Below are 72,089 nucleotides of genomic sequence, written 5' to 3'. Positions count from 1 at the left end.
GCGTCCTTGGGTGACTTTGAAACGGTAAGCACCGTTAGCAGGTTAGTGTAAAAGGGTCACCACAGTAAATACACCTTCACGGTAGCAGTGATCGTCGTAGGGGGTTGACTTATTTGAAGTTGACTTGTATTGAGTATCGCCTAGATTTACAAGAGCATTACATGGTTTAGAACATGTAAATGCAAAGGTGAATGGATGGTGGATTCATTTGACATTTACTATCTAGCGACGCTCAACTCTAGTAAACTCCAAATTGATCAACTGCGCTACGATGACCACATTTAATACTACTGCTTTTTGAACTTTGGCTTGATAAGAGTAAGGATGTGCACACAAATGTGTTAACCCCCAGTAAATTCATATTTTACTGACCGTTCCAATGCGATACCTATCAAATCCTTCATAAACACCCCTAGTTTTATACAGTATAGTTAGTGTGTTGATTTTGGAGTTTTGTGTTGATGTTCAATGTTTACAGTTTGTGATTGTTTGTTTTTGTGTTTTATGTCATTAGCGTTGACCTTGTGTCATGAAACGGTGTTTATGTTTCATTTTCTTTCGACTACTGGTCTTGCTTCTTTAGTTTTTCACAATAAATATTGACCAACAATAAACGTTCCTGACTGGCCAAGTTACGCACTGGTAAACTACCCTTTAAGAAAAGAAACAGAGCGGTGGACCTGTTGATAAAAGACTTTGTAGATTATGCAATGCCCAAGAAGTTGAGAATGAGTGTCATTTTGTATGAAAATGCGCATTGTATACAAAAAAATGCTTTGGTCCTGTGCTTTCTGAAGATCATTTCATAAATCTTACTGACGTTTCTAATGAGTAACAAAATGAGGCAGTTAGCGCAGTACATTTTGAATGCATATTTTCTTAAAAAAGGCACGGTTCTGTAAGCGGCGTAGACTGTGTTATGGTTCATTTAAAATGGTGAAGAAATAGAGAGGTTATCTTTGCTTTAAGTCTTTATTCGAAGCAAAATCTTGCCTTCCGGCGTACAATCTATGACGTAATTTATCACCTGGCAAACACACACTGAAAGTGAATAATGGTGTTTTCTTACCTCTGAATTATTCACTGTTAAGGATATGGTTGAAATGGAACAGTGATATTCACGTAGTTAAAATTTGTCTTTCAATGCGACAAAATTAGTTGGGTATCAGTGTTGGTTTATGTCCTTTCGGCTATCTTCATTCCGGTAATTAGGACGATTAATCAATTTACATACCTGTTGGGGGATGGTTAATATTACCGTGATACATAGCCCTGTACAAATTGATTTTGTTTTATGCATTTGCTTATCGCCAATTTATTGCAAAGAAATACCCCCGGTAAAATATTACCATGGCTAAACGTGTTTATACAAATGGCTGCAGGGTGGAAAAGGATTTCATGATATGTTAAAAACATATGATATATGATACCCTAAGTTGTCTCAAATATCACAACACTATAGTAAAAACTGTAAACGATGATGGCGTTGTGTCGGAAATATTCAAAATGTATAGCGTTGCTATCTACAATAGGTTTGTATTGGTATTAATTTGATGATTGTGTTACTGTTCTGAGTTTTGGCGTTGGCCCTCGGATGGGGTTTTGTTTAAGCTTTCCACTACTGGACTTGTATCTGTAGTTTTTCATATAAATATCAACTATCTATTATTCTTGATCATTTTACCCAGCATTGAAATATTTGTCGTGAAAAAACCTTATGTATGAAGATTGGATTAACATAAAACTACATATTGAAACAGAGTGTTCAATGAAAGTGTTAGAACGGGTAAGACAAATATTATTAAAAACTTTGTCGAAGAGCAGTAGGATAAAACCAAGCGTTATCATTTGTAGCCGAAAACAACCGATAATTGGTAATGGATTTGCCAGCTGCACACCTCAGTCCGGACAAAAATTGCCTTTAACGTCAAATAACAAAAACAAGTATTCAACGTGTTACAACATGTTTGGTGCTATTCAATAAAAATGACGTCTTTGCATAAACTTGACAGAAAACATTCGGCAATTCGTCAATCAATTTTAAAAATTTCTAATATGTGTTTTTCTATTTTATAGGACTACTTTTCCTTACGTACGAAGTTTATACAAGATTAAATGCCGCAGATTCAATTTGCTTTCCTAACGCAGCGGATGGATATGCACGTTCAGGTAAATATTTTGTTTGGATAGTATTGGTCTTTGTTTTAATTATGAGATTAACCTATAACATGTAATACGAGCGATTGTTTTCCTTGTTTAAACTTATTAATAAAAACAAGAGTGAAAATATGCCCATTAGCTCGACACAATTGTGTTGATGAGGGTATATATTCACCGTTTTCTGTCTGTTAAAGAGGTAAGTTTACGAGCAAAGTCGGGCGTGTGTTCATCAGCAAATCCATGTGCAATTTTACCTGTTTTTATTTTAAGGTAACATGTCTGGGCGATATCTTGCAAACTAATAAAGAAATTCAGTCACATCCTAGTCTGGAGAACAATTTAAACCTTTTTTTTTCCTCATTAATTTTTGCATATAGTTCATTAAAGCAAACAGTTTAAGTACGAATTCATAGAAAACACTTTCTACATGCGCATACGCACACTCGCACAAAAACACATGCACACACACGCACATGCACACGCAAAGCGCAGACAGCAGACATACACGCACACATTCTTGCTCTCCCCTAAGGATTGTTAAGTATTGTGATATCATAAAGAGTAGAAAACAGCTTCTTATGGTTTGTGCTATTATTGCTGTGATATTTATTTGATTTTTAAACACTGTCTTTGCTTTATGTGGGATTCAAATTTATTGTTCGATAGTGCGATCTGCGGTTCATTTCTTTCTCTCAGTATTAAATATTGTTCATAAGCTTGAAATGTGTATACTGCTTTTTCTATTTAATTGAAAATTAAAAAAAACTCATTAAAACAATTAGGAAATTTCCTGTTTGGTAATGCAAATATTGATTGAATTAGATGTAATGACATTATTTAGTTCATTACATAATGGTTGTATCTTCAGACATTCACAGAATGCTTCAGTGTTCAATGGTTTCTATCTCCATGTTACAAAAGTCACCTATATTGGTTTCTTTTAATATACTTTTATACAGATATTAATTTGTTGTTTCTTAACAGAAACTTTATACTGAGGGGACGCATCTATTGATGTTGTAAACATTTCTCTGTAAATAGTGTTCGGAAAAATTTAAAGGCTGCTGGTATAGTGTTAGGTACTTCAGGAAATCTTGTTCATGAATATCGTGTAAAAATCTAGTTTCATCAAATTTGAAGCAAGAGTGGGTTCTGTAATCGTATATATGTTCAAATAATTTTATACCTTGAACCATCCTTTATAAAGTAAGGTATTTCCATTTTGTGTCAATAATTTATCATTCCATATTACTGATTTACTCAAAGGTGTGTCAATGCTTTCATCGTGTAGATCTTTTAAGTTTAAGCTAAAACATCGTTAAGAAAAGTTTTCTCATGAGCGATTCGATTGATGAATCGTTGGTCTATGTCGCCTTTTAAAATTGGTTATTTCCATAGTTTTTCGTGCATAAAAACTTTCCAATCCCCTGTATGCCACTGCTGTATTCCTGTCCAGTATCTATAGTCTTTGTGGTGTACTTGGCGAATCTTCGGGTCGTCCCCTTTGTGGAAAATCTTTCCTTCCCATACCCAAACTCGCTCTGAAGATTTGTCTGGCTCCTGTAGAACCTTTCTCATGATAACAAAAATAATCTTGTTTATTTTTGAAAGGACTTCATAAATATATGTCTGTGTACCTTTCAGTTATTTTCTACATTTCTGTAGTTCGTTTCGTTTCATCCGGGAGAGATATTTCACTATAATGGGTCTTGATCTCCCAAGCGGTTTTCCTAATCGATGACATATGTCAATGTCACTCTCGGATATATTTAGCCCTTCGATTTTATCATTTAATATGTGGAAAATGAGCTTTAATGTATCTGTCCGTGTTTCATTTTTCTGCGGGGATGTTTCGTTTATGCCAGTTATCATTTAGTTGTTTCGTATGGAGTATTGTTCTATTTCATTCATTTTTCCTCCTTGTGTCAGTACACTCTCTTTTAGATCTCTTATTTCTTGATTTTTATCATCTATATCCTTTTCATTGCTTTTACTTCGCTCCGTATTTTGCTGTTTAAAACTACTTATAGCATTTCGAGCTGTGGACAGGCCTTTACATATGGAAAATACCAAAACTGTGTATTTATCCCATATAATTGAATGTTTGTACAAATGTGAGGTTGAGGTTTAAACCAGTTGATCGCATACTAGGTGTTCACAGATTTGCCGAAGATGTTACTCACACTTGTATTATTTCTCTTGTGATATTTCTGTCATGAATTTCATATCTTGTGTCGTTATATGCATTGCGTTGAGTATGTTTGACCCTGACTATTGTATCTTAAAACGATATATTAGATAAATTGTGGTCTGCTTGTCTTGTTCCAGTAGGGTTTAATATAATTGATTTTGTTTGTGCACAAGCTGCATTAGAATGCTGAAAATAAACTTGAATTTATATGAACTACGTGAGCATTTCATTAGACAATTTGTATAAAACAAAGAGTCGCAAACATTTGCAATGCTGAATGATGCCACTTCCGTAAGGCTAATAAATAAATGAACGTATAATCATAAAAAAATAGTATAAAACAAATCAAAGTCCAGTTAACTATCATAATGTTTATGCAAGAGAGGATGACAAACAAATCAAAAGGTAAACGTAAGCGCAAAAAATGAAGCTGAACTGTATTTTACAAATAATTACACACGTACGCATCTCAACAAGGGACATACAATGAAAATAATGAAAATTACAGGGAAATGCCGAGTTGATTAAACTTTATAAATAAAACCTGTTTAGAGGCAGAAGGCATTGGCTCAAACCAATGAACAAGAGAAAAAACATTAAAAAAATCGCATACACAAATACAAACACCACATACACACACGCACACACGCACGCACGCACGCACGCACGCACACACACACGCACACACGCACACACGCACGCACACACACACACACACACACACACACGCATACAATGAAGTAAATTAAAACATATAAACTGATGAAGTTATAACGCACACCCAAATCATTCAACTAAAAACGAATGAGATTCAAAATAATGTCTTCATGAATTCTTATACTGAAAGTATCATTGAAAAATCTAGGAAGAACAGCACAATGTAAATATAATGATAAATATAAATATTGTAGAATATTGTTTATCCATGCGTGTCAAATACAACATATAACACTCAGCGGGCTCAACTCAAACTTTAAGGGAATAAAATATAAACTTAAGTCATCGTACAAAAATCAATTTTAACTATTCAACCGCCAATAAATCAATCAAGTCAAATACCCATCCTAACATATCTGCTGTATTTATTGGTAATGAATAAAGAACTTGTTCAAAGCAGGAAATAAATAAACAAAAAGTAAGTAAAATTTTGATACTCTTAGACCTGCTTCGCTTATATCGGCATCATTGAGCAAACACACCTAAGGTACCGTAGCGCAGCTTGCAAACCAATTTTCTTTTAAAACCAAAAGCCAGCCGAAGTATGCCAACAAAATCGTATTGATTATTCTTTTTCCTTCCTTACGCTTGTAACTTCTTATTTACGATGCACGTGTACGCCACACTCTTTAGCTGTTTTCTGCTTACAGGTTACACAAATTATTCTTGGCCGTATTTAAAAAAAACAAAACGATAATTACTGGTTGCATTATCAAATGATGAAGTTGCATTTTTTTCAATAAGGTTATTGTACTAGGTTATGTACTAGAATGTTCATATTTATTTTTGCATCGATTTATGATATTTAGAATATAAAGGCAGTGTCGTCGAAAACTATACTCTGCCTCGACGGCTATCAGCTATCACAAATGATACGCACTGTCCGGACGGATTTTGGAAAGATGATGAGCTAACGTGGGAAAATTCAACGGCCATTCCAACGCGAATCGCAGAGTATGAACAGTTTGTCAAAGGTACATTGTAATATTGTGTCTGTCTTATTACTGTACATGAAAATGTTAGAAAATGTGACAGAGGCACCTGTTTGCAATTGATAAAGAAATATCTAAGTTAACATTTAGTGACAAAAGAAACAAGTTCAATATTAAGTTAATGGTAGGTTTATGAACGAGAAAAACAAAATAATGCTTGAAATCGATCAGGTCACATTTTCCCTAAATATTGTAATTAATAACATGTTAGGATTAAAAAAACGTTCCTTCGTCGTCTTAAGACATTTATTATATTTTCTGATATACATCGATAACTCAATGACTATAAATTGGTCAAGCCAAGAATTTAGAAATATAAAAACAATCCTGTTTAGAGGCAAAAGAATCCAGTTTATTTTAAAACAGTTAATGGTCCCGTAACGGAGATATCTTATTAGAAGCTAGGTATTCTTTAGCAATAAACCGAGTTTTTGTTTAAACTTTTAGCTACTGAACATGTTTCTTTAGTTTTTCGCATAAAGTTCGAGCCATATTTGTAGAAAGTCAGCGTATTATGATATCCGACATTAAGACACATTTCAGTATTTCTTAGAACAAAAATAACAGGTATGAAAAAAAAAACCTTTCAAGAACATTTCCTGGTTTTGGGTCGGCTGAAAAGGAATAATGCGAAAACGTTAACCTCCATTATAATTCAAGACTCACATAACCTTAATCTCAAAATTTCGTTTTCGTTCCATTATAATCACAAAATTGTAATTGTAGTTCATCTGTTTAACGCTTGTTTTTAAAAGGGTTTTGTTTTCGGCTTATATATGAGTAAAATAAAGACTAAGTTATCATAGACAGAGTAACAGTCTCATAATACGAACAGATTTTGATTTTTTTAAGATTGAGCAAACAACGTTATTGAAAGTGAAAAATAAATTATCAGGGAAACAACCACTGAGTTTAGTAAAGTTTAAATTCAGTTAGCGTACAAATATCGTATAAATGAACGATGGTACAGCATCAAAACTTACTAAAAACAAAAGAAAAGAAAAAAACAAGCATGCAATGTCGTTTTGATCAGGAGTATGTTTGCAAAACATACATAATTCCTATGAAGTCAAATTACACGATGTTAAAGTATCGATCTTTTTGTTATATAGTTATAGAGTCCACAATAATTAACAGAGGTTTTTATATTTTACTGAACAAGGCCTATATAAGATTTGTATAGTTACAATTACGATTGGTTTAAATATACTTAATGAAAATTGCCATAATTTAATGTTTGAACCATATTTTCAATACTTGACTTTAACCTCAACGCAGTGGCAAAACTTGCAATTGCCCCGTATAAAGAGACAAAACTAAGGCCAAACAGACATACATAACTATCATGTTTAATAATGTGTCCCTTGTTTTCGTCTAAATATTAACTCAAGTGACCTCAAACTGTTACCCGTAAACCTTTATGTACTAGGATAGTTGTACATTGGTTTCCTCTCGCGAGTTTATTGCTCGTGTAAAAGTAACTATGAGGATGTTTTGACTATTTGTAGCAAGTAAAGTTAGGCATGGTCTTTTGGTCAACCATTTCCTTTTCTGCGTAATAATCCATTCCCCGCGGTTCCCTTCCAATATTAATTTAAGATTCTTTGACTTGCGTTCAAATTCACATTAACTTTGCGATGTTATGAACGCATATTCATAAAATGATAATTATATTTGCCGCTTTTTTCAACCGCAAAACACCATGGATTCCATTTGGTAACCCCGGAGAATTCATTCTTTTAACATAACATGTCAAAAAGTAGATCTGACGATACCTGATACCGATTTGCGAAATGTAGGCATGCGGCCTAAAGTCTAACACACTAGACATGCATTAAGCTAAGATGCTTACGATGTCATGAGAATAGTGCGTACATCGTAGAGTGAAAATAAATATTGGTTACTGCTCTTGTATGAAATTAAATACAAATAATATTAATGATTGCATAACTAGAAACTGTAATTGAGTAATTCAATTGCATATAATACTTCAATGTTATTATTTGTAATTTGTTCAATGAAGTGGTGCAAACTCAATTACAAGGCCGTTCTATCTTTAACAGATAATATGACTCAGTATTTGTTCATGTTTAATTAATGCCAGAATACTGTACGTATTCAGTACTTAAATCCAGCAGCAAGTTCATTGTTAAATACCATGTAATATATGTACATGTATCCATCAGATAATATCTTAAATTTATATATGTAAATATATAAATGAATGTCAATGTGAATTGGTGGTTTGTTTCCAAACAAATTGTTTGTTTTTTAAATGTTGAGTTTAGATAACAATACAATAATTCTATACTGTGAACGCCAAGAGGCAAATAACATTTAAAAATAAATAAATAACTTGCTACTTTCAGCGAAGGAATGGACTTCGGGGAAATCAGATGACAAACCCGTATTCATAACCGGTGCATCTTCAAATCATTTTCAAGAGATGATTGAAATGTTGCAAAATTTTAATGATCTACGACAACGCTTGCATAGAAACTGGATGCTTTATTTTTTTAATTTAGGTTTATCAGCCAAGGAAGTAGAAGAGGTAAGTGTTACTGTTTGCACTACATACTCCGGCTTTAATAACCCTTTAAAGCAGCATAAATACTTGTTTTAAATTCAATCGCAAAAGATTTTCCGTTGTATTCACACGAAAGCAATAACGCCGATTTTAAAGTATAAGTATAAGCTTGAATGTCTAAATTGTATCTTTAGACACGAATCACAGCGGTCGAATTAAAATGTTTCATAATGGCCAACTTAACATTTGCGAGTACATATATTTCGATGCATGCACGAAGTGACTTTGTTTCTATTTGTATGTAGGACACTATTTTTAACCTTGTTAATTTAAACAGATTCATTGTTTTGGCTTAAGGCATTTTCTTCTAGTTAAATAATATAATGTAAATGTTTAATGTTTTAAAAGGCACTTAACAGCCAAATAGCCTCAATGAATCATGTATAATATTGCCCGTGCTTACACTTCCTCGCAATTTGGTGAAATGCGTTCAGATCAGTCCGATATACTTAAATCATAACCAGCAACCTTTTTCCCAAACGGGATACACGTTAGACTTCAAATATGTATTGAATTGAGTTATAAAAAACACTATAGTCTAGTTCATTATGTATTTGATATTTTGCTAAATTTCTTTTTTTCGACATAATTATCAAATGCAAAAAAACACAAATATTTTTTTACTTTTAAAGTATGGCATGATGATTAAAGGCGGAGTAAAACAGCTATTATGCACATTGAAATGTTGTTGAACTTAACAATTATATTGCGAATACTGCATTATATTAAAAATAAATGTATATTAATTGCCTTTATGTGTATATTTATCGTTTCTTATGACTGCAGTTTGACTTTTTATATATCCAAACCTTAACAATATCTATATGAAAAACTACAGAAACAAGTCCAGTAGTCAAAAGTTGAAGCAATCGATATTAAAGCAATGTTTAAAATGCTAATACATTGAACTAATTATACTTATATAATGGGAACCCAACAACCAAAATATATTCATCTGTCTGTCCTTTTCTCAATGGAAATTCTTTCAGACTCGAAATGAAAGTTAAAAACTAAAATCAAAACAACAGACTAAAATACTGGAATATTCATGTATGAAATATATCTTTATCGTGTTTTGGTAACATTAATCTTTACTTAGCTAAACAATCAGCTTATTTTACAACTTTAGGCTGTATGTACGTTCGTATATCTTATTAATCAACCTCGAAAACTTTTCACAATCTAATAAAGAAGGAGATCAATTTCATATGTGTTTCACATTCAAAATGTCTTAAAATAATATCATTTTATTGAGTATGCCGCTATCTGGCTATGATTTAATGTTTATTTTGACTTTTATCAGACTATACTTGCAAAAAAGACCTTTATCGTGTATCAAAATTTTACCAAAGAGTTCGTTGCGGTACTTCTTGTCCTTCACCTGATGTAGGATTAACATCTGTAACAAGTTTCAGTATAATGTATCTGTCAAATAATTTCATTCTTATTTTTACCAGCAATGCTGTGATATTATAACTCATGAAAGTCCACTGCATACACTAGTGCATCGGTTGGTCTCTGATATCCAGACTTAGACAGTGCCAGAAATAATCACCTCCGATTATAGATGAAGTTAATTGACAAACAAACACACATAAAATCAGTGTCAAAAATCCAAATAATTCTTGCTATTGACCGGAAATAAAGATTGTCCCTGAATATTTTGAGGTTTTGAGAATATAATAACACAAAGATAGTAATCATCCTAGTGTTAACTATCAATGAAATGTACATTAATTCTTTTTACGTATTCATAAGACAACACCATCAGTAAATCACAGCAAAATAGAAAAATACTCCCTTATTGTTATTATATTTTCACGAGTGACTATAACATGTGTGATTTTAATGTCTTTTTTTCTATTAATTTGAACGTTGATTTCTATTTTCTGTATGAAATATATACTTATTACATTCCATAGAAAAAAATCATTGTGGTAGTACTGTTAGCAATGCATTACATTCTAGAACATTTTTCGAAGTGTAACTATTTCTTGCAATCTTCTAGAAATGGTTGTTCTAGAAATAGATAAATTACAGTTTTGTTGAACAAATTTTAAATTGCTCATCAAGTGCTTTCACACGAGTTCTAAAAGCAAAAATATATAAAATTATATAATGCAAAAAAATTGTAAATATGCAATGTGTATTGCCTACATTTAATAATGCGATGAAAACTTTATAGACAATCCAAGAAGTCACAGATTCAAAATTAACTCTCACTTGTCGCATAAGGCAATGATCTAAACTACATTGAACGCAAAGCACAACCGCTGCCACACACCAGTCAAAACAGCTTACCATTAAAGGTGGGGATACTACGCGGGAACGGTCAGTGGAACAATAAATTACTAATACACAAAATGTACAAGAGTTATAACTACCTAAAACAGTTTAATAACGAACTTTATGTTTTACCTAAGATCAACGTTAAACTATTTCAAATATATTTCCTTCATATTTATGTGAAGGATATGTACAACACTTACTAATCTAAAGCTGCTCTACTATGTGCCGTAACTAGGTGTCCATCACAAATAAAAACATGGCTTCAGCCGTACTACTAGATTGATGGTCAATCTATTTTGTGTCGACAATTTTATGTTTTTCTAAGACTGATCAATCAGAGCGTCTGCTTGGAAACTTTCTTTTTTAGGTGCAAAAGGTGTGTAACTGCACAATAAAAAGGTTCCCCTTTAATCAATATCCCGAGCACTGTAAGCATTTACACGGATATGCCTTCAAGCCGTTAGCTATTGAGGTAACTTTAAATGTATCAAATTGACATGATAGCTTTATATCGTTTATGACATGCATTGTTCTTTAAAGAAATCAAATACATTTCACTAATCATAGACATTAATTACATGCATTTTATGAACTTATTGAATGAACTCGAAAAAAATCTTTCAGATAATCGCTAGGAAGCACAACTTTGTTGTTTGGATTGATGCTTCTGTCAGATTCAAACATGCCGATGTAAACATACTTCTTGACAAAGGGAAAAACGTTGGGGTGATTGTCACACAAGGAGGTGGCTCTGTTGCTCGACGAACGCTACCATCGATGTTTCAGTACTTTGACACGTATCCATGTCGGTTCCGTACTTTGCCAGAATTGCAGGGCGGATTTCTTATATTTTACATGGACCCGTTAATTATCCATCGCATATTTTGGCCTTGGATACGATGTGCCCTCGAATTTGGCTGCATGGTGCCGGATTTGAATCCGGAAAGGTATTTAAGGTGTAACAGATGTGGAAATGTGTTTGGTGAGTGCCATCGATTCGACCAATCAGCACTTAGCATCTTGTTATATACTGTGTATGGAAAACATATAAGTGAGCATACAATACACTACAGTGAAAATATGTATATGTATTTTCATCGTTAGTTGATTGCTATTAACATCTGTACTCATTTCAAGCATCCATAATTTAAAGCTGGACGTTGAAAAACAACACGACCGAAATAGAATGCAAATACAGATGGTTAGAATAAGGCGTGATATTCTTGGCAGCAATATCACGAAATTAAAGAGAATCAGTATTAACAAGAAAAATTAGTATTTACAATAATGGTTACTGTTTAACTAATTGTTAATAATAATTCAGCTATTTACTGTTCTATTTATGTCTGTTTTCTTAGAGGAATATGTTGTAAAATATATTTGGGACGAACAAGATATTTTATATTTTTATTTTATTTCCTATACACCGGTGTTTAAGACACTATAATGCCATTTCCAATGTGTGTCCGCTATAACAAAATAAGCTTAGGATCATTTTAGTAATATCGAAAAAATCAAATATATAATTAAGTCGTTACAAATAAAATGCATGCACAACTCTGTTTTGTCAATGGCATTACGAACATTACGACGGGCATTCAGACAAACCAACCTTGGCCTCCATCGTACTAATAATCAACGCCGGAATTGTTTTACTAGCCTTGTAAAATATTCAAAGGAAGCTCACTACGAGATAATGGCCAAACACTTAACGAAAGCAGTACTTCTGGGGGTGGAATCTCATAACCAGCTAAGGAAGGACAGCATCGAGTTTTTTTTTTTAAAGACGTTAATGGAGAATACATGATACTCAACCAGGAGTCGAAACAGAAAACTCTTTACGGAGGTGCAAATTAAAATCATCTGGGCCCGTGAATAGAGTTTACGCCATGGGCGAGACACATTGTCCAGGTAAAGTCATAAAACTATTTCTCAGTAAGCAACATCCTGATGCTATAATGCTCTTCAATCACTTCGATTCGCAAGAAATATCCAATCCGCACCTAAGCGTTTCATGGTATCGTGCGAAGCCATTAGATCAGAGGGACCTCCACCTACTCTTGTAGACGTCATATATGACAAGGCAATGTCGATATCCTTTTGGGACATACGATTATGCAATAGCTAAATGGTCTACGCTTATCAATTATGGTTTTATTAAAGATGCTTTTAGCCCTGTGAATATTTTAGCATTTATAAAATGTGTTGTCTACCCCAGTTCTCATTTTTATGTTGCCTGCTATCATTTTCCCTGATATTTGAGGTTGTTGTGAGAATAGCAATCCGCCAAGATTGCAGGTTTTGGTGCACTTTAAGAGTCCTATTATTTTAACTAGTTCCTGGAAGTATTTCAATGTGTCAGTAACCACGGTAACCAGATTAACAGACACCATTGGTGATAGAGAACACTCAGTTCCATAAACTTTGTGTTGATTCATGATTCATCTGTATAGAAAGGACCAGTAAACTCGTAAAAACAACTTTTGTTACTTGTACACACTAGGACATAATGCGAACCTCGACACACTTGGTATTATACTCGTGATATATAATAACTATTATACGACCTTGATGAAGGTCAGGGTGAAGGCCAGACCAGTAAAATGGCGCCCAACGTGCTTTAGTGTGAAACGTGTGTTTTTCATAGAATATGAATTAGATAGAGTGAAATTTGTGTAGACTACTGATCAACTGCCACTTTTGTCAACATAACTATAGTTTTAAAATCTGCGCATATCAGGATACCCCAACACACAAACGTGACATTGCATTTGGATTTACAGTTAAACGGATCTATTTCGTGGTGATGTAGTATACCAAAGAAGCCAGCACATTCCGGAGATTGACTCATGCGACAGTTGGAACTCGGATGGAAATATGGAATGCCAAGGGTGACATTCAGGGAAGCAAGGACCTACCAGGAAACACAGGACATGATGAACATTTGTGGAGCGAAATGACATGTAGTGACACTTGTGTTTAATGGCCATTGTGAGAGACTTGCTGTTTCTGGTTTTGGATTTTGTGAGTACCATATTTTGATAAAATGCTAAGAACCTGCAATTTATTTTCTATTTCGCATTTGAAATAAGTTATAAATTGCAGTTTCTAGAATGTACATGATTACATTGAGATGTTGGTTCTGTAAAGTAGCAGTGATGTTTCACATGCATGAATATTAATCTGGTAAAGGTATTTTATTGCATATAAACCCTTTCTCATAAATGTATTTTAATAATTTAAGTTTTCACCACAAATGTTACTCAATTAAAGTGCTGCCATTTTAAAAATATTGCGAAAACCTATTTGTTTACATTAATCAGCTGTTCGAATACATTGCCAGTACAACATATATTGACCTCTGAGTATATAGGGGTGTAAAAGTCTCATTCAAGGTTATTTTGCAATATTCAATGTTTGGGAGATTTTCTTCAGCATTTAGTTTGTACTTGATTACTTTTGTCATTTTTAAGTGTGTTTATTGAAATTTAGAGGTTAGAATTGGGATTATATCTTTAACCTGTACGGGGCTTGTTGACATTAAATCATTGATAATTAATACGCCATTCATTTACCATGTGACTTCCACTCTTATCATGTGAACACTTAAAGTGAAGCAAAGTGGAGTTGAATTGATACCGATTGATGGATGGAATATATAAGTATGTGATACATTATGATGATTTGTGTAATATTGGGAGTCATGACATTGTAAATCAATAACAAGCAGAATAAATATGTCAACAGGATATATGTAATTGTAAAGACACAGACGTATAAAGTCGAACCAATTTTACAAGTTATTATCAACTTTAAAAACATATCAATCAGTCTAACACATCTTCTTCAAATAATTGAATTGAGCATGAGCAACTGTTCTAACTCATCCAACACATACATGATAACCAGAATTTAAATATAGTTCACCCGTCTATAGCATGAAACTGTAGAGTGAACGTTCAATTATAAAGAACGAGATCTTGCGAAGTACTCTTAATGACGATCAATTTGATATTATTCATCGGTGACCTTTCTGTAACATGAAACTATAGAGAGTACATTCAATAACAAAAAAATATATTTTGCAAAGTACTCCATGTAACGACCTATGAAATATGTTTCATCGGTGACCCTTCTGTAACATGAAACTAAGTGGTATACATTGAATATCAAAGAAAGGGTTTGAAATACGTGAAATTTGGTTATGTAAGCAAATGTTTAAACAATATAAAATGTTGGTGTTTCCAACAATGTTGATATCAGTATAAATGGTCTTGGAACGTATATGCAGATTAAAACATAAGATTTATAAGTTAGAAATTGTCTAAATATTGCAATAAACTGCACTATATTGAAATTATCATATTTGATAATTATGACATAGTTATGCTTACTGAGACATGGTCTAATGAATCTTTTGTTTCAAATGTACAAAACATTGAGCAATTTTGTTTATATAAGGAAAAAAAGTAAACATTCTAAACGTTTCCTTTTAAAAGGATAAGGGTCGAACGTTATTCAAGGACTAAAACATCGTACATTTTTTTCTTTCGAATTTAAGTTAAAAACCCAAAGTTAAAATTGGTTTGGAAATCATTACTTGAACAGAAATCGATGTCAGAACGAAAGTGGCGTTTTTAGCAATGAAAAACGTTAAATCAATAACCAGCAGAATAAATATGTCAACAGGATACATGTAATTGTAAAGACACAGACGTATAAAGTCGAACCAATTTTACAAGTTATTATCAACTTTAAAAACATATTAATCAATCTAACACATCTTCTTCAAATAATTGAATTGAGCATGAGCAACTGTTCTTACTCATCCAAAACATACATGATGACCAGAATTTAAATGTAGTTCACCCGTCTATAGCATGAAACTGTAGAGTGAACGTTCAATTATAAAGAAAGAGATCTTGCGAAGTACTCTTAATGACGATCAATTTGATATTATTCATCGGTGACCTTTCTGTAACATGAAACTATAGAGAGTACCTTCAATAACAAAAAAAATATTTTGCAAAGTACTCCCGACCTATGAAATATGTTTCATCGGTGACTCTTCTGTAACATGAAACTAAGTGGTATACATTGAATATCAAAGAAAGGGTTTGAAATACGTGAAATTTGGTTATGTAAGCAAATGTTTAAACAATATAAAATGTTGGTGTTTCCAACAATGTTGATATCAGTATAAATGGTCTTGGAACGTATATGCAGATTAAAACATAAGATTTATAAGTTAGAAATTGTCTAAATATTGCAATAAACTGCACTATACTGAAATTATCATATTTGATAATTATGACATAGTTATGCTAACTGAGACGTGGTCTAATGAATCTTTTGTTTCAAATGTACAAAACATTGAGCATTTTTGTTTATATAAGGAAAAAAAGTAAACATTCTAAACGTTTCCTTTTAAAAGGATAAGGGTCGAACGTTATTCAAGGACAAAAACATCGTACATTTTTTTCTTTCGAATTTAAGTTAAAACCCAAAGTTAAAATTGGTTTGGAAATCATTACTTGAACAGAAATCGATGTCAGAACGAAAGTGGCGTTTTTAGCAATGAAAAACGTTAAATCAATAACCAGCAGAATAAATATGTCAACAGGATACATGTAATTGTAAAGACACAGACGTATAAAGTCGAACCAATTTTACAAGTTATTATCAACTTTAAAAACATATTAATCAGTCTAACACATCTTCTTCAAATAATTGAATTGAGCATGAGCAACTGTTCTTACTCATCCAAAACATACATGATAACCAGAATTTAAATGTAGTTCACCCGTCTATAGCATGAAACTGTAGAGTGAACGTTCAATTATAAAGAAAGAGATCTTGCGAAGTACTCTTAATGACGATCAATTTGATATTATTCATCGGTGACCTTTCTGTAACATGAAACTATAGAGAGTACATTCAATAACAAAAAAATATATTTGCAAAGTACTCCCGACCTATGAAATATGTTTCATCGGTGACCCTTCTGTAACATGAAACTAAGTGGTATACATTGAATATCAAAGAAAGGGTTTGAAATACGTGAAATTTGGTTATGTAAGCAAATGTTTAAACAATATAAAATGTTGGCGTTTCTAACAATGTTGATATCAGTATAAATGGTATTAGAACGTATATGAAGATTAAAACATAAGATAAATAAGTTAGAAATTGTTAAGGTTCTCACTATTTAAATATTTGTAAAACGATGTATTAGTGACAGTAACAATGACACATCAAACCATAATGGTACTTGGCCAGATGACATTTTAGTGTTTGATACAAATACATTTATACATTACAAGGGTCTATTTAAAATAAATGATATACATAATTGGATGATAAGTCAACACAATACAAATAGAGAGTAGAAATAAGGGCAAAAGAAAAATGGAGTTATGAAATGAACGAAGCTTGTAGATGGTTGGGCAGATGTGGTCAAGATTGAAAAAGATAAAATAGTGGTCATTTATTATATATAAATGCAATATTTTTTTAAAAAAGGTCATACAGTGAATAAAATATGGTGCTGTTCCCCTGTACTTTGAACCAACGGTGTAAAATTTTATCAATACAACACAATAGTTGCTTATCGCAATGTGTTTTTATGACTTTTTCATAGCTGATAAATAGTAATGTTCTGTTTGCTCGAATATAACCAATTTTAGGAATGGAATTTGTTCATATCTTAAAGGTTGTACTTTCTGGCTTTCCCGAAAAACAACTATATGTTTTTTATATATGACAAAAAGCGCACAAACGCTGAAACATGAGTTAGTATACACGTTTACTTGTTCCTACACCTTTGATTAATATGAGTTCGAGCATTCTAAGTGTTATAATAGTGTGCTGTGGATGTGACCTTTAATTTATAACGAGTGTTGTATATTTGGAACAAACATAGAAAAAAATATGTAATTGTTTGATTAATATATAAATAGTTCAAACATTACATAATTTCTGCATTGACTGGAACGTTGCTGCCTTTCGGCCAGATGCAACATGAATTCATAGCAATAGCAATGGTGGTGAACTTCAAAGCAAGTGAATTATCTTGGGTGAAACATGACACACATTTTTATTGATTAAATCAATTGTGTTTTTGAACTGGATTTTATGAAACATTTTTTTCCAATCTAAAGTGGTGCCAGTTTGAATTAAATTCTATTGGAAAATTGATCGGTAGTATTTAACCTAAAGGGATCAAAATGCTTTGTTTTAGAAGCGTCATTTTAGTAAGAATAGTATTGCATTTCGAAATATCTATTCAATTATCACCCTGGTCCTGTTGAACATAATATGCCATTTTCTGGTGTTAACATCTTTAACATATTTGTAATAAATGAGCCGTGTGCATTCCAATGAGCAAGTGAAATGTAAAATATTGATTATCCTTTGACTGCGAGAACGAGAGATTTTTTGCAAAGATATGTATGAATGCATCATTTGATGCTGGAAATGCCATTTGAGCCAGGTTCATGTAAACTACCTCGAAGAAATTGCTTTAGCCAAAACGCCTTATAATTGCATGCGCACAAGAGCTTGGATTAGAAAAATTGGAAAACCTGACACAGACACATTATATTGAACTAGTGTTTGTTGTATTTATGAATTTATGATAAAATGCAAAGCAAAGACGGCTTACCTAAAGATATTCATACAATATCACTCATTCGAATGTGTGTTTGGGATTTAAGGTCTTTTTATTCGTAAAATTCTTTGCAAGTTTTGTACGACAACTTTCATGACACCCTTTTCCATATATATTATTTTCCACTAATTCGTGCCTTTGTCTGCTTTAATGGCATATTAGTATCGCTTCGTAATCTCTTTATATTTTCACTTCTGTGACTTTACGAAGTTCTAAGATATGTCTTGCAATTTTGCTTTCATTTTTTTCCTTATATGGTCACACACAAAAAAATTAATATATTTGTTCATTACCAACTGAAGACTAGCTATTTGAATGAATATCCAGTTTAAGACATTCATACAAAATTTCACAAGATTTAGTTAGCTCTGACTGATGTGACGATGCAGTTGTTTGGTACCGCATTGTCGCATGATCACATGTACCACTGTAGAGCTTGTAACTGATGTTGTCACACTTTTGGTGTGTTCTATTTTGTAGAAATGTACAGATATTTGACTCAATCGTTAAAAACAATAACGATGATGTTGTAAAACAGCGTTTGTAATTCAGAGTTTCCCTGAAAATCATTATCTGAGGTAAAGATATGATGCACATGGTTTTTTCATGTCCAAAACACTTTCATACTTGGGAACATATAAATCATTTGATATTGTTTGTTCGCTTAACTAAGGAAAAATGTTTCTTAAAATGTATATTGTTTTGCTACAAATAGTGCTGAATTTATGTGATTTATCTTTTATTTCAACTATTTACTTCAGTTTTCAAGTCTATGTTTAAACTTTGGGCTACTGAACTTGTTTCTGTAGTTTTTAATAAAAATATTCAATTTTGAAAAATAGTTCGAGTTTAAAGTTACTTATATCATAGACATTTAAACTGGTTAAAACAATCCCTTGTGACATTTGGAGGTTATTTGAAATGTTCTAATAGGACAGCTCTGCAGTACTTTTTATTTTTAAAGTAGTTATCTACTACAGTTTTCTTGAAGTGACTCATAATCAGCTACATATACAGTTATAAATTATCTTTAAAAAGTTGAAATACAAAATAACCCATTTGCAAAACCATTCTGTAAAAATAAGGTCATACAGAACAGTTTCGTATTCAAGCGAGAATTTAGTTTTCGTCAATTTTGACCGCGAAACTGATCTAATAACATATACTTATAAATGTATATTTTTTAAAGATCATTTGTTGAAGTTTGAGTAATACCTGCATTTTTTGACATCACCTTATAACCAATTTTAACCAAAGCAATCAATAAATTCATTGACAACCATTTACTTACATATTAGTCGAATTCCATTTTCTCACTGGAAAAAACAACTGACAATGCCTTGACTTTTCTAGAAGAAACAATACCTACCATCAAATTACTAGGCAGCCACTTATTTCCTAAGCAAGCAGCTGTATTCTTGATAAGCAATGTATTGTTGGTCATATTAAAGTGGAACTGGCGCGACAAATAATATTTTATAATCCGAATCGAATCTCGCGGCATCGAACGTTGAACCAACGTCAAATTATCGAATATTGAATACATTCAATGTATAAAAAGCAACATAGTTTCAACATTAACATCATGACAATGTGTTGTATGTTTTCTATCGCTTTGAATATATATGCAAAAAGCTACAGAAACATGCTCAGTAGCAACAAGTTTAAACATAAACCCGGTTTAGTGGGCAACGCCAAAGACATAGAACACAAATTCACAAACAAGAAAAATAGAACAATATAATACCTGAACAATATGTGACGAATTTTCTTTAAGAGATGTATTATAATTTGACGGTTTCACCTAAAATATGTTGATACTTTTACCCGATGTTTCATATATTGCATTTGTTACGGGTATGACAACTAAATTCTTTGTAGCATTTTCTGCAAATTATGTTTCTTTCTTCTTCCGCTAATTGCTATTACATTGTTTTATCACAAAATGAATTATAATCAGGGTCTTTGTCATAAGAATGGTCGTATAGTTCACAAATAACATCTAATTTATTAACTGGTTGTCCACTATCAAATGGGTTACCTGGTATTCAGTACTTGGGAGTGTGTATCCATTTTGTAGAAGAAATGGCAACATCGCCCGATGAATGTCTGTTTTACATATTTTGTATTACCTTTATGACTGTCTTCTAGGATTTTCAACAAGACGTAAGTACATCAATCCATCCAGAGCAAACATTGTGCTGGCTGTATTGATCATACATAGTAGGATTTTCAAAACGGTTTCACAATTATAAGGCGACGTAGCACAAACATCAGCCAGGTCTTAAGGTAACACTGAGAGGTCAACAAGTGTTGAAATAGTACTATTAAAACATTAATTAATTGAGTACACAATAAATCAAGATGTTCGAGTTTTTAAATTTTCCAAGTTGATCGTTACAAAATTATATATCATACTAAATATAAATAGTTTTCGTCTTACTGTTGAACTCCATGTAAGTCTGTGTTGCAATAACATGGAAAACATTCTGAATGTGTCTGAGGCTCATTTAGCGGGCTTGACATGTCGCCACTTGGCGTCTATTATTGCCGTTGTTAAGTTTATAAAGGTCAGCCCGCACCATACAGAGGCGGCATTATGGCTTGAGTCCGTCACAGCCCCATGTGTGACTGAAACATATTTTTTAGGCCAAGGGGGTGGGTTAATCCCATTTGTTTGTGGGAAATTCGCCAAATGAGTAACCGCGGGCTCTACGATGAATGAAATATGTGGTCCCACAGCTCTGAATTTTGGATATGTTTTTTTTTCATTGGTCTTGCTTGTTGTAAATTAAAAATTGGATAGCATGCGTGTCTTAAAAATCTAAAAGCTAGAGTACGGTAACTTTGATATTTTTAAAGGTTGAATAAGACTCGCGGACAGTGCATAGGCAAGAGAATGTTCTTAGAACAGGACGTTTCGTCCAGTGTGCATACATATATAATAATGTGAACTGACCTCTTTGTTGTTGAATTTCCAGCTGCCTCACTTCTGTCTGAATTCTTAAACTTCTTCAATACCATAGAATACGTTGACATTTTTTATTGATTTATTTTTCTGATTGTTTTTACAAATGTTCATCTACATATGTATGTTTTTTTTTTGTTTTTTTTTGTTTTTCAAACGGCCCGCGTTCGATTGTTTTCCAATTAAGTATTCAAGTACGAGATACTTATCACCCATACTGGACTATCTAGACATAAACATGTCGCCCCTGGTCCAGTGTATGCTCTTTTTCACTGGATATAATTTATTTTCTCTATATGAATATTTTTTATTGAATAAATTAGGCGTGGGTCAAAAACCTACAATGTACTTGGACCCGAAGCTTTATCAAAATAACACCATCACCTTGCATAGCATATACCATGTATCATTATAGACTTCTATTAGTACAATGGTTGTGTACAATCTTTAAATGAGAAGAATTGAAAAATTGTTGAGCCTTTATAATTTATACATTTTTCCGATATTTTCTTTCTTGAGGCGTTCGTTCGTTTGACGTTATGTTTTTGTGGTGACATGTATTTAATAGTTTATGGTTAGACCGATATTTAAATCATACTCTGACATACCTCACCCTTTCATGTAAAAAAGAAAACAGAAAAGAAAAAGAAAAGTTTTGTCACCACAACGTGGATAATACATCATCAAAATAACTGTAATAATAAGTTTGTTTACCGGGCTCGGTAGTGTTAAAAGTTGATTATTATATCGTTCTTTATGCCATGCATAAGTCCATGAAGTCACACTCTTCGTCAGTCAAAATAAAACAAAATCTTATGTAAAATAGTCAATAGGTTTGTCAAGCATTGTGTTCTGTGTGTACCGCGGACTTTTCTAACCTTGTGATAAATCTTTTTCCGTTACAGGGATTTCAATAACAAAACATAGTCTAATCAATTTCAATTTAGGCCTCATTATCCCGTATAAAATGCCGCTCCTGTGACCTGAGTCCTTTCGTTTTTTATACTTCAACGGTTGTCTCGACTTCAATGGTGTAACCATAACCTGGGTTTAAGTGAAAAAGTCAACCCCCAGTTATTTGGTGTCCAAAAGTCGCCAGCGGATTTATGTGGTCCCTTGTTATTCGAATACAAGAAATAACCAATTTTAAAGGTTTTACTGACTAAGAATTGTTTCAGGAACAATATAATCCCACAAATTAGTAGAAACTAAACTAGGTGTCGTGCAACCAATGAACACATTCTTAATATCTGAATAATTAATATCTGCAGTCGGACTCCTATGGGAGAGACATCGTGAAACGAATGAGTATGACTAGAAAACTGAAGTTTGATTTGTATATATATTGTTTTTGAAATAATTTCTATACATTGATGGGAAAACTATATAAGAACCATTTTTGAATAAATTAAAATGTTCCTTGATTCATTTTGATACATATTTAAATGAATCTTTGAATCTCAAACGTAATGTTCAAAATATCTTATATTTGTTATACATCGTCTACCCCCCATTTACATGTGTTATGCCAATGTTTAAAATACAACAACAATGTTTTGAAGCGGTTAACTGTTTAATACACCACGGTTTAAATTTCGGATTCTACTTAATTAATGTCTGGAGCCGTATAATAATTAAGTATGTAAACCCCTTCTAAGGGGCGTAGGTTATAAATGGGAAAGAGGGGCAACCTATCACCTTTATTAACCACAAAGAGATCGACATAAGGAAGAAGTTGTTCGACCGCATACAAGATGGAATCAAGAAAAAAACGGTTAGTGGCAATATCAATTTGATATTCAATCTAGGAAAGGTTCGTGTGTCGCTTTATTTAAATGGGGTATAGATACGCGGAAAGATGATGTACAGACAGTCTTGGCCTCGCGCCAGGACCTACCGCCTGGGGCGAGTGTTGTACCTTCTTATCTTATATTGTGCATTTTCTCGCCTGCTGTTACCGCTTTTATACCGTATCAAATATTCAAGTATAATTGTCAAGTGCACCTTTAAATCTTTTTTGGAGAGATTGACTGCACTACATTCATTAAAATAAATTATTTTTCTTAGTGTAATTTTAATGTATGGTTGCTGGTGGTTGTTTCTCAAGTGAAATAATACGTTACTGATTTGTTTTGCAGTCATTATTTTCTTGGAAAAAAGCCTCACATAATTAATTCGAATTGTTTAACAATCAAACAGATACGAATGAAACTTAATCAAAATGAATATGTACATATATTCATAGCATTTCAGCTTTTCAAATTGAAAACATAATAAATTTACAATGTATATAGATTTCACTCTTTTTTCAGTTCTGAAATGATTTTGAAACACGCACGTGCACTACGTGTGTTAAGGAATGCCATAACGGTAGATATTAGCAAAGAGTGGTTTCTATTTGTTATTTAAAGTATAGGAACAGTGGGTTTGCAACGATACGTCTGTTTAAGTCTGAGAAGAAAACGTATGAAATCACAGACGACATTACACCAGAGACATATATAAAATCCAATCGCCAATTCTTCCTCCAAGTATAGGGCCGTCGATGTCAGCCCCTCCATCAGACAATCTCGTTTTGGCATTGGCATAACAGGATGAGGATATCATACACAACAATTTCAACTTTTCGTATTAGTCATTCATGCTGCATTTTGCATATGGTCATAATAACTTGTAATTTTTATACCCGTTTCATAATTATTGATGTTCTTTCAGCTCACGAAAATGAAATAGGCTAGCTGCTTACTACGCTTTTGGATACCAGGGCACGTTTTTGGCATACATAATCCCGCCGGAGGATTAATTCCGACAACCATGACATTGCTCATCGGTATCGCCATATATAGGGAGAAAACACCGAAATGAACGGTTAATAGCTTGTCAACGTTTTCCGGGTGGTTCCGTGGTCTTGTGTCACACTAGTCAATCCAGGGAAAGCAGTTTCGATTCCCAACCGCAACACTAATATACTTATCATCTTCCGGGATGGACGTTAATCGGGGTCCCGTGTGACAGTGCTATACTTTGCGGCACGTCAAATAATTGGATTGGCTCAAACCAGGGTTTTATTGTGTCTGTGCACCATTTTCGAATTATTTTAAATAAATAACACTCTTACCAGAGCACTCGTCGAATGGGCAAGGCCCGAGTGCGAGTTTAAAGAAGCTTACACACCAACTGGTGGTTGAAGCAATTCAGCAACCCAGTGAAAATTGCAAACAATGCTGCTTTTTTACATTCAACTGCACCTCTATATTTAGACCGTCATGCCTTTTCTTAGACCAGCAACTTAAAACATTAAGTGAACTCCGTTTTTTTCAATTTACATCGCCGTTTAGTAATTTTTCACCCAAATGGTATGTCAAACTGTACTGGCTTGCTCACACTCAATCTCAAGTTTGTTATAAAACTGCCATTGTGTCAAAATTTCTGCTTGTTAATTAGTAAAAAAGTCTAAATGAGATGCCTAAAGAAGTTTGTGTAGTTGACAGTAAAATACTGTAAACACCCTCTGCGATTCACTCAAATCTGCATGCGATAATGCAACAGTCAATTGTTACCACGCCCCCCTCTCCCCCCAGGTCCGGGGATAAGTGGGGATTTGACATTTGGTCCAGCCAACCCCGGCTAAAATCCCCACCCTGTGGGGACGAACAGATGGTAAAATCCCCGCCAAATGCCCCTGCACCCCAGGGACCCTAGGTAAGGCCCATTCCCCGCTATATTTAAAGCGAAGACAAAACCACCGCATTCACCCGGCACTGCGGGCCACCTGAAAGGTAAACACACGGTCCATTTGCCCGTCTATCCCCTGTATATCCCCGGACCTGGAGGGCCGTGGTTACAATTGACTGGTGCATAAGAGCCCAGCTTCTCGATAAATCTTAAGCGTAACGGACTTAAAAAGCTTGAACCTGTTATAAAATATTTCCATAAATTGGGGCAAGGAAACATGACATACAAAATAAAAAAGACATGTACATACAGTATTGCTCAATAGCAATATGTTTGGTCATAAAGAAGTTGTGTTACTAAAGTTTAGAACAATTAGATTTCAGTGTAAATCACTTGTAAATGGGATATGTAAGATTAGCACAAATTACAGACTTTCAGAATGCATCCATGCCATCTGGTTTTTGACATTACCGCTGTGGACAGATTTTCAGCAGTGCAGGTATTGCCATGTTATGTAGTTCTGGAGGCAATAAGTTTGGAAATAAACCAGACTTTTGTCAAGGTTTCCCTGAAAGAAATTGCCAGTATGTTTCTTGCTCTTTGATATTAACATTCGCTTGTTATGACATCATGATCAGTGTTTATTTCAATAGCTCATTGATGAACTGTTTCTTTCCGAATTGAATTTCTTTCATGCCGTTTTTGATGCGGCTTTGAGATAATATAATTTTTAGTAAAACTGCTGACCTTCATTGGTCTTTGGACTGTATTGTGCATCTATTCGCACATTTTGTTTGCTCTTTTAAGCAAACATTGCATTAATTGCAAACAAGTATCACAACTAACTACACATGATGCAGAATTATGTTTCATTTAGTGTGCATATGATTTTAGCTTACGAACATGAAAAACATTTACTTAAACAATCACAGCAACACAATAAGTTCCCTATCTAAAGAAATATTGCTACTTTACATTCATTCATACTGTCAATCATTCATGAATATATTCATTTACTTGAAGTTAATTATACATTGATTTTTTTTACATAGATCTCTGATGGCAAAAGCAATAAAAAGTGAGCAGGGGAATTGAGATCAGAACCTTTTCCCTTTATGCATTAAAGAAAAAACCTAAATACACTCAAAATGCCTTAAAGGGTACACCAGATTGGCACCAAAAAGATTTTTTTCTGTAGCGAATCTCGGGACAATTGTTAAATGAAATTTAATCGAAACGTTCAATCTGTGAGAGTGCAGCTTTAATAAATTAAAAACACTTATTTATTGTTTATTTAATATAGCCAGCCTGGTTGCTGAAACCACAGAGGTATTTTCAAGGACAAGAATCAATGCTGATCAAAACATGGTCTAGTGATGGAATTCCATACCCGTTTTTGGCAAGGATTTTTTAGAAAGGAATATTGTCTCCAAGTAAGAAAGATTTCGTAGAAAGTCTAGTTTAAAGGCTTGCATCTGGGTACTCAATTAGTAAGGATTAACCTTTGAGTTGTTAAAAAAAATATTGCAAATCGTCCAAAAGATATTTAATATTTTTTGTCATACATTTTTGGAATTAATGAACTTTTCTTCACATTTATCGCATTAATGCACCAGTCAATTGTAACCTAGGACCCTCCAGGTTCAGTGGTAAACCGGGGATAGCCGGGGAAAAGGGCTGTGTTTTTACCATTCAGGTGTTCCTGCAGTGCCGTGTGAATGCAGTGGTTTTGTCTTGGCGCAAAATATAGCAGTGCGGGGGCATTTGGCTGGTATTTTAACATCATTTCTTCCCTGCAGGGCGGGGATTTTACCCTGGGTTGGCTGGACTGAAAGTTAAAGTCCCCGCTATTCCCAGGACTTGGGGGTGGGTGTGTTTACAATTGACTGGAGAATAATTCCTACATGAAAGGTTATGTATGTCTCAAATGAGTGTTTACAGGCATTTTTCATACTTTTACAGTAGAAGAATATAGTCTTATTCTGTGTCAAACATTGATTTTGTGTCTTGCTTGCAGAATATGATGGGCCAATAAGCTCCAGTTTGCTGCGGGTTTTCGCCCATGGCAGTGGTCTTGCAATCTAGATCCAGGAGTTGCAGCTCTGAATCTAATATTTCAGAATGAAGATGTAAGTTAACTTTGTAGTACTTGTTTGTGTGTAAATGATTCCAAAGAGTGAGATTTATACAAATCAGGTGTATATAAGCAACTTATAGACACTTGTTAAGAGCTGTAATCTTAATTTTAAGGCAAATCTAGCCTTCAAAACATATACTTAAAGGTTTTTTTTTTAAACTTAGCATAATTATGCTATCACTGCATTTTCTACATCATGTAGCCATCTCATACATGAACACACTAGCAGCTGTCATGAATCTTTCAGTTTTGGTGTTTTTTGCCATTTCCTTTGCTGCGCCATTTGTCCCTGGAAGCATTTCAGTTTGGCTCTATGTTATTTTTTATATAAACGCTAAGCTGATAAAGTGGCAAAATCTCATTTTGCTTTGAAAAAATCTTAATAGAAAAGGCAGGCCATTTTTATGGTGCTGTCTATATATATATATTAACTTTACTTTGTCAGATTATTCCAATGCATGAGGAAATAAAAGTTTGCTGCTTACCGATTGATGGAAATGGCTATTTCTGATATTTATGAAAACACCACAGGTGCTTATACTCATTCCAAAAGTGTTTAATATATTATTGCCAAACTTTCAGTATGTGTTGCATACAGCCTGAAATTGAACTATAGGAGTTTTGAAGTTTTTGCAAAAAATATTAGATGAAAATACTGTTTTGAAGTGATACATTATAAGCTTGGTTAGTGTCTATATGAAACATATAGTTAGAATAACTGTGGTCTTAGGCCATATTTATATATTTTTAACAACGGTGACTTCATTTGTTAGTATGATAGTCGGTTCATCTGCGTTAATGTAAACAAATTGACCCTTTTTTATTATATTCTGAGTTAGGTGTTAATCTGTTTCAGATCGGAATTCATCACTATAGTACCGTATTCACCAGTAAGGTTTAATCCAGTATACCAGAGTGGCATCTGGGATTGATCTCTTCAGTAAGTTGGATTCACCAATAACATTTTATCCAGGATACCAGAGTGGCATCAGGATTTGATCACTTCAGTACTGTATTCACCAGTAACATTTTATTCATGATACCAGAGTTGGCATGGGACGATCACTTCAGAACCATATACCAGAGTGCATTATGTATCTTGGATCGATGACTTCAGTACTGTAATCATCATGAACAATTGAAATAAGAGACAAGAATTGCATATGTATCAAATGCAGAGAATTGTGTCAATTTTCTTGGAGAGTATTCCCCTATCAATAGATCAATACATCATAGTTTATTACATTCATCTTGTCAGTAGGCTGCTAAACATTTGCTGGGGGGATGGGGGAGGGGGCAATTTACTATGTCAAAAATACAGTGACAATGTTAAAATTAAAACAAAGCCTAATACGTTCTGAATAATAAAGTGTATTGGCAAAGGATATACATTTTGTAGTTTTAAACTGGATGGGCTAATGAATGAGCTAATGTAAGCATAATTATAGTACATTTTTGTTCTGATAATGTTGTGAACTGTTCAATTGCTTTATTGTGCATATATTACAAGTTTACAACAAATATATATATATATATATATATCAATAACTAATGTTTTGTTGAATAATCTATGTGCTTGTGTTTAGCTCACCTGAGCACAAACTGCTCAAGGTGAGCTATTGTGATCGCCCTGTGTCCGTCATCCGTCATAGTCGTCCGTCGTCGTCCGTCGTCGTCCGTCGTCAACAATTTGAATGCTAACACTCCAGAGGTCACAGTTTGGGCACTATATTAATTAAACTTGGTCAGAATAATACCCTCAATAAAGTCTTGGGTCAGCTGAGGTTAAAAACAAGGTCACCAGGTCAAATTAAAGGAAAAGCTTGTTAACTATAAAAGTCACATTTATGACTGTGTCTTCATGAAACTTGTTCAGAATGTTAATATTGATAATCTCTAGGTCAAGTTTGAATCTGGGTCAAGTGTGGTCAAAAACTAGGTCACCTTGTCAAATTGAAAGAAAAGCGTGTTAATACTCTAGGCCCCAATTTCTCGAAACTTCTTAAGCTTAACAGGCTTAAGTAGCTTATTTCAATTACTCAAAATACATACTTAAATGGAATTTTGATAAATGAAAAATGGTTTCATTTAACTAACATATAGATAATTCCTATCTAAAGTATAAAAACTCTTTAAGAAGTAAATATTATCCTATTATTGAAAACAAAAAAACAGTGAGTTTAGCTTAATCCTGTTATAAGGGACTTAAGAAGTTTCGAGAAATTGAGGCCTGAGGTCTCATTTACGACTGTATCTTCCTGAAAGTTGGTCAGAATGTTTAGATTGATTAGCTCTAGGCCAAGTTCGATCTTGCTCATGTGCGGTCAAAAACTAGGTCATTAGGTCAAATGATAGGAAACGCTTGTTAGCACTCTAGAGGTCGCATTTATGACTGTATGTTCATTATACTTAGTCAGAATGTTTATAATGATTAGCTCTAGGCCAAGTTCGAATCTGGGTCAAAAACTAGGTCAAGAGGTCAAGTTATAGGAGAATTCCTTCAATTCAAGCACAAAGATCACAGTAAATTGCTGAAAATAGACTGCCAAGGATTACAATTAATAATGCTTTGAGAGTGCATCTTTAACAAGTATAGACATATATAGGATGTCACAATTTCTAATGGGTTTTCTATCACGGGGTTTTCTAACTTTATGGTGATGAATTTTACAATATTACTGTATTATATCGAATCTGCATTTCAAGTGTCTTTAAGCCATAAGCTTGTTGTGTCTGTATAATTTCTTTTTTCAGTGATCTGATGTCCGTGCGCAATTTGACAAGTTGCCTGAAGCCAAGAAATCGCAGAATGGAGCTCATATTAGTTGTGGAATGTTTTCTTGATGTTTGTTTTAACAGCCTGTATAAATTGTTGTTTGACAAGACAGTGGAATTTTAATCATAATACAATTTGTTTGAGCAAATGACACAATGAAATGATTATGTTACGGCTAGAATGACATAGGGTCATTAATTACTCAAACATGCCATTTTTAAATCTTATGAATTTATATAAAAAGTAGTTTTTCCTATGTCTATAAATAATGTTTTATAAAAAAACAGCATGTATTTGTTATTTTACATTCATCCGTGTACGGGTTTTGTATTCCAATCTCGTACATATTGCGTGTACGGGTCCGTATTTCTATCCCGTACAGGTTGCGTGTATAGGGTCCGTATTTCCATCCCGTACACGCTGCATGTAAGAAGTCCGTATTTCCATCCCGTACACGTTGCGTGAACGGGGCCGTATATTCATCCCGTACACGTTGCGTGAACGGGGCCGTATATTCATCCCGTACACGTTGCGTGTTCGGGGTCCGTATATTTATCCCGTACACGTTGCATGTACGGGGTCCGTATATCCATCCCGTATACGTTGCATGTACGAGGTCCGTATATTTATCCCGTACACGTTGCATGTACGGGGTTCTAATATCCATCCCGAACATGCGAGTGTACGGACTCCGTACATCAATGCATTAATTTTGGCCAAAAAAATGCTATGCTAAAAATATGTATTTCTTCGAAAATATGTGAAGGAAATAAAAAAATTTTTTATATACATTGATAACTCCGTTTATCCGCGGGTACGGGGATGGATATACGGAAGTCCGTACAAGTGGTGTTTCGTATACGTATTTGTGTACAGGTCCCGTACACGTTGCGTGTATGGGTCCGAACAAGCCCGTATTTTCAAGATGTACGAGACCGTTCTTTCCTTTAAACTCAACCATTTTCCTCAGAGGAGGGTCCAACAGAAAATGAACTATAAACACAAACAAACTAATATCACATACAAATATACAAACACAAACGCAAACTTACACCACATACACAAAAACAAACAACACAAATAAACCATACCCTCATCAACCTTGCTTTATCGGGAAATCAAGTCGTGTTTCAATATGTTTGAAACAAAAAAAACATAAGTTAAATTGCTCTGTGTTTAATACTCAAATGAAAGATTGTTTTAATGCATGTCGTATTGTCGTGCCCCATATTTTGATTTTTTTCTGAGTCAGAAATTGAACATTTAACATATTAACAATAACAATTTGAGATATTTGAAAGGATTGTGACCTGTTCGATTAGAATGAAATGCTCGTTTACACTAAACATCATTTGGTTTGATGCACTGTCCAAGTGTCTCTACTGCGTCAAAAATCATCTTTTTTTTAAGATCGGGATCATTCAATTTCCGGCAAATATCACATATTGACTTTTTGTATTGCTCTTCGAGTGTGTACCAGGCTTGAAATTCATCTTTCTGAATTAAAAAATTCGAATACAAGGTTTCGTTTTCCGAAACTTCAATCATAAAACGAACTAAATCCTTTGTGTTTCTGAAGTCCTTGGTGTTGATAAACGAGTCTTTTGGAAATATTTCAGTGTAATTTGCTTTTCCGCGGACCACGTTAATAACGTCATTATTATAATTTGCAAATATCTTTTCCGTTACATAATCATCACAAAAAGCATTTTCAAACGCTAAATAAAATTTGTAATCATTATCTATTAAATTAGAAAGTTCACTCTCTGAAACCTTTAAACGGCCACATTTTCCAAATATGTCGATACTCTTTGTTTGCAAACACATATTCATTTGTGTCACAAATTTGTCTCTTAAACTGTGTGCATTACAGTGACTGACGGCCCATGCTGCAAATTTGTTCTTACGTTGAAATATCATGGAGTAGTTTTTTGACAGTGGCTTTTGTCTTTTTGATACCCGTCCATAAGGCATAAATATATCAGAAGACGACCTATAGTTCCATGTCCAATTAAACATATTTCTCCAATATTTATTTGCGTAGTTTCTGTTCCGTAAGTTCAGCGTATTTGCTTCTAATGAAAATGCTATCCAGATTTGATTTTGGTTTCTCTTAATGATTTTTACCGGTGGTTTTTTTCCCATCCCACGATCGGCTAGGGAAAACACAACCGCGGAGCTGTTATCGAAAACGCCTCTGTTCGTTGCAACAATACAGTTACCACATTTTCTTTCATAGGTTCCAACCCATGCTGGCTGATTCCACCACAGAATTATATGTGTAACATTTGCGCTTTTCAAATCCTCATATTGCTCTATTATTGCCCTCTTTATATGATCGCTGCTTTCGAAGATGTGGTTCAAATATATATAGTAGATGATAGTTATGGCACAGCCAATACAATAAATCGCTCGCAAACCTGTCAAAATAAAAAAAAACACAATGAATATGAATTTTACAATATGATAATTGCCCTTTAAACCCTCTATTTTACTATAATTCCGATTTTCTATGATGTACTATATATAAAACATATAAACATAGAGTCAGCTAGAAAAGTATAGTTTTTCCCTTTTCAAATTTAGCTTAAGTTGTAGATCATTTTTATGTAATCAGGCATATTTCGGCGTAGTTGTATAAGATAAATATCTATTGAGTTTGGACCTAGCACACGTTGTTTACTGAATGAAGCGATTGGGTACACAGAAAAAATATTTTGATTTATCTATTTTAAGGGACGCGGCGCTATATAAAATAGTTGCGTATTAAAGACATAGATGAACATACGTTTTTAAAATTTGTTTAGTCTTAAATAACACGGAATGCCAGCAAAACAAACTGAAATTACTTTTCTTTATATAATTGTTTTCAGTAATCGATCATCGAAATAAACCTCTTACCCTGTATCGTTACCTTCTACCAAAGTAGGAATTCCGACGGAACTCCCAAACAGGGTAAACTGTTTGGACACTCAAATTCTTAACCCCCCCAAAAAAATATATATTTATCGTATTGCATATAACGTCAAAGCTTAAAATGCAATTCAAAGCGGTAATAAAAATGAGGAATAAGTGACTGTTTGATAAATGCCTTCAATAAAATCTATTTCGTATGAATTTAATATTTAATAATTTGTTTTATGTATAAGTGCATTTGACTTTAGTCATACTTGTTTTAAGGCCTACTTTGCTTGCTTGCCATTTCTATGTATTTTGGCTTTTAATCGTTGGTGCATTCGCAATCATATACAAACAGGTAATAAGAAACGTGTTATGCGTTTGCAACAGTCCGATTATGTTGGCTTGTCAAGCATAATGGATTTCTTTTAACTATATATTTGAAAAGGTGATGGTGTGCAAGTTTAAGAAAATAATAGATAAAAAATAAACGACATTGCAAAGTGTGTTCTTTCATTTACTTGCCGGTTATGTTCATGCTCATTCGGACATATTGAAAACATAACTGCAAATACGACGTTTATCATTTGAACTTATATCTTGATTAATAATGTACCCTAAACTGTTAGATAATATGGATTTCAAATCACATACGCTTGACTACGTTATACATATGTGAAAAGATTGTTCGATATTGTTCCATTTCCGGATGCCTCTTACATTTGTCCTTGTTAACGCAAAACATAGCTTACGATTAGTTCGAATGACAATAATATACCATAACCAAGATTATTTCACAAAATTCATGTCGCATAAAAACACAGAAGTAGCACATTACAATATAAAGGAATTTGACACCTTGTATATTGATTTTATATGATTATTATCATGTGATACATTTAGAAAATAAGGCAAGCCTGTTTCGAGGTACACATTATGAGACCGGAAATTTAACGAGTGACATATTAAATCTTTTAACTACAAATGTTGAGAGCATATACATTATTAATGGAAACTACTTGCATACTCACAATAGTCTTACATCTAAACAGCGTCATGTTTAAAGGCTGACGGAGCCTTACATAACACATACCAAACAATGCTTCAGAGCAACAAACGTTACAAAACTATATGCATAGTCGTTATAACGAAAATGTTTAGTTCCTGTATAGGCACAATTAGTCAAAACTAAGTAAGACCTCATGAGCGGTATAAACCAGTTTAGGGGTTCCGAGTATTGCGTTTCATTAATCAATTAGTACAAGACTAAGCAAATAATCTTCATCGTAGCTAGCAATACGTTGAAGGCAATGTAGTACCAAACAAAGGAAACATAAGTAGCGCCCAAAACTAAAAATATTGCAATTATACACGAGCGCTTCAGTTTGAGTAAATACTTTCAATCAGAGATTAATGGAAGGGGTTAAGTGTCTTACCTTGATTTCAAGGAAACGCTAAATAAAAAGTGTTTATATCATTAAATAGTACTTTTGTTATGCAGTAGAGAATTTTAGCAAGGTTTAAGTACCAGCTTCTTGTTACCTTTCTGATATGAATAGAGGGAAACTGCGAATGTCTCAAACATGGTATATATAACATTGAAGTTGAACGACCAGAGATAATCGTTTGATTAAGGATTAAAATATTTTTGAAATTAAAGATATAGGTCATAAATACATATATTTGAGTGAAATGTAATCAGTATGTATTGATTACATATTGTTTTATATCTCTAAATTAATATACCACAAGATCAGATTTAATCGGTACAATTTATTCAAAAAAGTATATTAAAATCGTTGTTTATTGTTCAATAAGTCATTATATATTTCGCGAAATAATTACTTTCATATTTATAGTGAAAATTAACATCAATAAAACCAAGCCTATATTCTAAATTTACATCAATCTTTAATTGGTAATTAAATGTTTCTACTTCCAGCAGTTTACTACTTCTTTTTCTACCGGTAACCGATTTGATATAATTTGCTTTCCATTCTCGTGTTTCCTTTAAATTTAAAAACAATCAGTGATTTATATTTATTTTCATTATTATTATAATTATAATTATTAGTATCATTATTATTATTATTATTATTATTATTAGTAGTAGTAGTAGTAGTAGTAGTAGTAGTAGTAGTAGTAGTAGTAGTAGTAGTAGTAGTAGTAGTAGTAGTAGTAGTAGTAGTAGTTATATTAGTAGTAGTAGTAGTAGTTGTAGTAGTAGTAGTAGTAGTAGTAGTAGTAGTAGTAGTAGTAGTAGTAGTAGTAGTAGTAGTAGTAGTAGTAGTAGTAGTAGTAGTAGTAGTAGTAGTATTAGAAGTAGTAGTAGTAGTAGTAGTAGTAGTAGTAGTAGTAGTAGTAGTAGTAGTAGTAGTAGTAGTAGTAGTAGTAGTAGTAGTAGTAGTAGTAGTAGTAGTAGTAGTAGAGGTAGTAGTAGTAGTAGTAGTAGTAGTAGTAGTAGTAGTAGTAGTAGTAGTAGTAGTAGCAGTAGCAGTAGTAGTAGTAGTAGTAGTAGTAGTAGTAGTAGTAGTAGTAGTAGTAGTAGTAGTAGTAGTAGTAGTAGTAGTAGTAGTAGTAGTATTATTATTATCGTTGTTATCATTATAATAACTATTATCGTATTGGATCGCTGTTTATGTCTTTCAATAAGTCGTCATATTTTCCGCGAAATACTTATTATTCATAACTTCAATACCAATACTACATATTGACCTTCAAGATTCATCTATGTTCAAATTCTAGTCGATAATTGCTAGTTGTGATATAACCTTAACGATTGCAGGTGTTCTAACTTAGTGTAACTTGTAATTTCACTGGAATATCGGAATCGTAACAATTTAGTGGTACGTAAACTTGCAATTTCTAGTATACGGATAACAAATACAAAATTGTAAACTTACCTACGACCCTCATGACGACAATGATAGCATTTGTGCTTTACATTCGTATTTATTTCGTAAGGATTACAAATTTAAGTTTCTTGACAGGAGCCATTTCACTCGTACTTTGACTAGAACAATTGCGTTCATATCACCTTTAATGACATTAACCCCGCAATTCATTACTTATTACTATTAACACCAATAGTTCATAATTTTATTCAATAATTGTTAAAATATACTTCATGTCATTTATGAAAACCTTTCAGTAACCCTTTCTTACCCGTTCTGTAAATAGAACGACCCGACTGTAATCGGAAGCATTTTTTGAAATGACGTCAAAATAACCACTTGAAATCACCTTTAAACGTAAAATGTTAACACCTATGGCAACAATACATTTAAATTTTCAAAAAATAACACTTTCTAAAATGTTGTTTTATATTTTACGGGACCTGCTAATACAATACAAACATTAACAACATCAATAGTTTTCATTGATGTTGTTATGCGATGAATTGCGATCTGAACATATCCGAAGATGTTGCGTTTATCGACTGATAAACAAAAATAAGCAGTTGTAAGGGGAAATCCTAAGAATAAACAACAACACATTAAATGACAAGTAATTTGACGTCGCTTTTTCAGCCATACATTTATCTACCACATAAACAATATTTAACGTTTATGATATCATTCGAACTTAATACAATGTTTCAATAGATATACGAGTAAAAAATATAATTTGCGTCTGGAATTATGCTCTATAGCAATTTCGTAGTTAAAGTGTTTTAAAACCCAAACCATTTTTTCAAACTGACCCGTTTTCCATTCCAATATTTTTCCTCATCAACGTTTCACTACAATACGATATGGCCATTTCTACATAGTCTATTTAAATCTGTTTGATCGTTAATATGTGACACTTTCAAAAGTTACATCAACCTAATAAAACTGCATTGGTATTTAAAATATACAAAAGCTTTTCACGAACATTAAACAGCCCTTGTACATACATATGTATATATATATTACCATTCCGTTTACAAACTGTATTAACAAACAATCTTATCAGACTTACGTTTCGATACATGTTTGTATTTTCTACTTGATATCAACAAGACAGAATGGACTTATTTAAGCATCACAGCGTCATTTGTGGTCGAGCATCATATCTAATGATTTCAAAGTGTACCGATTGCTGTCAAATTTAATCACGTTTCCATTTAATATGTTTTTGAAGTGAATATATCGTGGCCGATGACCTGTATATTCACGTCGCCGCTAATATATATATCTCTCTCCCTTCCTCAGTATTTTATCTTTACCATATATTATGATATGATGACATTTTCTGTCGAAGAAAAATGCTTATTTTGACTTTGTTAAAAAATAATACCGACACAAACATAATTAAAATCTTCATTCTAAATAAAAGCCGTACTTCTTACATGGCAGAAACTCTGCCTATTGATTAACGTTCCTGTGAGACGATTTATGAAAAAACGAAAACTAAGAAGTTTAGATTGAGTAGTTAGTGATTCACCTAGTGCATAATTATGCTGAATTACTGGTAAATGTTTAATTTGTTTTGTCGATTGACCTTAAAAGATCCACCTTCATTCTTTAACGTCACTGAAATTCATATGGGAGTATTGCTTTTTACACTGATAGTAAGGATTTGTAAACACTGACAGAAACATGAACAACGGTTCAAAAGAAAATGAAAAGATAAGTAACATAAATGGTTACATTGCTGTATCAGTATATGAAATAAACAATATAAAACCTTTTTTAGTCGTGATCCCATAATTTCAATGTCGAACTGCACACTGATCATCACGAAGCAGGGGTTCAACTGTTAATATGATATATTGATTTAAAAATGAATGATACCTTTTTTAACATTGACTTTTGTACATCGTTCAGTTTGCATGTCGTAGAATTATGCTTGGTGTTATAAAGTACAGTTTTCACGTAAACAGTGTAGCGTATAAAGTACTCTGCCCTTTTAAATGTATGTAACTTAAAGGGGCTGTACTCAGTAAGATAAAATTGTCGAAAACTGTAATAAACTTGGCATCGATGTACAATGCATTTAAACTTGCTAAATGAAGTACCATATAGTTTACAATTTATTTAAGTTTAGCAGTTATTTCGTATTTTTCCATTAAAAAAGATTACTCTGTATGTCTACCAGGTAGAATTCATTCCTTATGCGTGATTGGCTAGTCGGTGTTATCACGTGATATTACCGGGGTAGGTGTAAAGCTTAATCATGTCACCCGATTAGAGTAAGCCGTGTTAGCTCAGTGGATACGACGCTTAACTGCAATTTTGGCGATACGGGTTGGAACCCGGTCTCCGACACATTTATTTTTTACATTTTAGTACTTTGCTTAACAATTATGATATCAAAGCGTAGCGCATTCTATTAGATAATTGTCCTGAGATTCGTTACAGAAAAAAACCTTTTTGGTGCCAATCTGGTGAACAGTCCCTTTAAAGTACGACAACGATCGGAAGCTGAAACTTACTCAACAATTAGTGTAAATTACACCTTGTGTGTGCTGTGGCAATGTTCTTTTAAATGTATGGGCAGGGTCAATCAGGTAGTATTTCAAAGAGATAACTTATTTGTAATGATAGAAAACAATAGTTTTACAATAAAAACAAAATAATAAACTTTCATTCAAATTTCAGATATTTGAAAAAAAAACATACAGTTAGCACTACATTACATAAAATATTATTTTGAATACTGTGTATATTATGTTGTAAAGTTACAAAATATGACATCAGTTGATGTTAGGGTTTACATTCAACGTTTTTTTATAAAAAGAACAGGCAAGCTTGTAATACCTTTTTTCATTGTTAATATCAAGATATCCATAGATATTTTACATCAGAAATGAATCTATTAAAATATCCTTGTATTCAAAGACTACTAAGTAAAACAGTATTTAATTTCATTTCCTATCAAATTTCAACTAACATTTATTTTTCCTAATTGGTAAGGTATCCAATTCCAGTGTTTGTGAACACGATTGTCCTAAATCGATCCGTACTGTTATTTCAAAATGAAAAACAGTTTCTGAAGCAAACTAAATAAATTGATGGGCATAATATTATCGTTTGTGTATACCGAATTATCGAAGTTATTACCCCTTTTGTTTCAAGTTGTCTGCCAAATTGTCAAATTCCCAGCACTTTACAGGTTATAAACCTTCAATAATGATTTAAATTCCTTACCGTGTACCCACATTGGCGACAAATGCATTGCTTATTGCAATAAACTCGTGAGATGATAGACATGTTCGTATAGGTATTTCAGTTACTGTTATGAAACTAGCTAATTGTAATTAATTAAACAAAAGATCAGGCTTGTCTAGCCTACAACAACGAGCGCTTCCATTATAAACCATAGAGAAACCTAAGCAATATGTTGCGCAAGCATTACTAATAGAAACAGGATAACCGAAATTATACTTAAAATAAAATTGAAGACGACTGATAAGAAACGTTGTCCATGGTACATTAGTAATGCGGGGTCGAAACCGAGCAAGGCTGGGTCGAGTTATATGTATCATATATAATGTATGCCTAATTATAAATACCTTCTGTCAACAGTACGCCTACTATCAGCGTAAACTTGTATGTTCAGCAACAGAAAACTCATCTTGGTTTCACAAATATTATCAATATTTATGTGAATAACTACAGAAACAAGCCCAGTAGCCAACAGTTTAACATAAACCCCGTTTAATGGCACAGTTCTTTCATGTTTCTTGTTTGTGATTTTTTTGATTTTATGTTCTATGTCTTAGATGTTAACCCAGTGCCATTGAACCGGGTTTATGTTTAAACCTTTTGCTTCTGAGCTTGTTTCTGTAGTTTTTCGCATAAATATGCACTTGCAATTTAGAATTATTGATTAACAGAATTCAGCTTATTGCTTTTTTCTAATTCAATCGTCTGTATATAATGCATTATCTATAGTTACATAATACCAGATATGTAAAATTATATTACATCACTAAATAAAGAATAAGTATACATTAACAAATGTGTTTTGTATTAAGTTGTAGTAAATAAGCGTTACATTCCTCTTTTGACACAATATATGTATTGTGCAAAACCTGTATATTGTGTGTGCGATCTCCGATAGAAAAGTATGTAAGCAGTTAAAGGAACAATTTACGTATATTTATTCATAATCAAAAGTGATAAAATCTTCAAATGGTATACGAACTTGATGAATGATATACTAGACAGCCGATCAACTGAACAAATGTGTATGCGTAGATTCGAAATAGTGTGCGTCTAAGCTTGTTTAATGCATCTATGTTTACTTAAGCAAATCACTTAAAACCAAAAATGTCTTACAAAATACAATAATTTAGTTTTAACTTAAATATAATTACAACTTTGAGCAGGTGCGAGTAAATGCTTAAATTTATTGGAAAAAATAACATATGCGTCATTCATTCGTTTCCCCATATGTATGCTAATCAGCTTCTTAATATCCATAACCCGACTACTTTTTGTTTACAACCTATGACGTGACTTCATAGTCTGAAGTTGTTTACAAAAGTTAGCGCATTTAATATGTGTATTTTCCTTCTTAAAATAACTGGGGTTAAAATAAAGCAACAATTGAACAATAAACCTTTTGAAAATATTGTGCTGGTTTTATGTTTTAATATTAATAACAATAAATTGATTGCGGAGAACTGGAAGCTGAAAGTTCGTCTGCAGCACAGAGTCAACATGGCTGGTGACTGTCAGGTTTCGTCTTGTTAAAATAGCTTTACGGTAGTTTTGAGTTATTTAAGCCGGAATTGAGTGACGAAACTGCTGCTGCTGCTGCTGCTGCTGCTGCTGCTGCTGCTGCTGCTGCTGCTGCTGCTGCTGAGATTCCTCCAGAAATTGAAGAACTTATGAACATTTCTTTTGATGATTTGCCTGATGTTAAAATTGAAAAATTAAAGTGATAATGAAAGTTCAGATCTAGGTCAACAGTTTAATGAACGTAATGCCATTCCAACCATTCATGAATATAAACAACAAGGCAGTAGGTTTAATGGTAAAAATATTGTCTTAGGCAATGAATAATGGAAGATACATTTCAGGGTGTAAACAAGTCGTCTAAACCTAAATATCGTACATGAAAAGTGCTGTTAATCCGTTAAGAAACAGTAAAAAAATGAGGGGTCGGCAGTATTAATACGATTGGGAAGGCTACATGTTACTTGGACTTATCGAGTGATGAATTGCGATTGTTGGATAATAGCAAAATAAAAATGATCTTTTATCGGTGAGATGAAAGACAGTTGTTATTATAGGTATTGAACATTAGTTTTCTGCGTTTCATTGATATATGAAGTATCGGAAAAAATCCACCTAATACATCAATGAAACGCAGAAAATAATATTCAATTCTTAAAGAAATCAAGGTCAGTAATCCTATTAGCGCCATAAATCGGCCCATAAAATGAGAGCTGCGAATTTTGTAACCCTTTTCAAGTTATTATTAAACATTGGCTATAGACAAATAAACATAGTATATACAATGAAAACAAAGTCAAAGTTCAACAACAGAAAAACTAGCTTTCAGGTCGACATATGATCAGATTTATGCGGTTACAATAGCTACAATGGTTTACAGCAAAGTTGTAGAAAAGTTTGAGAAAGTGTTGTTTTTTTTCTATCTCAAATAGCGGGTTACGCGGTTACATCGGTTACATCGAACAAATTTAAAGTTCAACATCAAAAATTGAGTTTTCAGATCGACATATGATCAGAGTTATTCGGTTACAATAGGTACAATGAGTTACAGCAAAGTTTTTGAAAAGTTTGTAAAAGTTTTTTTTTTCTATCTCAAATAGCCGGTTACGCGGTTACATTGGTTACAACTGCTTACATCCGTTACATCGAACACATTCAAAGTTCAACATCAAATATCGAGTTTTCAGGTCGACATATTATCAAAGTTATGCGGTTACAATAGTTACAATGTGTTACATCAAAGTTTTAAAAAAGTTTGAGAAAGTGTTTTTTCTATCTCAAATATCGCGTTATCGGTTACAGTGGTTACAACATCGGTAAAATCGAAAATTTTCATCAAAAATCGAGTTTTCAGGTCGATATCTTATCAGAGTTATGCGGTTACATCAGTTACAGTGAGTTAAAGCAAAGTTTTTGAAAATTGGAAAAATTGTTTGTGTTTTCTATCCCAAATATCGGGTTACGCAATTACATCGATGAGTTACAACAAAGTTTTTGAAAAGTTTGAAAAAGTGTTGTTTTTTTCTATCTGAAATATCGGGTTTCGCGGTTATTGGTTACAACCGGTTACATCGAAAATTTCATCAAAAAACGAGTTTTCAGGTGGACACCTGACCTTAGTTATATGGTTACAATAGTTAAAATGAGTTACAGCAAAGTTTTCGAAAAGTTTTAAAAAATGTTGTTGTTTTTCTATCTCAAATATCGGGTTATCGGTACCAATACAACTGGTTACATCGGTTACATTGAAAATTTTCATCAAAAACAATTTTTGACGTCGACATATGTTCTTAGTTATGTGGTTTCAAATCAGCTATATCAGTAATGCTCTTTTTGCAATCAGTTCAACCATTGATTTTCCATGACAGGATGGAAACCTCGCCGCCGTCGTGTCCCTATGCCCTCACGGCGTTTCTGTCGATGTAGAGGGTGTAGTAGGCTAGGTCAGCCCTCTTACCAAGCCGCAAGTAAGAGTCACGTTTTGTAGCAAAATGTAACAGTCTTTGATGAAAATAAAGCGACATCTTAATGATAGAATAAATTATGAAAAATAAAATTTGACAATGCTGATTGGTGTTACATTTGACAGCATATATGATATGATCAACATTTATTACATATACCATTGAATTATTCGTTATTCCGTGTTTCGCAGAGTAACAGGAGTCGCGTTTTATAGAAATATTTACGCTTTTATGTGTTTTAACAGCCGTTGAAAAATTATAATGACATCTATATGATACAAAATAATTGAATTCGTAAATGCCGGGAAGATAAATTCACGGCTAGGGCCCGGGAATGTTTAGTTTCCCTTACATGTAGAATATACTGGCGGGTACAAATCCCGTATATTATAAATGTTCGGAAATATACAAGTAACATTACCCGTACAAAATTGTAACACGGACATGTTGTGTTTCCCGTACACGCTTAGTGTTTGGGAATGTTCAGTTTCCCCGTATATGATTAATATACCAATGGGGCATATAGGTTATGAGGGGAGGGGTTCACTCCTTTACGTTAGGACTTAACACATAAATCTATATCGCTTTTAGTAAATCGTAGGAATTAACTAATACATTTTTCAGATAAGTCCACAGACGACTGTTTCAGTTTATGGGTGCCGAAAAAGTGGGATGCATAACTAATATATTTTGTTTTTATATTGAAAGTTGACACCTAACATATTTAAGAAGTGTCATCACTGTCTTTTTCTCGGGTACTTTTATGGCCCTTCCAATTAGTGCGTGTCGCCCGGAGATCATTTGTTTTCATAACCACATGGCCAGTGGGTCACATGGCCAGTGGGTCATAAATCTACAAAACACAAATTATTAAAATTATTAATAAATTTCATCGACAAACTGCTGAAAATAATATTATCATATTATGCATGAATTAAAGAATGATAGATTAATATTAATAAATGAATAAAATGAATAACAATGTAAATAAAAATCCAGCATGTTTATCCAGTCATAATGGTATTCAAACAGTTTTATATTATCTGTGACATCTGCTTTTTAAATGCTGATAAAATAAGATCATATCTAAGAAAAGGCGTCAAAAGAGACCGATTACTAAATAAACACAACAAAAATATTTATTAATTTCAAGTTTTTTAATAGTTCTAATTTTGAAGACACCAAATTTGTTTTTATCTTGATTTTATTGAAAATGGCTCTTATTGTTAGCTTACTTTCTTCAAAGTTTGATTCCTATTATGAACCTCCTTTTCATTGAAAGCAGTTTACCCTAATCCTCCTATTGGTATGAGGGAGTTGAAATAAAGATGCTCTTTAAAGATGCATTTCAAAGATTGACAATTTTAACATTTTTTAAGTTTTGTCTCATATGCTGAATTTGGCATCAATGCCTTCATTTCATTCAATCATAAAAGATAACTTACAGTATAACTGATCGTAACTATTTTGAAAACTGCCGAAATATTTAGAATTTTTAAAGACTTAGTGTTATTGTAAAGCTTTCAGCCATTAAACATCAATTTTCAAACCTAAATATGAAGAACTGATCATTTGTCAGCAGTCTTATATCACTGAAATCCAGATATTTACGCAAAATTGGTTCATTCCAAGACAAAAACGTTGTCAATACGGTCAATCTGTGAGTGTAGTTTTAATACACAGTTATTATTATGTATGTTAAAGAAATGCAGAGGAAATCAACCTCAACGTAATTTTGTTAATGTCAGTGTTTTGGCTCTCCTTATTCGTTTAACCTTGATCTCAATCATAAAGAACACACTTGTAATAAATATATTGAAGGAAAAGTTTTATACTACTGAAGTGCAGATTGTCGGAGGTCATGGCGGATAGCAAAGGGCAACTGATAAGCCATACCTTATTTGGACGCTGATTGGTCAGTCGGGTATTGGCCGGCAAGTTTGACTGACAGCCCGTGTTATGTCAATTAGTGACATGATCATTTGCTTTGAAAAACCACATGGCAAGTGGGTCATAAAACTATACGAGTTACAACTAAAACACATAATCAAAAACTTATCAATTAATTCGACAGACTGTGGGAAATTTTATGACCGAATTAAATATAAATTAAAATAATGAAATATAAGTACATAATTTTTTATATAAATAACCAGCTTCCTTATCTCACTACTTATTATATTTAAACAATTGTGACAACTGTTTTGAAGAATGCTGATAAAATCCGCTCTGAAATAAGAGGCATCTGTTTTAAAGAAATTAGACTGAAAACAATAAATATTAATTTTAAGTTTGCATGATATTGAAAGTTCTGAATTGAAACTTATTGTTCATCTTCGTGGTTAAAAAACAACAGTTTAACAATTAGATAAACATTTAAGAAGTAGCAAACCAGATTTTTTTCTATTCCTTAATTTATCTTAAACGGCTCTAATTGTTAGCTTACTTTTCATAGTTTGTTACCCATTATTAACTTTATTTTCATTGATAGTTGACCCTAACCCATCCATTGGTATGAGGGAGTGGCAATAAAGATACACAATCTTTAAAGTTGCACTCTCTTAAGTTTTACACTTTTTACTTATTTAAGTTTTGTCTCAGATTCAGCTAAATTTGGCATTAAAGTCTTCAGTCATTAAGATAACTCACAATAATGATCTCAACTATTTGGAAATCTGCCGAAAATGCTATTTATCTTAACGCTTTCAGCCATACAACATCAATTTTTCGTTTTTGCTATGCATATTTATGCGACTATAATAATTTCAATTTACGATAGTCGACTAAAAAGATGGCAATCTAAAAGGTTTGACATTTTGACATTAGACAATTTTTGGCTCGCTGGTACAATTTTGAGGGGAAACAAAATAATACATATGTATGCCTTTATGAATTAATACAAGCTATGTATTGAAATTACTTTGATTAAATATTAGTTGGCATACATCGACAATATTTCATAGGAATATCATGTACAGCACAATTTATGTTTATGTATTATCATCACATCTCGGAATGGACTGGTTGAATTGTTTAGAGCTGCACTCTCTCAGATTGACCGTTTTGACATAAAATATTTTTGTCTCAGATATAGGTAACTTGTGTATAAATTCCTTCAATTCAAGCACACAGATTACAGTAAATTGCTGAAAACTGCCAAAGATTACAGTTTTTAATGCTTTGAGAGTGCATCTTTAGCAAGTCTAGACATTTATAGGTTGTGTCACATATTCTAATAGTTTTTCTATCATGGGGTTCAAATGTCTGTACGCCATAAGCTTGTTATGTCTGTATAATTTCTTTTTTAAGTGACCTGATGTCCGTGCGCAATTTGACCTAATGCCTGAAGCTAAGAAATCGCGGAATGGAACTTATATTAGTTGTGTAATGATTTCTTGATGTTTGTTTTAACAGCCTGTATAAATTGTTGTTGACAAGACAGTGGAATTTTAATCATACCACATTTTGTTTGAGCAAATGCCACAATAAAATGATTATGTTAAGGCAGATCTAGAATGACATTTAAACTTGATTATTCAACTATGCTATTTTTAAATCTTGTGAATTTATATAAATAGTAGTTTTGTCTATGTCTATAAATAATGTTTTTTTATAAAACAGCATGTATTTGTTTTTTTCTTATCATCCGTGTCTAACACGGTCAAACCTTACCTAGGTCCATACCGTATAAGGACCGTACATTCATCCGTGTACGGGGTCCATATTCCAATCCCGTACATGTTGCGTGTACTGGTCCGTATATCCATCCCGTGCACGTTACGTGTACGGTGTATGTATATCCATCCCGTATACGTTGCATATACGGGGTCCGTATATTCATCATGTACACGTTGCACGTACGGGGTCCGTATATCCATCCCGTACATGCGAGTGTATGGGCTCCGCACATTCATACATATATTTTTGCCAAAAAAATGATATGCTAAAAATTTGTATTTCTTCAAAAATACGTGAAAGAAATAAAAAATTGTTTATACTTTTATAACTTTCGTATATATACGGGTACGTGGATGGTTATACGAAAGTCCGTACACGTGGTGTTCCGTATACGTATTCATGTACGGGTCCCGTACACGTTGGGTGCACGGGTCCGAACACGCCCGTATATTCAAGATGTACGGGACCATTCTTTCCCGTATATTCAACCATTTTCCGCAGTGCAAATACTCAACCGTCTAATTTTTTATATATACAAAAGATGAATTTAACTGGCCGTTTATACTTATTTATTTTAAATTTTATTAGAGAAGCTCTTTGAACTTTAAGGTCCTCTAGCAGATTATTGTTACAATTTCATTATATTTGTTATTGTTTTCACATTATAAGCTGCTGCAATAAAAACCCTTTCGTCACCGAATATTGTCGCATTGCAAGATATACTTGCCCAGTAAACTTTTTTTTACAAATGATGACTTTTTTAACATACATATAACATCTATGTTGTTGACAGAATTCGATATGTTTCTGATGTTTTAAAATACCCCTTTTCAACGAATTATGTCCTGATATTTCCTTTTTTGTCGAAACCCTTTGCAAACTTTAAGCTTCTGCAAAAATGCCTTTCTTGATTTTTGCATACGATATATTGCTAACCAACTTAACTCGACTTGTTTGTGATTGCGTTTCACAATGTTCGAGCAACAATTAAGACCTCTTTCTTGGTTTTTACATACGATGAATTAACTTAGTACACCAGAGTCAACTTTAAATATTTCCTTATACATGAACACAAAGAAAGCAAAAGGACATTGGCCATTTGTCATCGAATGATGTGATGTTACACATTATATGTGTACAAATAAAACTTACTAGGTACGTGTAAACTCTTTGTCTTTTGTCTTTGGAACCTTTTTGTGATATGTTAACACGTTTATACTTATTTATTTTAAATTTGATTAGAGAAGCTCCTTGAACTTTAAGGTCCTCTAGCAGATTATTGTTACAATTTCATTATATTTGTTATTGTTTTCACATTATAAGCTGCTGCAATAAAAACCCTTTCGTCACCGAATATTGTCGCATTGCAAGATATTCTTGCCCAGTAAACTTCTTTTTACAAATGATGACTTTTTAACAAACATATAACATCTATGTTGTTGACAGAATTCGATATGTTTCTGATGTTCTAAAATACCCCTTTTCAACGAATTATATCCTGATATTTCCTTTTTTGTCGAAACCTTTTGCAAGCTTTAAGCTTCTGCAAAAAATGCCTTTCTAGATTTTTGCATACGATATATTGCTAACCAACTTAACTCGACTTGTTTGTGATTGCGTTTCACAATGTTCGAGCAACAATTTAGACCTCTTTCTTGGTTTTTACATACGATGAATTAACTTAGTACACCAGAGTCAACTTTAAATCTTTCCTTATACATGAACACAAAGAAAGCAAAAGGACATTGGCCATTTGTCATCGAATGATGTGATGTTACACATTATATGTGTACAAATAAAACTTTCTAGGTACGTGTAAACTCTTTGTCTTTTGTCTTTGGAACCTTTTTGTGATATGTTAACACGTGTTAGACGCTTCATTAAAGATTCTTGTAGTTGACTCTTTAAATGTGACATAATATTTTCCTATTGTTATATACAACAATTGTTGTGATTATTTTAAATATATTTTGCACATAAATACAGACTGTGTAAGAGTGTTACGTATGTGGTTTTACGCACTGACTGCCGAATTAACATACTTCATGTGTGGACCAATTTCGTCCTTCTACAGATACGATAAAAATGAAATAGTGTGTATTATATTATTTGTTTGCGATTTTCCACATTTTCCGCGTTGGACGGGAATGCTTCTTTCTATCGAAAGTCTTTATTTAAATGCCGTGCATTGCAATAACATGTTTAACATTAACAAGTTTTTATATAATTGCTTTCTGTAAATCTGTAACACAAATATTTTAGCAATGAAGCAAATGTATCTAGAAATTTTTCCTTTTGTTTCTAGGAAACGCATGCAATGTGAGTAATGTCTTCAAGTATTAGTATGTGTATGTTGTACTGTTCTTTAAAGTGTTCTTTATGTGTACTCATATACTTTAATAACTATTATTGAAGCAATATGAAATATACACAGGTCTGGCTTAGTTAAACATGTTATTTCAATATGTGTTATCGAAATTTAATTATATAAATGTGAATGTTGTTTACTTGCATCCTGTCATGATGTAACGTGTTTGGTGTTTATTTATAAACTACTAGATTTGCTCTATCATTATGGAGGAAATGAATGTGTAATTACGGTCTGTGTAATTCTGACAGTAGGTGGGGTTGAATGTAATCCATTCCTGAAACCAAAAATAAAATTTAAGAAACAGGGAGTGAGGTCGCTTTCATAAACTTAAGACTGTACAGAACAAGACGAATGCAGTTATTTTTATAAACGTTCAATCTCAGCAGATGATTGGTATCGATATCTACAATGCTCAAGGTCGTAAAAAACAATCGTAAGCCAGCTGCGTCCTGTATGTTACATTCAAATATAGTAGTATGTGAACCTTGTGCATAATTGAGTCATATATATATATTCTGACGTATACAATATTAATGTACATGTTTGTTCAAATATTAAATAAACTATCTAGTGCAGCAGAACAGCTTTGTAAATTAAATAAGGTAAAAACTTCCATAATTTGCATAACGACAAATGTTTGCCTTCACTCCTTGTACGTCACCCTTGATCTTATTAATAAACTATAACTAAACATCCGCAAAAGATCCTTCAATATTAATATGAGAACTACAGAAACAAGCTCAGTAGCGAAAAGTTTAAAAATAATCCCCGTTTTATGGCACAGGGTAAACGCCAAAGACATAGAACTTAAAAAAAAAAACACTAACAAGAAAGGCAGCGCTTTCGTTAATACTATATAGGTATGTAGATTAGTCATCGTTGATGTAGATGGTTTTACACATTTCCTGTATTATGTAAATTTGACGTAGGACACACGTGATCATTGTTTTAGACGTAGAAACAAAATTCATCCATTTTCTCGACATTCTTTGATTTCTTGTAACACATCACGCCATTCAGTAAAATGCCAAGTAAGTTTATGGTTTAACACACCATGAGTAGCAAATGTACTTACTGCGCACGTTTTACCATTTGTATTCTTGACATATGAACGAAAACATTTGTTTTGACCTATTAAAAGCAAATATCGGATTATGTGTCATATTTTCACTTTTTTGATGTGGAAACTTAACTTCTAACGTACGTATGGACTGATAATCTTGACCAAGACACGAAAGAATTTGATATTAAGATTTGTTTTGACTGTTTAGTGTCATGGTATACGAAATATTGAGGTTCTGTTAAGTGTTAAAGGAATACTTGGATATGTAGCTATTATTGCTTTATTTAAAATAGTTATCTAACATGTAAATAAATATTACTAGTTTTGTTTAAAATATACAGCATTCCCCATACAATAAAAACACATCTATCACCACACAATTATTCGCATTATTGTGCGCATTTTGTCAAATACTGAGACAAATTATAATATTTTTGGGGAATGCCAGACAGCATAACCATTTTAGAACGAAAAAAAAAATCCTGTTTTTATCAGGGATAGTTTCTTTTATTCAAACAGTAGATACAACAACATACACAGACCATGAAAAGTAACATTCATACACACGTATTGTACTGTTTCATTATAAATAACATTGTACAACAATAAAATAAGGGAAAAAACGGAAAGATAAAAAACCAAGGAAATAAATAAACATGCAAGTATATCAGATATTGTCAACGTATGTCAACGTCAATGCTTTATATTTAACTGTTATTTTAGTATAATTTTATTGAAAAAGAAGTTATAATAGAAAACGTTCTTCAACTGTCTAATAACTTTTTTTTCCTTTCCGATAATTGTGTGCTATTATAAATATTCAGAGCCAGTCTTAGGCTATTTATAAACCCTGGCATTGTTGGAACTATTTTTTTCTTTTACATAAAAATGTGAATTTCTTAAATTCTAGGAACAATAAGTCAAACCTGAAATTATTATTTCCAGACCTTAACAAAACAAACATGCTATGTATGACAGTATTTGGGTCAATGGAAAACACTTTTTGTAAAATATGTTGTAGCAAAGGCTGTATCTTATTACAATCCCAAAAAAGATGAAAAAGAGTTTCTTCACAGCGTTCACAAAAGGAACATAGCTTATCATCGACTAATTTCATTTTATAAAGCAACGATTTTGTTGGTAGTATTCTGTGAATTATTGTTGTCTGTAACCATTGTATATATGTGTCTCTTGAGCAATAGAATACATAGCTATATGTAACTTTCCATTTTATATTGATATTTTAATATAACAACACCCACTTTTGTTGACTAGTTGGTATATCATTGTTTTAATAAACGTGTTGTAAAGAAATCTATTTAGGTCATGTTATAAATAACAATTAAATCATGGGTTAATACAAAGAGCAATATCAATGTCTCCTAACACAATGTTCTTTTGTTTTATATATGGATATATTGCAGATTTAAGCCCATTGTAATGTAATAAGTTTATTTGTTTGCCAACAATCCATTCTTAAGCACTAAGATTATACATTTTACCAATTAAATCGAATAAGTCTTTTAAATAGTGTAACCCCTTATTATATAAGGCAGGTATAAAAACATAACTTCCCTTTTTTAAAGTTATGGTTATAGAATAAAGGAATATGCAAAAACTGCTTTACTTTGCCCATACATATTTTATCTATATAAAGCATTTATTCTTTTATTACATATTTCCAAAAATTATTTGACAATTTTTGGCAAATATTTAAAAAAAACATTTTACCACAATTAAACATCTTTACCACATCAAATAAACTAGCCATTACTTTAAAACATTTACTTTCAGTATGTACTATATAGTTTTTAAGCCATTTTATTTTCAAGCTATACATATAACTCACAACATCTATTATATTTATACCACCTTCTGTAAAATCTTTCACAAACACTGTGCTTTGCATTTTAGGTTCATCCCATACAAACTCAGAGAATAAATCGTTGAGTTGTTTCATAAAATCATTTGATGGATAAGGTAAGCTGATAAAAAAACAGTGGTAATACAATTGACTTTACGACAGTTAGTTTGCCTATAGGTGTTAATTTTATTCTTTTCCAATACCGAATGCTATTCTTCACTTTCAACAGTTTCTCATCAAAGTTTATTTCACACATTTTATAAAGATCTACATCAAAATGTACACCAAATAGTTTAAATCTAGTATCACCCCATGACAATTTGAATTTTGTTTTAATCGATCTGGCATAATATTTTAGTGTTCCAATCCAAACTGACTTCGTTTTATCAAAATGTACCTTTAAACCTGATAATTGTGAAAATCTATATAACTGCTCTATGACAGTTTTTACTGTGTTCTCTGTACCATCTAGTAATACAGATGTATCATCCACAAATTGTGAAATCCTATATTCCTCCCCATCGACACATACACCTTTTATATCTTTACAATGTCTTTTTTTAATAGGAAGGATTTCTGCACATAAAAGAAATAAGTATGGAGAAATTGGATCTCCCTGTCTTCATCCTCTACCTATCTTAAAAAAAATCTGACAAGTATCCATTTAATTGAACAGCTACCTCAGTATTATATAAAAATATTCTGATCTACCTTTTAAATGTATCACCAAACTTAAATAATGCTAAGGTTTTCTCAATAAAATTAAACGATATATGTAGCACCCTCATGATTAAACCGCGTCCTTTACACTAAGCCGTTCTATCGTATAGTTATAAAGTCAAAACAACCACGTCCGATGATACACGTTTTATTGTTAGCAATTATTTGTTTCTTAGTTCCAATTAATTTGATCTATTAAAGAAGAGCAAAGCTGACTCTGAGATCTTAAGCTGGCAGACTGCCTGATCTCGGTCCTTAGACCTGAAGATTTAAACCCAGTTACATTCTCGACTATCCTAACGAGAAGCAGACTCCAAACTCCAAAAACTATCCCTTAAGCTCCGGATAAGTGTTTTTATATTTCTCAATTGACCTAAATTGCAGATGACCATTCAGAAGTGTTTCCTAATTTTCCTTCATAGTTTAACGATATCAGGTGGTACATTTGACCTCACGTGACCATACTCAAAGTATCTTACTGGCTATCGCAACAAAAAGGAGCCTGTCAATCAATATATCTGGTGACGTCAAAATGGACTAGACCAAACCCCTTTGATAGGATTTTAGTAAACAAGGTAATTAAGCTCATCTCTGGACAGTATTTAAATTAGCCATTAGCGGTTGACCTTGGCCCTTGCTGATTGATCTTCGATGGTACCAAGTAATATATGAGTTTATCAGAAAGCAGATCATTTGATAATTATTAATCAAGCCTTAGGGTCGTTATTAACAAATGATAAAGAGATTAACCGTTCCATATATTCTTAGGATACCTAATTGACACCTGCCGGTAACGGTAATGAAGCTCAAATGAAAATAACGCTATGGCATTTTGACCACTTAGTAGCTAAGGAAACGAGTAATGACCTTAGCAGATTGGCGAGGGCCATTGTGTAACATATAGAATTAAACGCCTTTTCAAAATTTCCAGTTTGGTCTTTAGAAACTAAAACATCTAATACACTTTTCAATCTATTCGCTATGCTACCTGAAGCTATCTTGTAAATGACGTTTAGCAAAGTAATAGGTCTCCAATTTTTCAAGAATTATTTAGGTTTATTCTCCTTTGGTATACATATAATCTTACCCAATTTTATATTTCTAGAAAACGAATTACACTTAAAGGCATGATTTATTTAAACAACAAAATTGCCAATATTTTTCCAAAACATTTGTAGAAATTTACTGTGAATCTATCACATCCTGGACATTGATCATTTCCCATATGTTTTAACGTACATGATACTTCATCATATGTTAGAAGGCCCTGTAGGGAGCTTATCTGATGTTTGTTTAATACATTATAAACACAATTATCTAGTTCTTCTTGTAGATCAAAATCAACAGATTCCCTTTCACTGTAAAGATGTTGATAGAATTTGTAAGAATTTTCAAAATTTCATCTTGTTCATATATAAAAGTGCCATCGTCTCTTTCAATAAATGGTAAATGTTTATCAGCAATAGTTTTCTTTTCTAAGTTGCAAAAATATGAGGTAGCCTTCTCACCATTTTCTTTCCAGTCTGCTCTAGATATAATAACAAAGGCTTTAAGCTTACTGCTTCTTAATTCATTTAACTCAGTCTCTAAAATTATTAACTGTATCTTCTGTTATATTACTTTGCAATTTTAAAATATCATTTAGCAATATTTCGTCTTGTTTATTTCTTTTTTTAGACTTGTAACTGGCAAAATATATAGTTTTACCTCTAATTTCCATGAGCAAAGTTTCTTAAAATAATTCATCATTAATTACAAACTGTATTTCTGATCTATCCATTTCTACCACAAACTCACTATCGTATACAGGATTACAATATTGTAAAATAACATCATCAATCTTTTTTTATACATTCTAAATATTCAATGTCTAATAAAAGTGAGTTAATAAATTTCCATAGTCCTTTACCATGTTTGGTTAAAGAAAAACATAATTCTAAAGCAATTATTGAATGATCTGATTTGTAACAAATATCTGTTTCACATTTCCTCACAAGATTTATAATATTATTTGATATAAAAAATAAGTCATGTTTTTATCTTGACACGAACAATAAGTAATTTTGTAACATGTTTTGATTCTTGATGTTAAAAAAGACCTGATTAATTTTCTTCACAATTTTAAGCTAAATATTTGGAAGTTAACAAATAATTTTTGCACATTCCAATTAATAAACATTCACGTATGTACTTTACCTTGGCCAGTAAAATATCCTGTATATTTAAGTATGTATTGCTTTGAAACATTTCTTACTATATTATATTATTATATTGTTTATTCATCAGTTCTTATGATGGCTTTACACTTTAACTATGATTTGCCAATTTAACTTTGTACACACGGGATGACAATTGCTGTCTACCTGGAAACAAAATCAATCCAATTTTGTGACATTTCTTTACTATTGTAATATGTTTATATATTTCATCTTCCATGTTCGTGGTTGTACATACCGTTTATTCTTAACCTATGAACAACATATTTTATATTTTTTTCAAAACTTTGATTGTCAACTTAGCGTATTAAACCAATGCTATATTTGGTAGTGTGTGACCTAGAAGATGTAAAATCAAATTTCGTGACATTTTTGACTGTTTTTTGATGTTTAACGAATAGGTGTTAATTTTTTTGTCGTGACCAAGACAAAAATAAAATATTTATTACATTGTTCAAATTCAAGTGCATACGTCAACGACAGTGGAATTACATTCTGTAGTCAAATGTTTTTTTTATCTCATTTATTTTTTCACATATAATCTGTATTAGCACACAGTTCTAAATTCTTATCTTAAAAAGTCAGTTCTATTTATTTTGTTAGGATAAATATCCATACTAAACAATTATGCTCACGCACACACATATACTATTACATTAGCACACCCATGCGCAGGCATGAAAACACACACTGAATCTAATTCTTGCGCGTAAGTATCAGCTTGTAATGTAAAAGAACGGAGTATTTTGTAACAATCACTCTACTGGTTCCCACTGACATTCCTTCCATTATTGTTCAAACACAACAATGTTGAACGTCTCTTTTTACAGATTGTCATAATATTTTGCGACACCATGACAATGTAAAATATTAATGAAAACCTGTAAAATATAATTTTGAAAAATAATACAAAGATGAACTGTTTATTATTCAGTCCCTCTTATATAATATACGTATGGACCTATTATCTTACAATTAATTACATGGCAATTTTCAACTTCTTAGAGCTCACTTCCCTGTTTTTGTCGCAATACTGATATAAAATCAAGCTCATTTTTTAACATCAGGTCGCATTCTTCACGGTTCACCCTAAAGCCCGCGTCCCAGGTACTTGTTTCGACCTCTAGACTTCTCTCAACGCTTTCGTTCCCCGCACGACAGAAGGACGCAAGACGTTCCAGGACGCGCTTGAAATAGAGCACCTCCATATGAATATCGAGTAACTCAAACCGGAACTTGCGCCAAAATTCTTCATAAAAATGGTCATACACATAATAGTCAAGCCAATTTCGATGCTTAAATTTCGCAATATCATCTGGAGTAAGGTCTTTTTTTGACCAGCCTTCCTTGCTGTGAACATTGTTTGATATAAACAATATATCCACATGCTTCCATTTAAAATACCGTTTCAAAAGTATCAAAGATTCTTCAAAATATTCAACCAACAAAACCAATTTGAAAATGCTATTAAGCTCTGTCAACTTTGCAGCAATTGTTTCCTGATTGGTTGAAATAGATATTCCAAAGTCTCTTGCCATACTGTTTTTAGTGTATGAAAAAAATCCTTTGTCGAATTTTGGATTACGTATGAGTGCAGTTAGTTTATTTCCAGGGATTGCCGATATGTATGGGAGCTGCGAGGATGGCTGAGAATAATAGTTGATAGAAGACACAAATTGTTCGAGCGGTTCTCGCACAATTGCAATGTACGTCGCATCCTTCGGAAGTACGCTTCCATAGGTCTGTATGTTAAAAATGCCATGTGTACACAGGATGTCATGGTCGCCTCTGAACCTTGGCATTTTCAGAGGAAGGTGCTGTGACACCGTTCTCGAGAAATAATTCGGATGATTTGTAAACACAAACGTTAAGTTACGCTTTAAGCCGAACCGAAAAAAAATGTTTTGCATTGTGGAACTAGCAGCTTTGTGTACCTTTAGGAAACCTATGTGCCGAACCTCTTCAAGCTGACTGGAAAAATATATCGCAGTGCTCATGGTTATATTAACCTGCTGTGCCAACATGTAAATAGATACAATCACTGCGACAACCAGACACCTGAAACAAACACATGAGAGGGTCATTACTATGCGTGCCTTTATTGGTAGTGTTAGTGTCGATAATATTTTAGTTCAAAGCAATGTGTCAAAGAAATAATCAAATAATTTCACTTCTGGAATGTGTCAGTTATTTTTGAGTTATGGTTTGCGAATTGCTAGGCAACTATTTTTGTGATTCTTAAGGAAAGTGGTCATTTGAATACGAAGAACCGCGAGTCTAAATAACGAAAGCATAAGAACAATTTTAAGAATGGTTTTGATTGTCGTCACAATTATTTTTAAAAAGGTCGGTGAAATATAACCTCACGTTTCAACGGAGCATGATAATATACTAAGTACAAATGAAAACAAAAGATTTGTATCGACTTTGAAATGAATGAAATTGTTAATGTAGGTAGCAAAATTTAAGGGTCAAATATCTTGCGGTTAAAAGTAAAAAATAGGAATTTATATTTGCCTTTAGTTTTCATTCTTTTTCCCAAAACAAAAAGGCAGATTAGCGATATGACTCAGCTTTGACGTAAGAGGTGTTTCTGATTAAATTTGTCCGAGTGTATGTGTAGGAAAAAGGTGTAATATATTATTAATTTAAAAATATTGATTAATGTTAGGACAAGTATGAGGTTTTGGACATACAACTAGTTTAATATTGAAATGAAAGTATGTGTGCGTTCATTGACCGTTCCAAGACGATACCTCAACATTGATCAATAAACTTGTTTGTGAATTTGTGTTCTATGTCTTTGGCGTTGCCTATTGCCACTAAACCGGGTTTATGTTTAAACTTTTTGCTACCGAGCATGTTTCTGTAGCTTTTTGCATATATATTGTCTTCGACGTTTGTTTTGTACTATTAAATTGTCACAAAACAAAACAAGTGATAAAATACATACTGAGAAAAAAACCACATCAAGCTTACCAAACGCATAATTTTCTCTTCATTCCTGGTATGTCACACACGAGATATCAGCTGTGCAATCAAGTCCTGTTATAGGATAATGTGTTCTAGCTGTAAGGATGTCTTCGGTAGGTATCTGCAATAACACTGGAATCGGTCTCAAATCGATTGAATTCCAATATGAAATCGCTCGTCAATATTAGAATGAGGTTAGAAAAAAGAAGTTTGTATTTGACAAGTCACACACATGTAAACTATAAAATGCTAAAATGAATAATGCAAAATGGTATTGAAAGTTGCTTAAAGGATATATTGTAAACAACTCATGTTCCCTTACATCTGGTGATGTTTTAGAATATTTCAGATCTATAAATAATCCTGAATCAGTGTTTTTTTCAACCTGATGAAGACATATTGTGTTTCAATGAAAGATATTTAAAGGAGAATTAAATGTTATGTTTGAGGTACTTACTGTACCTTTTACTATTGAGGCTATCAGTAAGGCTTTACTAAATTAAATAATGGTAAATCAGGTGGCCCTGACTGTTTTATTAATGAATTTTTCAAGTTTGGATCAAACAATGATGCATTTAGTACAGCTTTATGTAGATTGTTTAACAAATTATTTGACACTGGTTATTTCTCTGAAAAGTGGTCTGAAGGGTTCATCATGCCTTTATTTAAAAAGGAGATGTTAATGTTGCAAGTAATTATAGAGGTATTACATAATTCAGTACCCTTGGAAAGATATTCACTAAAGTTTTGAACGATGTACTTACTGATTGGGCTGAAAATTATCAAGTTTATATTGAGGCTCAGGCTGGCTTTAGAGAAAATACGGGAACTATCGATAATGTTTTTGTTTGATATGGTATTATAAACTTTTTTCACAAATACAAATAAGAAGTTATTTACTGCATTTGTGGACTTTACCAAGGCATTCGATTATGTTGTACGGAATAATATATGGTACAAACTTATTAAACTTGGTGCAAGAGGTAAAATGTTAGATATTAAACGTTCAATGTACAGGAATGTTAAGTCTTAAGTAAAATATGACAATGTTTTAAGTGATAGTTTATCATGTTTGTTAGGTGTTCGTCAAGGAGAATCCTTATCTCCATTTTTATTTTCCATGTATCTAAATGATAAAGAAGAGTATTTCATGACTAATTAACCATCAGGGTATAGATTTAGATGTGTTTAAACTATTTATATTATTTATGCTGATGATATTGTTTTTTGTCAGACTCAGAGATTGGTTTACAAGAAGGTCTTTTATTACTAGAGAGATTTTGTGATAGGTGGAAGTGATAACTCACAAAAGACAAAGGTCATGATAATTAGGAAAGGCGGTATATTAAAGGAGGAATTTAAATTGTTGGTTTAAAGGCCAGGAATTAGAAATTGTTGACAAGTTTACATATCTTGGAATTGTAAATCTTGGATCTGTGAAACATAGATGAGATATTTTCGATAAACTTATGTATCCAGTTTTAAGTTACGGCTCTGAAGTGTGGGGTCTTTTTAATTGTCAACAAATAGAAATGTTACATTTATTTTTTTGTTAAGAAATATTAGGAGTTAGAAAACAAACCGAACATAGTTTAGTTTATGGTGAACTAAGTAGGACTTCATTGTTTAGTAAACGTTTTGTAAATGTGATTAGACATTGGCTTAAAATAAATATTCAAACCATCAAATATGTTAAAATTGTATATGATAAAATGTATTTAGAAGTAGATTGGATTTCTATGTTAAGAGAATTATTACAGAGGCTTGGATTCAATGATGTATGGTTAAACAAAGGAGTTGGAGATATATCTTTATTTTTGAAGGTGTTTAGGTAAAGAGTTACTGATATTTTTATTCAAAGTTGGAGCTCAGAATTATCATAGTCTACCAGAGCTACAACCTATGTGCTATTTGCAGACTTCAAAATAACAACAGTTTAAAAGGATGTTAACTTTTATAAGTATAAACTTGCATTGTCAAGATTAAGGATGTCTGGACACAGATTATAGGTAGAGGCTGGTAGATGGCATTAACCACCTGCTATATCTTATTCAGAAAGAAAATGTCATTTATGTGATTCACTGGGTGAATATCATTTTGTTGTTGAATGTAAATTGTATACTGGTATAAGAAAAGCTTACATTGATAAATATTATTATGCAAGACCTAATATGCTTTAAGTCATATAATTATTCACTTCTCAAAATACTATATATAGAAGATTATCCATGTTTGTTATAAAAGCTTTCGAGTTGAGAAATGCATACTATAGTTAATACGGATAATATTTAGTTATTCCTCTCGCTGTGTTTATGTTGTTCTTTGGCACTGAGATTGTTAAACCAATTTGTAACTTATGATTGGAAGATTGAATGACCGTTGACTATGCTATAAAAATTAACGTATTTATTTTATTGATTGTGTACGCATGGGCACATTGCCTATTGTATTCTTAAATAAACTCTAAAATCTATAAAAGGACGAGCGTATTTATTTAATTTATTTAAACAAGTAGGTTTGGTGTTTGTATGTTAGGGAACATAGCTCATTGTCGTTTAAGCCCTTGCAATGTGTTCCTAAACAGGGTTTATTTATGAATGTATGCCTATTTGGCTTGTCCATGTATGTTCCATTGTTTTATGTATAAAACTATCGAAGGATAAGCTAGAATTTTATTACCCTTTTTAATTGATGTTTACATTATCAAAAATAAAACTTAATACAATAAAATCAAACATCGTTATTCATTATCCTTATGAATGTTTGCTTCATGTTATCTAAAGTTCATATAAAATATATTCAAATATAAAATGGAATGCACTCTACTCTGGAAACTCCCCATGAATTATTAAACGCTACATCTATATTTCTGACAACACAGTTATGTGTATCTGACTCAGGTAAAAATATCATTATGTTATCAATGAAACATACTTGAACAATATACTAGCAACAAACTTGGAAAAATAAAATAATTGAAAAAAAATGTCCCATCTTCACATCATTTACTGAAAATTTGAAGATGAATCTTTAGCTGTAACTAGAATTCAAATGGTTTTAATAACGTTGTTATATCGCTGTTAATCTTTGTTTCTTTTTTCTAGCCCCTATGGTGGAAGGCTGACCCGGTTTATTCTTCCGTAATTAGTCTATGCAACTTGTAGACAAACGTGCTGCCACATCGTTTATAGTGTAAAACTCCTTGACTAATCGTTTTGTTTCAGCTGTATTATAACTTCCTGACGCCGCGTTATTCATTTTCACTATTTGTCGCTATTTTTCCACGTCGAAAACATGTCCGTAGCCCCCGATAGTCTCGTTAACAAGAAAACCCTGTTCCCTGACCATTTGGTTGCGGTAATCCAATCTTTTTCGATAAAGCTATTTTGACGAATATATTTCGTATGTACATGTTTGTGTCTCTACTTCATTGTCGTATAGGTCCTTGAATTGTGCCTTTAAACAGGTTTATTATTTATTGTTTGCCTACTGGGCATAACGACCTTAATCATTGTTAGTTTTCATCCAAAATACAATTGGTATATATTTCGTAGTGTCCTGATATAAAATGTAATTTGAAATCCGACCAGTTTATAAAGATAAATTTGACCATCGTTCAACACTATTAGCTAGAAATGTGGCCTCTAAAGATAAAGCAAGTTGTCGTTTGTTATATTTGAAATTTTGAGTAACATTTCAAAGAAAGAAAATATATGTGCCACTTTTGAAATGGCAACATATGCGCTTGTAATGTTTTGGTAATCAATATTAAGATAATGGACAGTAATACTTATACATGATTTGTGTCCTTGTGGTGATAAACCAGTAAAATATTTGCTTGTGTGTTTTATTAGTTTAGGTTATAACCTAATATGCTTTGCTGATTCAGAATTTAACTGACTAAGAAACTCAACGAATATAACTTTAAATAAACATTAAAAATAAAGAAAGATAAAATAAACAACAAACCAAAAATATCTATGCTGCGGCAATAATCTGGGCAAAATACGTTATTTATTTCCATAATACTAACATTATATTATTTTTATACCGAGTGTAACATCCGCACACTGTCATTATAAACGCTTTTAAAATGACAAGAATATCCATGCACATAAAATATAGCATAGTACTATCACATTACCATTTCTAAACATATCAACTTACATCCGATCCGATGTTATAGGGAAACATTATACTTGTCGCTGCAAAAAAACAGTTACAGCAGAAATATTTTATCTTATAGATATATACAGTTGAACCTCGTTGGCTCAACTCACAGGGACAGGCCAGAATACCTCGATCCTCAAGCAATTCGAGCCAAGCGGAAATGCTTACATTGAGGTTAAAGTTACCGGACCTTTACATGTAGTTTGAGCCAAGCGAGTTCGAGCCAACGTGGTTCGACAGTACTACATATTGATGACAAAATTCCCCTAAAAGAGAAAAAAAGTGTGTAAACTTTTCTACCTGACACTGTAACAAATTTAACCTAACAGACAATAGCTACGATGGGCGTGAAGTTTGCCTACGGTACTCACGTGAAAGAGACCTTCCTTTTCTTGCCATATTTTGGGCGCCTATGAACCATAAAATAGGAACCAGAAAAATTGTCATTAATTGTTCATTAAATGCGATGCAGACACATTTGTAACCAACAGATACTTAGAGAGCTATAAAGAGACAAATATATTTTTCATATTGTTTGAAGGTTTAATAGGAGTTATTAAGAAATACTTAAACAACATGTTAAATTACTTTTTGTATTAATGATAAAACTCAAAACCCATCAATGTCATGTTGTGGTAAGAATACTTGGCTTGAAATCAAAGAAAGTAAAAACGTTTATAATGATTTAATAAAAATAACAATACTCCAACCTGTCAGGCTAAATGGAACACTGTTTGCAGGATGTAAGTTGGAAAAAGCTATATTGAATGGTATATAGAAATACAAAAGAACACATATATAATGGCTTCAAACAATAAATAAACATAGGATTTAGTTTCAAACTAACTTTAGTTCAGATGTTTATTATTAATGATAGATTATGTAAATTCTGTTTGTCTGAAGAGAAAACCTAGAATAATATATTCTGGAATTGTGAGATTGTTCAAAACTTTTAAGGGACACTCTTATTCAAAATCAATGAATACACGCGTATAACAAACATAACTTCTGATTGATAAACCTTTAATAACTTACTTGTATGCATTTATGGAAATCACTTATTAAATATAACAAGATTGCAGTAGTATATATAAAGCTACACTCTCACAGACTTAACGTTTTTACAATTTGTAAAAATGATTTATCTGTGAGAGTCCAGATTAAGAGCTGAAAAAATAATTTGTGAATGCTAAAAGATTTACTGTGATGTACTATAGTCTCATAAGGTAAAATACTGTGCTTATTTCTTTTAAATTAAACTCTTTATCTTTCATAAGAACCCTAGTTTTGGACAGGTATTTATCCTTTTTGGTATATTTTAATAATCATATTATTTGTGGTAAATCTTATTTTAGAGTATTAGTGCATCTTCAATAAAGAGTATAAAAGAAATTGTATCTGCCCTAGATGAATCTTTACCATTAAATTGCCGGATAGTTTTAATGCATACTTTGATAAGATTTACCTTTTGCGTTTTAACATTTATTAAGGATTGTTGGGATAAGAGTGAGGTTTGTGCACATAAACTGGTTTAAACCCCCAGTAAATTTACATTTTACTGACCGTTCCAAGGCGTTACCTAACAATTCTTGATAAACATACCAATTATTTATATATATATATATATATATATATATATATCGTATTGTATGTATGCACTGTGCTGTTTGTAGAGTTTTGTGCTGTTCTGTGTTTCTTGTTTGTGATTTTGTGTTCTATGTCTTTGGAGTTTGCCCAGTGCCACTAAACCGGGTTAATGTTTAAACTTTTTGCTGCTGAGCTTGTTTCTGTGTCTTTTTGCATAAATATTGTATAAAATCCCTTGTAAAATCAAATAAAACTAATATACTTAGTTATGAAATAAGAACAAAACTGTTCTCTTTGTAAAAGGAGAAAAATAAGAGCATCCTTTATTTGGTAGTTTAAAACTTGCTTGGAATATTTATTTGAAATGCATATCAAAGGTAAAGAACACCTTTTTTCAATTCAATTATTATATCTTAATAAATTGAACAAGATGCTACATCAGCATCAAATAAAACCGGTTTAATGGAACTGGGTAAACGCTAAAATCACAAACAAGAACCATGGAAGAACAGCGCAAAACTCCACAAACAGCACATTGCATACATACTATATATTAAAAACTAGGTATGTCTATCGAGGATTTTTAGGTACCGCCTTGTAACGGTCAGTAAAATGTAAATTTACTGGGAATTTTAACCAGTTAAAGTGCACAATATTGTTGCAAAAAGCTACAGAGACAAGCTCATAGAAAAATAGCAAACCTCACTCTTATTCCAACAATCCTAGATAAAAAAGAAGGTAAATATTATCAAAGTATGCAATAACTTGAGGAAACATAACAATAAAACAAATAATATTTATCTTATAGGTAAACCCAAAGAACTGCTATCAAATGATAAAAGCCGACTTGCTCCAGATATGATACACGCTGATTTCAACTGAATCCGTTCCCGCTCTACAACCGAAATATTATCCATACTATATTTGCGTATTCAAGAGTTTGGAGAATGAATGTTTTGCATCACACACTGTGGTCGGTCAGATAAATAATTATCTAACCATGTAGGCCACCTGAAATACCATATTTTATTAATTTGAATAGCAGGCCATGGTGCTGGACTCTGTCAAAAGGCTTTGGACATGTCACAAAATGAGCCATGATGTTATTGCCTTTGTTTAGCACTTGACAGAATGAATGTTAAACACAAGACAGCTGATTGACAGACGAATCTTATACAAATCCATATTGCGAACAGGTTATAACATAGTGTTGGGTATTAAGGTTGAACGCATGTTTGTTAATGATACTTTCGAGAACTTTACTTAGCATACTCAACAAAGATATAGGCCCATAGTTACTAGCACCATGAGAGTCCTTCAATAAAATCGTGCAAGTTTTTCACTGTCTTTAGGCTACCTCCAGATGTGTTGAGAATGTTTGCATTATGTAGAGAGTCTTCGTATGGGTTAGGGTAAGGGTTTGGTTGATTGAATGCAAAGGCATGTTGATTGTGGTGCAGTGCTAAAATGCTTTATCAGTTTCAGAAGTCAGCAGATTGATTTGAAGGGTCCCGAAGCGTCGTTGCTAATTTGATTAATTGTTTTGCTGATCTGTTTAGTGTGTTTGTTTTGTTTCCTAGAAGATAATAAGTGAACTTTGATAGAACGTTATTTGTGTTTTGTTACATTTTTTTATCAATTTGATTTACGATTCCACTGTTTAACCCTTCATGTTAAGAGGTTCGAATTGTTACATTCTTGGTTTAAACACTATTTATTTCGATATAATATTTACAAATTGTTTAGTTTTAAAAATTTGAGCACAAAACAATAGTGTACACAGAATTGAGAAAAAGCCTTGAGGCGTATACTATGTCTCTCTTCGTAAGTTATTCACGCTGCTAGGCTGGTGTGCATTGACTCGAATAAATATAATCTTATAGTCGTATGGTGTAAACTATGATATGTAGAAACAAGTTGTTCTAGTTTGTAATCAATTAGTTAGAAGGAAGAAAGGATAAAGGTTGAAGAAAAGGAAGGTGTAATAAGGAAGGTGGTACAGAGACTGGTCAGATCTGGTAATAAGTTGTGGACGTGGTCAAAAATAAGTTTGTTCGTTTGATACGATCCAAAGAGTACTAGTGAAGCTGCAAATGACCAACGGTGGATAACTGACCAATGAGATGATTTCTTTGGACGTTATAGAGTGGACAGGTGAAGAAAAAGTGTTAAGTGTTCTCAATTTCACCGCATTGACAATTAGGACTGTTGACAATATGTTTTGAGAATATATGCTCATTAAGGTTGCTACAGTGCATACACAACCTTGCGTGATTGACACAAGATTTGCGGTCACCTTCGTAGTAGAAGTCAGGAACTTGTTTTATGTTCTTATTAAGTTTGTGTTTGAAATAGGGCACGTATGGCGATGAACGAATTTCTTCCGGGAGTGCGTTTCATTCGGATATAGTTGATGGCAGAAATGAACTCGTCAACAACTGTGATTTGCATGAAATGTTTCGAAGGTTAGCTGCATTTCGAAGGTTATACGAAGTAGTATCTCCAACTCTTGTTGGACTTAGAGTAGTAAGATATGCTGGCGGAAGAGAGTGAAACATCTTGAAAAATAGGAAAAGTTTATGTTTAAGTCGTCTTTTATTGAGTGGTTCAATTCCAGTTACTACATAAAGATTTGTCAAAGATACTAAACGAGTTGCACCGGATATAATTCTGACTTTTTCTAAGTCGTCCTCGTCAGCTTGCGTCAGATTATTCCAGACAACATCGGCATATTCCAACAAAGGCCTAATGAATGTGAAATAAAGAACCTCAAGCGATTTACGATCAATAACGTATTTGAATGATCGCATGAAGTGAATTCACTGCAAGGACTTCTGTTTGACGGATTGAATATGATTGTGCCAGGAGCAGGTGCTATGAAGTGTGACGCCCAAGTGTTTATGAGTTGTAACTTCATATATTTCAGTAATATTTATGAATACTGAGGGGTGCACATGCACATTAGACTTTCTAGTGAAAAGTAGCGATTTGGTTTTTGCAGGATTAAATGTAAAAAGCCATCTCTCAGCCCACATATGAATTTTGTCTAGGTCATAAGTAAGCTGCTGTGCAGCAATTACGGGGTCTGCGACAATTATATAAAAGGTTGTATCATCTGCGAAGAGTCGTATATGTGATTGAATATCACCAACAATGTCGTTAATGTAGATAAGAAAGAGCAGAGGCCTAAGAATTGAGACTTGAGGAACTCCAGCTGATATTGTAACTGTATCAGACATAGAACCAGAAAGAACAACACATTGTTTACGTTCACTGAGATAATCACAAAGCAATAACAATAAAGAACCGGTAATGCCACTTTCAAGAAGTTTATGGATAAGACCGTCATGCCGTACTCGATCAAAGGCTTCCGAAATATCACAAAATACTGCTCTTTCTTCATTTCCTTCATCTAGGGCGAGGCAAAACGAATGATAGATCGATACGAGCTGGTTGACAGTGGAGTCTTTAGGAACAAAACCAGATTGAAATGATGATAGTCGTTTTGACGCAAGTAATTAAACATGTACTTATGCAAAATACTTTCAAGAACCTTACTGACAACACTTAAAAGTGAAAAAGGTCAATAATTTTCAACATCTTGAGGGTCAGACCTCTTATAAATAGCACATACATGAGCCCACTTCCACTTACATGGTACTTTACCGAGACGAAGTGAGGTATTAAAAAGATCACGGAGTGGGTAAGAATTTTAAACACAATATTTCGGTAGCAAAAACAGTTTTTACGGAGGGAGTTTACAGCTTTTAAACTCAAACTAAGGGATTAAATCAATATTCACAAATGTTTAAAAAGTATTTATATGTCACAGTGTGTTTTGTATCTTTCAATAAAATAATCTTTTCAACCTGTTAATAGTATCTGTGTTAGTTATTGACACATATTAAGAACTATGTGGTATTGTACAGCGTAATGTAACGTTTCAATAAGTTAGTAGTTTAACAATGGCATGCGTTTCCCACCAGTGATCACAGTAACAGTGTGTTCATTCAAGCTTATCGCCTATTGATAAATCGAATTCACTTGACGCTTTGCTTACATACTGTTTGGTTCACGCAATAAAAATATATTCTATATATATATATATATATATATTACAGGTATATTATTCACATAAGGTTTTTGTCATATTTATCGATTGTTTTGTATTTATCTTTTATTTTGCTACTTGTATTCACTAAGTTGCTAATTGTACATGTTAATTCCGTCGACAGATGCTTGCTAATTCACTTGACGCTTTGCTTGCATACTGTTTGGTTCACGCAATAAATATATATTCTATATATATATATATTACAGTCCTTCCCGTTGATAGAACCCGTAACGCCCATCCGGTGACATTTGGCGCCCAACATTTGTGAATTAACGGAAAAGGCAAGGAGCTGAAGTCTATTTGATTGGACCAGCTATATACGCAGTGCCGTTGTTGAACCCTGTTACATGGGACCAGTAACGTGTGGTACCGGTAGTTGACCAGTACTGTCTGCTTGAATCCATAGTGAGCTAGCTGGACATATATATATAAGTGCACTTGGATACTGTGTTAAGGCCGTTTCCAGGGAACATATATATTTTGGCCAGTGAGTACTCCCCGCACTCTTGGACTCCAGAACCAGGATTGTCGCTTAGGATTGCGTAGGAGGATAACCCGCTACACAGACTGTACATGTATTTGTACATGTGTGTGCCTTTTTGTAAGGACACATTCTGATCAGTTTTTCCAAATGATCAGTAACTGTTTTTGTGTGTGTTTTTTTGTGTTAATTGGCTATTATTCTGTCGGCGGATTGGTGAGTGTTTATTTAATGCTATTGTAAGGGTATAAACTGTCCGCTAGATTGGATGATTACTGGCTGCTTTAGTAAAGGGGGGAAAGGATTAAGGGATCAAAATTGATACAGTTATATCGGACAGGTGTATATTTTTCGATATTCACTGATTGTAATACTTATGTTCGCAATTTTGTAAATATTTAGGATGTAATTACAACCCTAATATTAGTGTATATCACCATCAGTTTTTATACCATAAAATTTATTCTCCTTTTATGGGCCTTAAAAACGTATATATAATACATCACTACAAAATGTTGGAATGAAATGCATGCCTGGTGCTGGGTATATACTAACAATCTTATATCTAGTATATGTAAAGGAGACTTACGAGTCATTAGTATAATTATACAAGAAGCCAATTATATACGATGCCAATAGCATTTAAGATAGGTTGATACAAATTTATATTCGAGCGAAACATCAGAACAAAAGGATCCTTTCGCGCCGAGTAGAAATTCCGCGAGTCACTTATAAATCGCGTCGCATATACATGCCATAGAACGAACGGGCGCTTGGCGCAGTTGATAAGGCGGCCGACTGCTAATCAAACGACCACGGTTCAAATTCCCGTTTCTGCATGATACTATTATCTGTTACAGAAAATGTTATCTTGAGAATTTCATTTTTAGTTTAGTAGTTATGGAAATCGTTCTTTGAAAAGTAAAATTATAGTTAAAAAAATAAAATAATTGGAGTAGACAAACGTACATGGAAGTTGTGTTGTGAGGGGGGATTACTGGTTTAGAATAAGTGGAGCTTAGTTATCTAGGGGAAGTAAGCAGGTTTCTGACTGGTTAAATAAGTGAAGATTGTATATATAAGGGAAATAACTTAATGGATTGTTGAATTCATAATTATTGGTTTGAATTAGTGACAGTCGTGTCACAAAGGGAAGTAATAATAGTAAGAACAGTTAGTATGCTGGTTAATTTATAACAATAATGTAATGGTTGATAATTGGACTTTATTGTGAGGAACAAGATTGAAAATTGTTTGCTTGTGAGTGTAAATTGTGATATTTGAGCTTGATACTGCTGTTTTAATTTTTTTAATTTATGGTTGTTGTTATTATAAAAAGTTTAACTTTTTCTGATTACTTGTGTTTCATGTGTCTTATGACTTATTGTGTTGTTGTTTTTTTTAACTGAATTTTGAAACATTTTGGCAGAGGGTGGTATACCTTAGAGGTTACGTGATCGCACACTTGCCCAAAGAATAGATAGAATGGCTAGGTTAGAAAGTGACCCTAGAGCAAGTAGTGCCAGAAGTAAATTGATCACTGAGAGGGTGAATGTTGATGAAGGACAGCCAAAGTATGAGCCAACTGTGCGTGCGTACCCATTTGACAGTGGTAGATATGATGAAATAAAGCCATTTGACATCTCTTAAGAAACTCAGCTTTTAAAGGGAAAACTTGAAGAATTAAGAAATAGTACTATATTAGGCCAGAATGATAATGATGATACGGAAAGAAAGTCAACATATTGTGACAAGATAAGAAGTGATTTGGAGAGATTTGGAGAGATTTGAAGAAGAAGTGATTCCAAAGGTGTCTGAATATGACCTTAGTTATAAAAGCCCTGACATTAAGAAGGAGACAGAAATTGATCAACGTAACAAGTTAACTTTTGATTATCGCATCCAGATACTTGAACAGGGACTTAAAGAAAACGATTTAGAGATAAGAAGGTTGCATGAGTTACTGAGAGAAAAGGATGTTGAAACAGAAAGAGAGTGAATTTACTAGAAAGTTCGAGAGGGAGAGAAAAGTACCTGGTTGTAATGGAGGAGAAAATAACGAGATATTTTGAAATGATTGAATGGAGATTAAATGAACGCGAACGGAGAATCGCTATGAATGAAAGAATGAATAGTGATGAAAATAGAAAGATGGAGCAGATTGAACAAAAGATGAAAGAGCTTGAAATTCTAAAAGAGAGTTTGAATGAAGACAAGCAGGCCTGTGGGATGACTGCAAAGTATGATCCTAACACAGCGATCAAGTTCAACTTTACCCCATTCTCTGGTACGGAACCTGTTCCGAAGAATGAAGCTTCATTTGACGAGTACAAGCTTGAAATTGAAAGTATAATGTCGTTATACTCTGAACAGGTATTAGTTCAAAGAATTAGGAAATCATTAAAAGGCAATGCCAAAAGAACTATGCTGCAATTAGGACCAAGCGCCACCCTTAACGACATCTTAAGGAAATCAGAGAACTCTTGCAAATATTGCTAGCAAGGATTCCATTCTTTCTAGATTTTTCATGGCATAACAGAAAAGCGATGGACGCCCTGTAGAATGGGGAATTCGTCTTGAAGAAATGCTGAGACAGATAGCAAGAAAATCTAAGTTAGATTCAGATGAGAGGGAAGAGATAGTAAAGAAAATATTTTGGAGAGGACTTCATAATGATGACTTGCGGAATGCAACAAGAGTACACTTTGAAAGTGGCATGTCCTATGAATAATTAAGGAACAAGTTCAGGGAGGAGGAATATGAAATGCAGTTGACAAGAGAAAGATCGGGCCAGAAAAAAGTGAAGGTACAACAACAAGTTGCGGAAACTGATGAATCGAGGCTGATGCTAGATAAACTGATGGCAAAGCTGACAGATCTTGATCACAAGTTTGAAGAGTTGAAGAAAGACAATGAGAAGATGAAAACAGCGCAGAGTGGCCAAAGTGAACATAGAGATGGTAATTACCCACGCACCTATAGGGGCGATTACTCTTCGAGAGGTGGTCGAGGAAGAGGCAATAACTCCGGAGTCAAGAAGCAGGGGGAGTCAGAGAAAACACAAAATGAAGCTTTAAACCAGTAGATGTCTGGGTTGCTGGGCAAACACCAGGCATGATTATTATAGCCCTAAAAGGAAAGTTTCTCTCTTTGATAGGTTGGTACGTCATAGCAATGAATCTGAGATCGTGATAGATGGCAAAGCTACTAATGCATTGATAGACTCTGGTTCTATGGTAACAACTATAAGTGAGCAATTTGATTTGGATATGGAGCTAAAACCGGAGTTACACAAACTTGAAGAAATTCATTTAAATATTTGTGGAGCTGGTGGTACCAATGCGCCTTATTGTGGTTACATAGAAGTCGATGTTTCAATATCGCGAATTTCGAATGAAATTTACACAGTCCCGGTACTTGTTGTCACAACAACGGACAATAATCTAAATGTTCCAGCTATATTAGGAACAAATGTTCTGCGATGCCTTTCTTAAAGTGACTCCAATGATCTTCCTGACGAATGGAGAAATGCTGTGATGGCAATACACAGTGGTCGAGTTGGTGTAGTAAGTCCACTAATCTTAGGCCAGTTGAATTACAGCCATATGAGACAAAAATATTGTCTTGATTAGTAAGGAATACTTGCGATATTACCTCTGCCGTTACCGAAGGTACTAGTGGAGCTTCTAGTAGATAAGGCATTTGTCCAAGGGTAGTAAGTTTAGACAAACATGGTGTCACTACTAGAGTACCAGTTAGAGTTTTTAACATGTCAGCAAAGGCAATGTCAATTCAACCAAAGAGCGTATTGTGCGAATTACAGAATGTTAAAGTTATAAGATCAGTGGATTCACCTCAGAAACTGTATCCCGAAAAGGAGCACGAATTGGACTCGGGCTTAGCAAAACAAAAGTTTATTGAAAATATCAAAGTCGATAAAAACATTCCTACAATACACTGGTTGCCTCAGATGCATAAAAATCCGTATAAATCACGATTTATTGTTAATTCTATTTCTTGCTCTACTAAACAAGTTTCAATTTTACTTACATCCTGCTTAACTGCTATAAAGTTTCATGTGAAAAAATACTGTAGTAAAGTTTATGAGAATTCTGGAGTTAATCTCTTTTGGTCTATCAATAATTCTTAAGATTTAGTT

General features: G+C 33.0%; 3 protein-coding genes across 6 annotated transcripts; 1 reads left to right on the top strand and 2 right to left on the bottom strand.

The window, feature by feature from the left end:
* The first annotated feature begins 5,919 nt into the window (after window positions 1-5,919).
* On the top strand, window positions 5,920-12,150 carry LOC128230055 (uncharacterized). The gene is made up of 4 exons (XM_052942051.1): window positions 5,920-6,042; window positions 8,430-8,611; window positions 11,304-11,408; window positions 11,561-12,150. Exons 2-4 carry the CDS (start codon window positions 8,507-8,509, stop codon window positions 12,038-12,040), a joined length of 690 nt encoding a protein of 229 aa, XP_052798011.1. The 5' UTR covers window positions 5,920-6,042; window positions 8,430-8,506; the 3' UTR covers window positions 12,041-12,150.
* A 19,171-nt stretch (window positions 12,151-31,321) lies between these two features.
* LOC128232781 (alpha-(1,3)-fucosyltransferase C-like) lies at window positions 31,322-32,548 on the bottom strand. Its single transcript, XM_052946510.1, has one exon. It carries the CDS (start codon window positions 32,304-32,306, stop codon window positions 31,503-31,505), a length of 804 nt encoding a protein of 267 aa, XP_052802470.1. The 5' UTR covers window positions 32,307-32,548; the 3' UTR covers window positions 31,322-31,502.
* Window positions 32,549-53,748: 21,200 nt separating this feature from the next.
* LOC128232440 (galactosylceramide sulfotransferase-like) lies at window positions 53,749-61,708 on the bottom strand. 4 transcript variants are annotated; one of them, XM_052945987.1, is made up of 3 exons: window positions 61,612-61,708; window positions 57,585-57,699; window positions 53,749-56,663 (listed from the first exon to the last, which is right to left on the bottom strand). In XM_052945987.1, exons 2-3 carry the CDS (start codon window positions 57,605-57,607, stop codon window positions 55,607-55,609), a joined length of 1,080 nt encoding a protein of 359 aa, XP_052801947.1. In that variant the 5' UTR covers window positions 57,608-57,699; window positions 61,612-61,708; the 3' UTR covers window positions 53,749-55,606. The 4 variants fall into 4 exon arrangements, with proteins under 4 accessions (XP_052801947.1, XP_052801946.1, XP_052801945.1 ...); XM_052945986.1 differs by having other exon boundaries at window positions 57,585-57,710; window positions 61,548-61,702; XM_052945985.1 differs by having other exon boundaries at window positions 61,548-61,702.
* Between the last annotated feature and the right edge of the window lie 10,381 nt (window positions 61,709-72,089).

Source organism: Mya arenaria, chromosome 4 (genome assembly GCF_026914265.1).
Source record: "Mya arenaria isolate MELC-2E11 chromosome 4, ASM2691426v1".
In the NCBI taxonomy this organism is placed as follows: domain Eukaryota; kingdom Metazoa; phylum Mollusca; class Bivalvia; order Myida; family Myidae; genus Mya; species Mya arenaria.
This window is presented reverse-complemented; position numbering and strand designations above follow the sequence as displayed.

Coding starts and splice junctions, on each gene's coding strand:
- LOC128230055 (XM_052942051.1), top strand. CDS start 8,507: ATGATTGAAATGTTGCAAAATTTTAATGATCTACGACAACGCTTGCAT. Junction 8,612..11,303: donor CAGCCAAGGAAGTAGAAGAG/GTAAGTGTTACT, acceptor TTTCTTTTTTAG/GTGCAAAAGGTGTGTAACTG. Junction 11,409..11,560: donor TCAAGCCGTTAGCTATTGAG/GTAACTTTAAAT, acceptor AAAATCTTTCAG/ATAATCGCTAGGAAGCACAA.
- LOC128232781 (XM_052946510.1), bottom strand. CDS start 32,306: ATGGGAAAAAAACCACCGGTAAAAATCATTAAGAGAAACCAAAATCAA.
- LOC128232440 (XM_052945987.1), bottom strand. CDS start 57,607: ATGAAGAGAAAATTATGCGTTTG. Junction 56,664..57,584: donor AAGAGAAAATTATGCGTTTG/GTAAGCTTGATG, acceptor TGTTTGTTTCAG/GTGTCTGGTTGTCGCAGTGA.